The sequence below is a fragment of the Phyllostomus discolor genome, chromosome 5 (genome assembly GCF_004126475.2).
Source record: "Phyllostomus discolor isolate MPI-MPIP mPhyDis1 chromosome 5, mPhyDis1.pri.v3, whole genome shotgun sequence".
NCBI lineage: Eukaryota > Metazoa > Chordata > Mammalia > Chiroptera > Phyllostomidae > Phyllostomus > Phyllostomus discolor.
In genome coordinates, this window is record NC_040907.2 from 96,041,871 (window position 1) to 96,113,959 (window position 72,089).

A 72,089-nucleotide genomic window follows, 5' to 3' on the forward strand; every position below is an offset into this window, starting at 1 on the left:
ACATATCATAATTAAAATGGCAAAATGCCAAGAAAAAGAGAGAATCTTAAAAGCAGCAAGGGAGAAACAGAAAGTAACATACAAGGGAACCCTGATAAGGTTAGCAGCGGACTTCTCAATAGAAACACTCCAAGCCAGAAGAGAATAGCAAGAAATATTCCAAGTAAGGAGAACCAGAGGTCTACAACCTAGGCTATTTTACCCAGCAAGTCTCTCAATCAAGATAGAAGGCCAAATAAGGAGCTTCCTGGACAAAAGAAGTCTAAAACAATACACCTCCACCAAATCAACTCTGAAAGAGGTGCTAAAGGGCCTGCTTTAAAGAAAGGAAGGAAGAGAGTGAGTGAGCGGGGGCTGGGTGGCGGGGACACAGGTATGAAAATGGCAATAAGTAAGTACCTATCAATAATAACCTTAGATGTAAATGGATTAAATGCTCCAATCAAAAGACACAGAAGAGCTGAATGAATAAGAAAACATGACCCACACATATGCTACCTACAAGAGACCCACGTGAGGACAAAAGACCTATACAGACTGAAAGTGAAGGGCTAGACACAAATTATCCAAGCAAATGGACAGGAAAAAAAAGCCGGGGTAGCAATATTCATATCTGACAAAATAGACTTCCAAAAAAGGGCCATAAAGTGAGACCCAGAAGGTCATTTCATAATACTCAAGGGAAGAATCCACCAAGAAGACATAAACATTATAAATATGTATGTACCCAACATAGGAGCACTGAAATACATAAAGGAAATCTTAGAGGACTTCAAGAAAGATGCTGACAGCAACACAATTATAGTAGAGGATTTTAACACCCCAACATCCCATAGTTATGGAACAAGAGGGAAGTTAATAGCAATACAGGCCTACCAAAAAAAGATAGAAATATTTCAAACAAACAACCTAACCCTACACCTACAAGAACTTGAGGAACAACAACAAAGACAGCTGAGACCAAGTATAAAGAAGGAAATAACCAAGACCAGAGGAGAATTAATTGACAAAGAGACTAAAGCACAATTCTAAGGATCAGTGACTCCAGGACCAGTTTCTTTGAAAAGATAAACAAAATTGGGGACTTCCAGCAAGAGGGAGGCATAGGTGGACGCACTGTATCTCCATGCACAACCAAGATTAGAACAACAACAATTTAAAGTCAGAATAACATCCAGAACTGACAGAGAATTTATCTGAATGGAAGTCGGACAGCCAAGAAGTTGAAGTAGCCCCGTTCATCCAGACTGGTAGGAAGGGTGAAGATGAGTGCGGGTCGCAGCAGATGGAGTGCAGGGAGAGCTGGGTGCCTAAGGCAACTGGTCAGGGGCGAGCAAGATCCCAGAGGGTGGACCCTGAGTATGCAAGCAGCAACTGGCGGACCCAGTGAGGCTGCGATTGTGGACCAGGGTGGAGCGTGCAGCCCAGGATCCCAGGGAAGGGACTGAAATCCCAGGAGAGTGGGGCTGCCGCCACTGTTCCCTCCTGCCCCTGCTCCTGCCCCCACCCCCGCCCCTGCTCCCACATACAACATCACAATCGAGCAACTGGGGTGCCCAACCCCAGTGAACACCTAAGGCTCCTCCCCTCACCATAACAGGAGTGACCAGACCAAAAAAAAAAAAAAAAAGAGAGAGAGATGGCTCAAATAGAAGAGCAAATCAGTGCCCCAGGATTCATCCTTTTGAGCAACCAAGAGATAGCCAATCTATCAGATGCACAGTTCAAAACACTGGTGATCAGGAAGCTCACAGAATTGGTTGATTTGGGGTGCAAATTACATGGAAAAGTGCAGGTTACCATAAAAGAGATGAAGGAAGATGCACGGAGAACCAATAGTGATGGGAAGGAAACTGGGACTCAAAACAAGAGTGGACCAGAGGGAAGAAAAAAAAATGAGCAGGAAAGAATAAAGAAATAAGAATTCAGAAAAATGAGGAGAAGCTTAGGAACCTCCAGAACATCTTTAAACATTCCAACATCCAAATTATAGGGGTACCAGAAGGGGAAGAGGAAAAGCAACAGATTGAACACATATTTGAACAAATAATAAAGGAGAACTTCCCCATTCTGGCAAAGGAAATAGACTTCCAAGAAATCCAGGAAGCTCAGAGAGCTCCAAAGAAGTTGTATCCAAGAAGAAACACACCAAGGCACATCATAATTATATTAGCCAAGGTAAAAATGAAGGAGAGAATCCTAGAAACAGCAAGAGATAAGGGGACAGTTACCTACAAAGGAGTTCCCATCAGACTGTCAGCTGATTTCTCAAAAGAGACCTTACAGGCAAGAAGGGGCTGGAAAGAAATAGTCCGAGTCATGAAAGACAAGGACCTACATCCCAGATCCAGCAAAGCTCTCATTTAGAACGGAAGGGCAGATAAAGTGCTTCTCAGCTAAGGTCAAGTTAAAGGAGTTCATCATCACCAAGCCCTTATTTTATGAAATGCTAAAGGGACTTATCGAAGAAAAGAAGATAAAGAAAAAACATGTATAGTAAAAGGACAGCAAACTCACAATTATTAACAACCACACCTAAAGCAAAACCAAAAGAAACTAAGCAAACAACTAGAACAGGAACAGAACCACAGAAATGGAGATCACATGGAGGGTTAGCAACAGAGGAGTGGGAGGAGGAGAGAGGGGGAAAAGGTACAGAGAATAAGTAGCATAGATTGTAGGTTGAAAATAGATAGGGGGAGGGTAAGAATAGTATGGGAAATGTAGAAGCTAAAGAACTTATAGGTATGACACATGGACATGACTAAAGTTGGGGATATGGGTGGGAGAGGGGGTACAGGGTGGAGGGGAGTAAAGGGAAAATGGGACAACTGTAATAGTATAATCAATTATATATATATATATATATATATATATATATATATATATATAAAAGATAAAATTTACAAGCCTTTAAGCAGGCTCATCAAGAAAAAAACAGAGAGGACCCAAACACATTCAGAAATGAAAGAGGAGATATTACAACTGAATACCACAGAAATGTGAAGGGCTGTGAGACATTACTACAAAGAGCTGTATGCCAAGAAATTTGAAAACCTAGGTGAAATGGACAAATTTCTAGAAAAATATAATCTTTCAAATCTCAATGAAAAAGAAGCAGAAAGCCTGAACAGACCAGTAACAGCAGATGAAATGGAAGGTGTAGCCAAAAAACTGCTGGCACACAAAAGCCCTAGACCAGATGGTTTCACAGGGGAATGCTACAAACCATTTATGGAAGTTAACCCCCATCCTTCAAAGACTATTCTAAAAATCCACAATGATGGGAGACTCCCAAACTCTTTTTATGAAGCCAGCATCATCCTAATCCCAAAGCCAGATAAAGACACAACAAAGACAGATAAAGACACAACAAAGAAAGAAAACTTCAGGCCAATATTTTTGATGAACATAGACACTAGAATCCTCAACAAAGTATCAGCAAAGCACGTCCAACAATACATGAAAAAGATCATATACTATGACCAAGTAGGATTCCTCCCAGGGATTCAAGGACGGTATAATATTCACAAATCAATAAATGTAATACATCACGTAAACAAAAGGAAAGACAGAAATAATGTGATCATACCAAAAGACAAAAGCATTTGATAAGGTGCAACATGTATTTATCATAAAAACACTCAGCAAAGTGGGAATAGAGGAATCATTCCTCAACATAATAAAGGCCATATATGAGAGACCCACAGCCAACATCATACTCAATGAGCAAAAAGTAAAATTCTTTCGACTAAGTTTGGGAACAAGGCAAGACTGTCTACATTCACCACTTGTATTTAACATAGTATTGGAAGTTTTAGCCACAGAGATCAGACAAGAAAAGGAAATAAAAGACATCTGAATCAAAAGAAGGAAGAAAAACTGTCATTGTTTGCAGATGACATGATAGTGTGCGTAGAAAATCCTACAGACTCCACCAAAAAACTGCTCGGCCTAATAAATGAACTTGGCAAAACAGCGGGATACACCCAGAAACCAAAGGAATTTTTGTATAGAAACAATGAAACAGCAGAAGCAGAAATCAAAAACAAAATCCCATCTGATATAGCAACAAGAAAAATAAGATACCTAGGAATAAACCTAAGCAAGGAGGTAAAAGATCTGTATCCAGAAAACTACACAACACTGAAGAAAGAAACCAAGGAAGACACAAACAAATGGAAACATATACCACGTTCATGGATTGGAAGAATTAACATCATCAAAATGTCCATATTACCCAAAGCAATTTACAGATTCAATGAAATACCTATTGAAGTACCAATGGTATATTTAACAGACATAGAATAAACACTTCAAAAATTTATATGGAACCATAAATGAGCCTAAATAGCTGCTGCAATTTTGAGAAAGAAGAGCAAAGTAGGAGGGATCACAATACCTGATACCAAACTGTATTACAAGGCTGCTGTAATCAAAACAGGCTGGTACTGGCATAAAAACAGGTACATAAACCAATGGAACAGAACAGAGAGCCCAGAAATAAACCTAGGTCTCTACAGTCAATTAATATTCAACAATGCGTCTAGCAACATAAGATGGAGTAACAATAGCCTCTTCAACAAATGGTGTTGTGTGAACTGGACAGCTACATGTGAAAAAATGAAACTCAATCACCAACTTACACCATACACAAAAGTAAATTCAAGGTCAAGAAAAGATTTAAATATAAGCTGTGATACCATTAAAGTCCTAGAGAAAAACATAGTCAGAAAATTCTCAGATATTCATGCAGCAACATTTTCACTGATATTTCTCCTAGAGCAAAGGGCATAAAGGAAAGAATAAACAAATGGGATCTCATCAAAATAAAAAGCTTCTGCAAGGTTAAAGAAAATGATGTTAAATTAAAAAGAGAACCAGTTGTATGGGGAAACTATGTGCCAATGAACCTAGGAGAAGGGTTTAATCTCCAAAATATACAAAGAACTTACAAGATTCTAAGAAGACAACTCAATTAAAAAATGGGCAAAGGACTTGAACAGGCACTTCTCCAAGGAGGACATACAGAGGATCCAGAGACAGATGAAAAGATGCTCAGTATCTCTACCTATCAGAGAGATGCAAATTAAAACCACAATGAGATACTACTTCATACTGGTCAGAATGGCCATAATGAACAAAGCAACAAACAACAAGTGTTGGAGAGGATGTGGAGAAAAGGGATCTCTAGCGCACTGTTGGTGGGACTGCAGACTGGTACAATCACTATGGAAAGCAATATGGAACTTCCTCAGAAAACTAAAAATGGATCTGCCTTTTGACCCAGCAATCCCACTGGTAGGATTATATCCTAAGAACCCTGAAACACCAATCCAAAACAACCTATGCACCCCAATGTTCATAGTAGCACAATTTACAATAGATAGGTGCTGGAAGCAACCTAGATACCCATTAGTAAATGAATGAATGTATCAAAAAACTATGGGACATTTACACAATGGAATTCTATGCAGCAGAAAGAATGAAGGAGCTCCTACCCTTTGCGACAGCATAGATGGAACTGGAAAGCATTATGCTAAGTGAAATAAGCCAGGCAGTGAAAGACAAATACTATATGATCTCACCTTTATCAGGAACCTAAATAACAAAATAACCAGACAAGGAAAATATAACCAAAGACACTGAAATAGAGAACAGGCTGACAGTCACCAGAGGGGAGAGGGGAAGGAATTTCAGGGGAAAAGGGGAAGGGTTTACAGGAACAAGTATAAAGGACACATGGACAAAAATGAGTGGGGTGTGGAAACAGGAGGGAGTTGGGGAGGGCTGAGGTGGTTGGGTGGGATGGGAGTAAAAGGCAGAAAACTGTAATTGAGCAACAATTAAAATAAAAATAATAATTAAAAAAACCCAAAGAGCATCAAACTATATTACAAGGATACTGTAATCAAAACAGCCTGGTACTGGCAAGAGAAGACACACATAGACAAATGGAACATAAGAGAGAGCCCAGAAATAAACCCAAGTCTCTATGGTCCACTAATATTCAACAAAGAGGGCAGAAACATAAAATATAGTGAAAATAGCCTCTTCAACAAATGGTGCTGGGAAATCTGGACAGCTACATGCAAAAAAATGAAACTCGATCACCAAATTACACCATACACAAAAATAAATTCAAGGTGGGTAAAATATTAAATATAAGTTGTGACACCATAAAAGTTCTAGAGGAGTACATAGGCAGGAAAATCTCAGATATTCCATCCAGCAATATTTTCCCTGGTATGTCCCTTAGAGCAAGGGTCATAGAGGAAAGAATAAACAAATGGGATCTCATCAAATTAAAAAGCTTCTGCATGACTAAAGAAAACAGCATTAGAATGAAAAGGGAACCAATTGCATGTGAAAATATATTTGCCAATGATACCTCAGACATTGGTTTGATCTTTCAAATATATGAAAAACTCATATGACTCCACACGAGGAAGACAAACAGCACAATTAAAAAATGAGCCAAGGACCTGAACAGAAACTTCTCCAAGGAAGATATATAGAGAGCCCAGAGACATGTGAAATGATGCTCAGCATCACTAGCCATCAGACAGATGCAAATTGAAACCACAGTTAGATAGCACTTTACACTGGTCAGAATGAGCATCACAAACAAATCAAGAAACAAGTGGTGGACAGGTTGTGGAGAAAAAAGAACGCTAGTGCATTGTTGGTGGGAATACAGACTGGTGCAGCCACTGTGGAAAACAGTATGGAATTTCCTCAGAAAACAAAAAATAGAAGTGCCTTTTGATCTGGCAATACTACTGCTGGGATTATGCCCTAAGAATCCCGAAACAGCAATCCAAAAGAACCTATACATCCCAATGTTCATAGCAGCAGAATTTACAATAGACAAATGCTGGAAGCAGCCTAGGTGCTCGTCTGTAAATGAGAGTATCGAAAAACTGTGGTACATTTACACAATGGAACACTATGCAGCAGAAAGAAAGAAGGAGCTCCTATCCTTTGCAATAGCATGGATGGAACTGGAGAGCATTTTGCTAAGTGAAATAAGCCAGGTGGTGAAAGACAAATGTCAAACTCTCACCTATAAGTGGAACCTAATCCATAAAACAAATAAGCCAGAAAATATACCCAGAAACACTGAAATAAAAAAAAAAAAAACTGACAGTAACCAGAGGGGAAGGGGGGACGGATAATATGGTAAAATAGGGGAAGGTCTATCAAGAAACATGTGTAAAGGACACATGGATACAACAGAAAGGGGTAGGTTTGAGGGCAGGATGTGGGGATGGGTGGAGCAGGCTTCCATGGTACAGTAAAAATGGAGACAAGTGTACTTGAACAATAAAAATAAATAAATAAATAAATAAAATAAATAAATGTGCTATGAATAAAAATGAGAAGTGTCCAAAGTAATGAGAGTCAAGTACCTACAATGAAGATTACTCTACCCAGCAAAGCTATCATTTAGAATGGAAGAGCCAATAAAATGCTTCCCAGACAATGTAAAGCTAAAGGAATTAATCATCATCTAGGCATTATTATATGAAATGTTAAAGGGACTTATTTAAGAAAAAGAAGATCAATACTATGAACATTAAAATGACAATGAAGTCACAACTGTCAACAACTGAATCTAAAAAATAAAAACAAAAACAAAGACATACTATACAAACAATTAGAACAAGGACAGAATCATAAATATGGGGATCATTTGGGGGATTATCAGATGGGAGGGTGAAGAGGGAGAAAGGGAGAAATGGTGTAGGGATCATGAAGCATAATTGGTAGTAATAAAACAGACAGGGGTAGATTAAGTATAATATAGTAAAGAGAGAAGCCAAAGAACTTACATGCATGACCCATGCACATGAACTCAGGGTTGGGGGATTGCTGGAGGGAAATGGGTACCAGGTGGAGAGGGACAAAGGAAAAAAAATTGGGACAACCATAACAGCATAATCAATAAAATATACTGAAAAAACAATGCCACTCTTCTTGTTAATGTATTTTTTGAAAACCAAGTTTTTCTTGATGAATTTATTATTTTAAATAAGTGAGTTAATAAATATTTAAAAACTTTATCAGTATACATGAGTGTATAAAAGTTTCTTTAGGGGATAATGGACTCTAAGGGAGTTTCTAGTTCTCTTTCTTCCTCTAGTAGTTGAAAAGAAGAGTGGCTAGATTGTAAAATACTATTTTCACTATGTTATCCAGGTGGAGTTTTGATATTCCTCTGGCCCTTAGCATTACAGCTTTTATTTCCATATGTGGTCCAAATCCTCTCTACAAAATTTAGGTGACACTGGCTTAGCCAAGAACACAGTCATACACCTTGAGCTTTGTGACTAAGTTGATGTGGTGGACCATACCCCAATATGGCCCTTTGCAGTTATTTATCCAAGAGAAATCAGATCTACCAGTGGAACTGATAAAATGAAAATATTTATGCCCAAGTTTTACAGCTAGAGACTTATGGTTTGGAAAGTCTGGGACTTCTTAGTGTCTCTGTTTCTTCATCAGTAAAGTGGGGATAAATGAGTCATCTGTGTTAAGTGAGGCCACATTGGTAGCTTGAATAAAAGTATCTACACCACAGAAATTAGCAAATGCTATGAATTAGGAATTTCATGTTTTCATAGAACTGGTTATTAAACATTTACCATCACACCACTGCTTAACTCTTTTTACCTTACACAGAAATCAAAATAAAGCAACTCAAATACTGCCTGGTGGTAAGTGCTTAATAGCAACTAGCTGTTTTTATTACTATTACCCCTTTGCAGCACACACCAAAGTTTGAGAACCATTGGTTTGGTAGAAAAGGATCATTGATCTTTGCCAAAAACACATAATTCTTTAATCTATGAAATTCAAAATGGTAAGGCATCCTCATCAGCCTTTTTCAGGGTCCAGACTTTTGGGTTCAGAGAAGTCACATGAAGGAAACCCTGTTTTCTTGGAGAGGAGAGGCCCCCAGCTGCATGCAATTCACAACCTCCAGCCCCCTTGGTTCTATCAATCATGATCATGCTGCTGTTGCAAATTCTAACATGGCCCCTGCTTTCTTGTACTATCCCCATTGAATCAAAGTGATTCTGCATCTTTCTTTCACAGCTACAGGGGTGGGTCTGGCTAATGAAGGACTCCTTGTTGGGTGGGTGGGTGACAGAATTAGGAGAGATGCTTTCTAGAGGGAGGAGAGGACTTTGCAGGAAAGAGATTCACAGATACTCAACTGGAACAGCTTTATTTTGACCCTGGGTTGATATGCTCATGGTAAAACCCTGAAAAAGACTTAAGAATTCACCAGCTCCATTCTCAGTTACAGTTTGATGCCAATTTTTCCTAGGGCTCTATCCAATTTCAGCAGAACTGTCTCAAGGAGTCAAGTTCTCGCTACCTCCTTCTGAAGGCAATTCTAATATCCTTAGAATTGCAACATTACAAAGCTTGGCTTAAAAGCTACCCAGATATTTTCTTTCCATTTTGTTTCTTGAGTAGAAGAATTGTTCTTCTGAAACAATGCTTAAATTACTGCATTTTGTGTATGGAATAACAAGGCTTAACAGGGCTTAATAGCAAGGATTAACAGGGCTTCATTTTGTTCTTCAAAGGCAGGGTGAACATTTTCTAGAGTCTACCGTTTGACATGGTTGCTTGAAGGGTCTGACCACGTTCTTTTTTGGCTTATGAGTCATAGCCATGGACCTCCAGGCACTTTTAGCTTTTATGTAGGTCAGAACTTTGCCTTGAAGCATGAAAACATTCTGAGACAAATGGTTATCTCACCTGTCAGGTTTTCTGAGGAACCAGTGCATAAATTTATCTAAATTGCCCAGGTTTATCAGTTTACTGATGACAGATTTTAGGTAGATTTGATTTAATGCCTTTTGTTTCAGTTAAATCAATTTTCATTTAGGAAGAAGAAAGAGGAAGAGTAGGGAGAGAAGGAGGAGGGGTGGGTGAAACAGAATGAAGGCACACCATTCATTTGAAATAGTACTTATTTAATTACTTTTTTCAGATTAATTTGGCAGTTAAATGAAGGCACATGATGTTTAATTTGGTTTATGTATGTATGGTTACTAATTGAGGTGGATACTTATCAAGTCATTGCAAGGTGAAATGTCCCTTATTAAATATATCAATTATGAATTTGGAGAGGATATTTTATACACTGTACTTATTAGGAGGACAGCTACTCTCACAATGAAATGCACATTTAAACTGTTTTTGCTTAACTAAAATCACAGCCTTACATGTTATGTATATTTTCCCCAAGTTTATTTTTATAAAAATAGCATATAAATTTTTAATCTGCTTCATATTTGTAATTGTTATTTTTAAATAAAATATATTTTAAGATAAATATTTATTTAAATACATAAATATTTATTAAAAATAAATAAATATTTATTTTAAAATATTTTAGAGTAAAATTCAAATGAGCTTTCCCCCAGGTCATAGAAATGTATAATAATGAAGTATGTAGTTAACTCAGTCTTCTCCTTTTCCTTCTACTTATTTCTTATCTTTGACAGAAAAGAGAGACAAGTTTATCTATTTTTCAAAGCATTGAATGATTTTCTTCAATATTAACTAAATTAATTTAAAAGAATAAAGTTGTAGCTGTTTCTGATATTAAAATCACCATCACTTCAAAACTGCTGTTTTCTATAGGTGTTTAAATGTCTTTCGGTAGTACATCTGAGACTTTTTAAATAACTCAACCCCCCTCTGTATTTTAAATCATTTTTGCTTGTTCATAGACTCTTTTAAACTTGGACCCCCATCAGCATCAACTTTCCAGTATAACCACTTTTCCTTCATAGCAGTTAAGGACATTGACACTAAAACAAAATTTTTAGAAGACATCAAAAAATAACTATTTGGAAATAAGACACAACAGACATGCTATTTGTAAATTTGCTTTGAATATCTACATGATGTATCATGTTCTATTAAAAATGAAACTTCCTGTCATGGTGATAAATTTCAGCTCTAATATAGCCTAAGCAAATATTATCTTTGGACATGTTTGATCAAATGAGTGTTTTGGATTTTTATTTATTTTTCTGTGTGCTTTGATACATTGTAAAGTTCAGTACCCACTTTTTTTGTATTACCATTTATGGGAGAGTTCCTTCTAGCCTTATCTCATTGCAAAGTTTCCTAGAGGGGCTCTTCCAGTCAATGTTCTTCTTGCCTAGTGGATCCTGCATATTATCTTCAACAGATTTTATATTTTCTGCTCAAAAACCTTTGATGAGTCTTTTTCTTCTTATACTGCATTTGACAGTTCTAGGCTTTTATGGGTTCCTCTAATCTTTGTCTTGTGATCTCACCTTCCTCCACCCTCTGAAAAGCAGCCCCACTGAGGTCAGTGGATTGGTCTCCTCAGGGTTTCTGACACACAGGTGACTTTTATTCATTGTCACTGACAACTTTTTCACCTTTGTTTATTTAACCTATCATCTTATCTTCTGTGCTAAAATCTTACTCATTCTTCATTTGAATGTATGTGCATGTGTGTCTCTGTGTATAGGGGTGAACATGGTACTTATGGAAGAGAGCTACTAGCTCTTCTCTCTGAACATTGCTTGAACAAACACAAATATATATTCATTCAGAAGTTCTCATGCTTATGCTGAATGTCCATAAGTTCCAAATTATGAACTCCTCTTCAAGAATTTTCATGTGGAAAAGGTTGATGAAAGAAGCTAGTTTCAAGCCAGCCCTTGCAAGAAGGTAGAATGCTGTACACATTATTTATTCTATCTTGTCCTTAGTGCTTTTAGAATATTCAATGTTTTCTGAAAGGTTTACCTTAATTTTCTCTCTTAAATTAGATTATAATTTCCTCAAAGGAATGAAGAACCTCAAATGACAACACAAATAACTTTGATTAAACAGGATATAATATATGTAGCTGAACACCCATCAGCCAGTTAATATTAAGACGTTAAATCAGGACATGTATTCTTGCCTAAAATGACAAGTTCTAGGTACCAGAGAACATCTGTTTCTGAATGAAGATAGATAAAACTGGAGGCATCCAAACCCTGTGATTTTAGTGAAGGGAAAGCAGTTTCCACCTCCATTACACTTGCGACTGGAGGGACACCCCAATGAACTCCCTACTCTGTTAGAATGAGGGAGCACCAGTGGGCAATGAGAGGTTTGGCAATAAAATAGGAGACAGAAAAACAAAAAGGAAAGTTAGAGCCCTGGCTGTTGTAGCTCAGTGGGTTGAGTGTGAGCCTGGGAACCAAAGCATCACTGGTTCAATTCCCAGTCAGAGCACATGCCTGGGTTGCAAGCCAGGTCCCAAGTGGAAAGTGTACAAGAGGCAACCATACATTGATATTTCTTTCCCTCTCTTTCTTCTTCCCTTCCCCTCTCTCTAACAATAAATAAATAAAATCTTTAAAAAAAAGAAAGTTAGAGAAATAAAGGAAAGGAGAAGGAGAAGACGGAGTGAATAGAAAAAATAGAGGAAGACAGAGTGCAGATGTGTGGAGACAGAGAAGATGAGAGAAATACAGCTAAGAAAAAGGGCCATCCTGATGCCATGGTTTCCAAATTCAAGTTTCTTAAACATTTTAAAAATAATTACTCATTCTTAACTTTTGAGAACTTACCACTTTTTACTTCTTTTATCATTGACAGTTATGAGAAGTACTGAGGTAGGCAGGAACATATTGACAAGTTCAGAATGAATGTTAGCTACTATAGAAACTTATCTGTTAAGTTTGCTCAGCCTCAGAAATGGTTGAATTTGCTTCTTGGTTTCCATTTATCCTTATAGTCTATTATTTTCTCAAATTCTAAATAATGCTTGTGTGCATTTTATTTCACCATTCATTTAACATTTCATTTAACAGCCTAAAACTAGCTTCATTAATCATCTATTCATTATCCTTTTTTTGATGGGGTTCACAATGACCTTAACTTGTCTAGCTTCTTCAAAGGAATCCCACACTTATAGAAAGTCTGATAAGTTTTTAAAAATTCAGGGGATAAAACTGTTGTGGGATTTAATGAATTTTTCATATACATTTCATTTATTTAGGGAAAGATAAAAAGTAGCTATTACCAAAGCAAATATACTAATGAGTGGTAAAGCTGAATATTTACATGACTAGATATTTTAGGGGAGTTAGCATCAATATGCCAAGCAAATATTTGTGTAAGATGTAACTATTGATGAGTACCTACTTGAATTGTCTTAATTGACTTCATTTTTAATTAGTAGACCCATATCTCTTTTCCTTCTGCAAATGTTATATTTATAAACATATATAAACAATGGGCCCTTTATTAACTGTTGAGGGAGTGATATGACCAACAGTTATATTATAGGTCCTGATTTCTCAAAGTCTAGTCCTCAAAATTATAATCTAAGGCAGAGGCTGGCAAACTTCTTCTCTAAAAGGCCAAATACCAAACATTTCAGGCTTTGCAAATCACAGGGTCTCTGTTTCAATTACCCAACTTTGCTATTGCTCAGGAAAGAGGTTATAGATGATACATAAACAAATGTACATGGCGGTGTGCCAATAAAAATTTATTTACAAAAATAGGCAGAATAAGTATATGCAGTTTATAAGAATATTTTCTATAAGTATATCAGTAGGGATTATGGACTTGAGTACTTATTCTATGTATAAATCAGGAAAGTTTTGGTTCTCCAACCTGTTAGGACCTCTTTTGGCTCCTTAGAGCCTCCCCCCCTCTCAAATTACTTCACTTTTGGTTCAATAGCTAAGGTTGCTGATGGAGCGATGTTTCTGTAGATTTGGGTCAGAGTGCTATGGCAGCAGGCAACATCTGGTCCTCTGCCTGTTTTTATCAATGAATTTTTTATGGCTGCTTTTGGGTTCCATAGGTAGAGTTTAATAATGCTACAGTGACCTTATGGCTCACAAAACCTGAATTACTTACTATCCGCCCCTTTACAGAAAGCATGTTTAGAACCCTTCTGTATATAGTTAACTATAGTCTTGACATGAAGGTAAAATACAACGAGGTGGTCAAATGTATATCATAGACAATAAATATTTATCTTATGAATTTATTGTTCACAGATAAACTTGATAAACATGTGAACATAAGTCATTAATATTATACCACTGAAAATAATTCTCATTATATGACCTGAAGTGAGAGAAGCCACCTCTCCAGCCTTATGATCCTGAGCCACTCGAACCCAGAAGTGCTGCTCCAGATCAAGCCTGTCTCATAACCAGAAAGGAAAAGCACCAGGAGGAAGTAAAGAAAGGAAGAAGCAAAATGAGAGGGGTGAAGGCCATTTAGTGACAGATTCCATAAGCAAATTGTGTGATAACAACTAGGCTTTTAAAAATGTACATAAGCTTTTTATTTAGAGTTTGAAAGTAAGGATATTTACTTTGTGGATGACTGTCATTTCTTTGCCTGTCTTAATTAGGAAAGCTTTGGAAGTGTCTTAAAGCAATTGTCAGCAGACACTTCAGGGCCAGGTGGGCTCCCTCCATTGTTTATATCTTTTGTCATTCCTCCCTTCCCCCAGTTTGTCAGGCTTTGCTGGATGCTAATTCACTATCCCACCAAGTATCCCCCAATGCGGTTGGGCTTCAGAGACAAAATCATGGGGTAACCATTTAGAGATCCCTCCAATCCTCAGTTCTCTCAAATGAAGAGACAAATGAGACAGTAAATTTGCAATGCTCATAACCTTCACTTGGGGTCATTTTTATACTTCTTTGCCATTTTTAGCACTATTAATTACCTTCCAAATAGGAATTTTTAAAATAAAACATGCTGACATCTGAGCCCAAGGAGAGAGCCTTGCTACTTTGCAGCTGCTCTGTGACTTTCAGGCACAGGAGGTGAGTATGTGGAGATTGTCTGCTTTCACAAATTTTTAATGAGGATACACCTCAGGCAAAGCTCCATGGGCCTGCAAAGGCTGCTTTGCTCATTAACTCCAAAAACATTCACTGTGCCCTTACAGTTGTAAGACTTGGTAAGCATTGGGTGCATGGTGATGAAGAGCACTTGGCCCTGCCCTGGAAGAGGTTACAACATGGCTATGCCATGTTGTATATGGCTGTAGAAATTGGCAGCTGTAGCCTGTTTGTGTATTGGGGAAACTTTCTTCATAGTAATCCCACTCATAGGTCTCACCTAGCTATTCAACCAACATTGATCAACTCTCTTTTTGTTATTGATCTACAATAAAAATGTGGTTAAGAATAAGGATAGCTCAAGGATTTCAATGTTTTTCCTGCGAGTCAGGCCAGAGGCTGTCAGGGCCTGGATAGGTCCTGGGAACCATGCTTGGGGGGTGTTCTAGGGGGTGGGAGCTAAGCCTGTGGTTGATCTGCTGTGACATTTGGGCTCTAAGATGAAGAACAAGATGGTAATGTGACCATGTATAATCTCATTACTCCCATAATACCATCATATGTGCTCCCTGGTGATCCAGAAACTGTGATCTCAGAGAGGAAAGTGGGCACACATTGCAAGGCTGCCAAGCCCTGGCAAACAGAAGAAGGGCTCTGTGAGTGGCTTTGGTGGCACTTCAGGGCCATCTGAGCAATGGCAGTGGCTAGAGATGCATGGGCCCCTGGGAAATCAGATGACAGTATCCCAACCCAGGGCCCCCAGTTCTGCTTCCTGCTCCTGAGTACAACCTTACCTCGCCTACAAAACAGTACAACCTCACCTATAAAAATGATACCATACTTTATTTTTAAGTGGAAACAGTTGGGTGTTTAATTAATGAAAAGGAACTTGACTAGCTATGAGATGAGAGGAGAGGAGAATCACTTTGGAAAGGAAAAGGTATGTTAATGGGGAAGATGATGGCTGAGAAGAACCTCACATCTCTTCCTCTCTTCTCTGTCTCTGTTTCTCTTCAGGTGTGTGTGTGTGTGTGTGTGTGTGTGTGTGCGTGTGAGTGAAGCACATGTGTGCATCCAGGACATGATAGTGGGATGAACAGTGGCTTATGTCCTATCCCTGCCCCATTTGCTGATTGTGGAGGAGTTATATTAATGCATTGACACACATACTTTCTTCTGTCTTCAGGGAAAGATGATCAGCTCCTTTGTTGTCTGTGGATCTTATTGTATTAGGCTAATCCCTCAGGTGAGTTCATTTTTTGAAGGGTGAACTGGAGGGGAACAATTTGCATATATTTCCCAGAATTTAAGCCTTCTTTGATGTGGAGAGAAGCTTTCTTGGCAGAAAAGATGAGGCTTTGCTTTCCACAGCAGCTTGCAATAGATCTGTGAACGTGCTCCATTAAGTCTGGGGTTTGCTAGTTCAAATACAATTGAACTGCTCATCAATAGCTTTGTTCAAGATCTCAGCAATGGCCCAAGTCTGTGGAGTGCCCCCTGGAATGCAGGGTGCTCACAGAGAACCACAGAAAGCATTAGTTATCTTTATAATGCTTTTGATGATGAGGTGAGCATGTCAGGGCTTTTAATGATGAGGTGAGCATGTCAGGGCTGCAATACAATATAAAAGAATAATTATACTTTGAATTTATGTACACCGCCTCTATGCCAACACTCAGATGAACTCTCCCAACTGTAGTGAGCAGGAGGAAACTGTTTGGATGGCTCCAACAGGGGCTGTACATCTAGGGCATCCCAGCGAGGTGGATGGAAGGGCAGAGTCCTGAAAAACACATTTATGAGTTGTCATGGAGGCTATTTGCTATAGCTGAAGAGGTCAGCAACCTGGATTTTAGGAGAAAAGTACTCCCTTCCCCAGGTTGTCCTTGAGGGTGAACTGACTCCTAGAGGACCTCATTTCAAGACTAAATCCCAGTGTCAGAAAACAAGTTTTTTTTTGTTTGTTTTGGTGACTTCTTGAATTTCCTGTGGGAATTTGGAACAAAGCCATCCCAAAGTCAGTGGCCACCTGCCTTCTGGGATCCTGACTAGAAATGCAGCACAGTCTGGGCACCCCAGATCCAAAATGCAGTGCAGGGTCCTGCTGTCTGGAGACACAGGCTGGACACATGGCGTTTCCTTCTTTTTATAAAGCGGTACTTTAATATGTCACTGGGTGACCCCTGGTAGCCCTCCTTTAGAACTACCTGCAGCACAGAAACTTCTGCCATGGAAAGCTATTTACTGGAAGATGCATTAAAGCTTGTATCTAATTCTATTGTCCCTCTGGGTGTCTTTCTTAGGATAATTTTTATATGAAAAGAAATGGTCTATATAGTGGACTTCACTCACTTTATTATGTTTAGCTGTTAAAAAATTCTCTTTTATCTTTTTCACAGTTGTCTGTCCCACCTTCTCTTCTTACTTTCCTTTGCATGGTAGTGTGATGGCTGAAGCTGGTCATGTTGAAAAACAAAACAAAAGAAAAATTAAGTTTAATATGTTCCTCTAGCCAGAAACATTTGTACTAGTACTGTACAGTTTGCTGCATGCCTGGTAGCAGGAATTCATAATATTCTACATGGTGGGAAATTTAATGAGGAAATGGGTTCTTTGAGAATAAAAAAGAAGGTGCTTAGGGAACAGCTAGTTTAATGGTTTTCAAAATTGATTTAATTACTGGACCTATAATACATAGGGCATGCAAAATTGAAGCTGATGCTGTCAAGGCGGGTTGGGACCTCAGCAGCCCCTGTCAATGTTGTTACTCTCCTACTTTGGCAATGATGGATCATGAGGCCCAGTTTTGGTCCTGGGCTCCAACATGATCAGTGGACATTCAGGAAGGAAATGTGAGAACTCCTGTTTGTTTTCATCTTAGTTAAAGAAGTTACTTATACAACTATTTACAATTCATATAATATGTTGATATAGTTGAACATATATATGTATATTTGTAGTTTAAAAATAAATAAATATACATCTACTAGATATAGATGTTCCAAGAGTTTCCTGGAGGAGGGGTATGCAATTCAAAAGTTTTGAGGCCAATATGTTAATAATGGACACAGCTTGGAAAGCACTGGTTTAACACATCCCCTTCTTTATGCAGTTAGGAAGGTGGGGAGTGAAGGGCTTTTCTCCCATGCAGACAAACAGCTGCTGTGTGGGAGCAGATGGGAGCCAGGCTCTCAGCTCACACAACTTGTACAGCATACCAGGCTGCCTTCTAGGTTCCCAGGCTTTGCAAAGTTGATTATTAAATTATCAGGGCCCTTCAGAAGAATTTGGTTGGCACAATCACCAATGGATTAAAGTCCATTGACCTAATCCTTCCTTATCTGTCCAATTTTGGCTATTTCTTCCCTTAAAGAAATTAATCATTTTTCTGAAACAAACACATTTTCTTTTTTTCTTCCCACAAATGGATCTATCAACATCATTTTTTAAAAAAGGACTAATCAGTGAGATTAAAGAAGGAAGAATGACCAAAGACAAGATTTAGGTGTGTCATATGTCCATGATTAGGTTTCTTCGATTTTGATTTTGACAAAAATTGGATAAAACTTCTTTGTGGAGAAAGACTTGACCAGAAGGATGTATAAATGATTGCTGGGATTCTGACTGGGATTGCTTTGAATCTGTGTATCAAAGCAATCCCAGGAGATTTGACATCTTAACAGTCTTGAATCTTTCACTCAAGGGCCAGGTATATTTCTCCTTTAACATAAGGCTGATTTTTCTTAGTAGCAATGTTTCATAGACCTTCCACGTGTTGCCTCAGATTTAGTCATAGATTTGATGACATTGTAATGGTATTGTGTTTTTAATTAAATCTCCAATTGTCCATTCATTGCAGATATATAAAAATGCATTTGATTTTTTTAATATTGATCTGTACCTTGCTTCCTTGATGCTCTCTACTTATTAATTCTAACATCATTTTCACTTAGAGTCCATTAGATTTTCTACATAGGTGATTGGTTTTATTTCTTCCTTGTGAATCCAGAAACATTTGACTTCTTTTTCTTGCCTGATTAACTTGTATAGGACCTTTAGTAAAATGTTGAATAGAAGTTCTGAAAGCCATCAACCTTGTCTTGTTCCCGATCTTAAAGGGAAAGCCTTCACCTTTAGGTGCTCCTTTTCAATTGAGGAAATTTTCCTCCTATTCCTAGCTTGCTGTGAAGGTGGATTTTGTAAAATGTATCTCCTGTGTTCATTGAGATCATCTTATGGTTCTTCTCTTTTGCTTTATTAGTATTGTAAGTTATGTTATTGATTTTTGAATGTTAAACCAACTTCTCGTTCTTGGGTTAAGTGCCACTTTGTTATGATGTAGGTCTATACGTGTGTGTGTGTGTGTGTGTGTGTGTATCCTATTTTTAGAGTATTTGCAGCTTTGTTCATAAGCATATGAACACAAATGCAAATATTCTAAAATTTTTGCAAATTAAATATAATACATATATTTGGATCTATCTTCAAAAGAGATATTCATCAGTTTTTTTTCTTTTCTTGCTATATTTTTACCTAGTTTTGGTATCAGGATAGTGCTGGCCTCCAAGAATAAGTAGAGAATTTTTACATTTTTTGGGAAGATTTTCCATAGAATTGGTAATATTTCTTCTTTAAATGTTTGTTATACTTGCCCATTGAAGTCATCTGGACCTGGACATTTCTTTCTAGACAGGTTTTTATAACAACATATTTAATTTCTTTAATAGATATAGTGCTTTTCAGGTTATCTAATTCTTCTTAAGTGAGTTTGGTGAATTGCCTCTTTCAAGGAATTAGTCCATTCTTCAAAGTTGTCAAGTTTATGGGCATAAAGTTGTTCATAACATTCCCTTATAATTCTTTTCATGTCTGTAAACTTTGGTATTGTTATGATAACAGCTAGGAATGAGTGGCCAGAAGGGAAATAAAGGCATGACTCTGACCATTGCAGTCTAACAAAGAACTTAATAAAGGAAGCTAAAAGCAAAGGAACATGTGTCACCCATTGACCCAGCAGTCCTGAGCCTTGTTTCGTAAGACTGCCAGGTACTCCAAACAAGAAGCAAAACTATGACAGTGTAGGGTAAGGTGGGGTTAGCCCTTGAAAGTCTGTGTACATCATCTCCACTAGCTGGGAAAAGGAAAATCTTGAGACTGTGCATTCATTCTAAGGCCTGGAAGGGGGTAGGGAATGGGCCTACAGTGCCCAAAGAAAAAGCCAATAAAACAACTTTGGTTAACTGTCTACCTCCTGTCACATATGCAACATGAACAAATAGAGTCTGGAGCAAGACAAGAATTTGGGCCAACAGACCCCAACACATACCTGTGCTTGGGTGGTCATGTCTCCCCAGGGGGAAGATGGCACCACCTTTACCTGTCAGTCAAAATGTAACTCCCTCAGCCCTCATCCCTTGAACTGCATAAGTCCTTAAAACAAAAGACTTGTTCTCTTGTTCCTCTTTCCACACAGGATGCTCTTGGCCACCCAGCCTCTGACTGAGGAACCTCTGGCCAACTGGGTATTGGTCACTGGTCTCTGGCCACCCTGCTCTAGCCACCCTTGCTTTTTGTCTCTCATTAGAACTTAGCACTGATACACTTTGCTTGCAGTCTGGTAGGTTTGCTGATCTGTAATGCTTTACAGTGTCAGCAAGGGAAACTGAGTTTCTAGGAGTTTCTTCCATAACAGTATGATGTCATTATGTACTGCCCTGATATTGGTATTTGCTGTTTTTTTTTTCTGACCATTTGGCTAGAGGTTTATTATTTTGTTAATTTCTTCAGACAACATTTTTTCATTGATTTCCTGTTTCTATTTCATTGAATTTTCACTTTGATTTTTGTTATTTCCTTCTTTGTGCTTGACTTGTCTTCAATTGGCTCTTCATTTTCTATTTTCTTAAGGCAAAATCTGAATAATTGATTTGAGGCATTCCTTTTTTTTCTAATGTAGGTGTTTAATGCTGGATAATTTCCTTTAAGTTCTGTTTGAACAGAATTTCTCAAATTCTGATATGTTGTGTTTTCTTTTTAATTTTTTCAACACACTTCCCCCCCAGTTACTGAAATCTAGAAAGTGTCCATTGTAATATCTGACGCAAATTATACACTTAACAAATACTCATTCCCTTGTATCTCATGGTCATTTGTTTCCAGCAGCCATTTTAATCTTTATCAAATGAGTATAGCTTACAGATAATGATAATGGAATACTTACTATATGCTAGGCACTATGATCCATTCTTATTATATTATCTCATGTAATCCTTACTACAATTTTATTAGGCAGGTACTATTATTGTTTCCATTTTACAGATACAAACCTAATGCTGAGAGAGGTTAAATAGCTACTTGAACTTAGGCAGTCTGATTAAAGAGTTTGTAGTCATTGTGATATAATACCTCCATACCACTATCATAAGAGGCTATCTCTCTAATTGTTCTCCTAGTAGTTAAGAGGTCAAAAGTTTCAGTGAGTATTTTGTAGTCAGAAAAATAGATAGGAAATAAAAGACAGTTCTTTTTCTACAAGGGAAGAATACAAGTGTGAAAAAAACATTTAAAAGCAATATAAATGTATTTTTATAACCAGAGACATGGAAATAAAGAACAAACTAACAGTGACCAGAAGGGTGAGGGTAGAGGGAAGGAGGAAAGAAGGGGAAGGGTCATCAAGGAACATGTATAAAACACACACGGACAAAGACAACAGTGAGGGTAGGATTGAATGTGGGAGGTGGTGGGTAGGGCAGGGGAGAGTAATGTGGGGAAAATGGGGACAACTGTAATTGAACAGTAATTAAAAGCAATATAAGTAGTAGTCAAAGCTCATAATGTGGGATACATCGGCAAAGCAGGGGCAATCAAGAAAGATAAATTTCCCAGAAGGGAATCTTAGCAGACTCTCAATAATATGAAGGATGTAAATAGTCAAAAAATGCCACATTCCCTGAGGCCTGACTAAGATACTCCTGAGTATCATGTAGTAAGGGAGAATGGCAAATAATTGAGCTGGAAGAAAGCAAGGCCACAATGTATCAGCCCCAGAGACCTCAATAAAGAACATAGATTTTATCCTAAGTGCATATGGAAGCTATTGATGGGTTTTAATAGTAAAGTAACTTGATCTTGTTAAATGGAGAATGGATTGTAGGGCAAGGCTAGAGGCAGAAAGAATAGTTAGGTGATAAGCCTTCTCCAGACACATAGTAGGGTTGCTGTATGGAATAGGTGGTCAATCAGGTTTTAGTTCACAGATTTAAAGTGAAATCACTTAAAACTTTTAGAATTTTCCTTAAACAATGTTCATATGTTTGCTGCAAGCTGAAATCAAGCACTAGGTTTTATAGAGAATTGGGTTTTTAAGAAAGGGAAAAAAGATTGTAGAGAGCAATATTTGAAAAAGATTTATTATTATAATGACCACAACATCTGGTTAGACAAGAATGGAAGCAAGGCCTGAAGAGGATTAATGGATAGTCAAAAAGTGGTGGCATCATTAGATTGGTGACTCTAAGAAAGAATTAAGGCCAAGGGCACACTTGAACAAGCGAATTTAAGAGGAGAGATGATGGTGGGAAGAGTGTGAGATGTTTTAAATTTCAGATTTTAATAAAAGTAGTAAAACTTTATATGTGTCATATAAACAAAAACTTTTCATTTTTTCATATAAACAAAATATCTTTTAGAAGACCGTATTTCCCTCCAGCTATGGACTTAAATTCCTTCCTTCTATAGCCAAGCTTAAAACTGCTCTTACTAATAATACCAATGGCATATCCAGAGTTATTTTAAAAGTTCAAATCAAATCATTTCATACTATCAAAAGTATAATGAACATCCACTGATTAAATTTTTATCATTTTTTAATTATTGTTCTATTATAATTGTCCCAATTTTCCCCCCTTTGCCCAGCCTACTCCCTGTTCTCACAGTCAATTCTCACGCTGTTGTCCATGTCCATGGGTCATTCATACATGTACTTTAATCACTACCCCTTCTTGCCACCATATTCCCTACTCCCTCCCCTCTGGTCATTGTTAGTCTGTTCCATGTTTCCATGCCTGTGGTTCTATATTGTTCATTAGTTTATTTTATTCATTAGAATTACTCTTATAGGTGAGATCATAGTGTATTTGTCTTTCACCAACTGGCTTATTTCACTTAGCACAATATTTTCCAGTTCCATACATGCTGTTACGAGGGATAGGAATTCCTTCTTTATTTATGCTGCATAACATTCTATTGTGTAAATGTACCACAGTTTTTTGATCCACTCATTTACTGATGCATACTTAGGTAGCTTTCAGCACTTGTTCATTGTAAATAGTGCTGCTATGAAGATAGGGGTGTATAACTTTTTTGAATTGGTGATTTGGGATTCTTAGGGTATATTCCCAGCAGTGGAATCACTGGGTCAAAAGCAGTTCCATTTTTAGTTTTCTGAGGAAATTCCATACTGTTTTCTACAGTGGCTGCCCCAGTCTACATTTCCACCAACAGTGTACTAGGGTTCCCTTTCCTCCACATCCTCCACAACATTTGTTGTTTGTTGATTTGTTGATAGTTATTCTGACCAGTGTGAGGTGATATCTCATTGTGGTTTTAATTTGTATCTCTCTAATGGCTAGTGATGCTGAGCATCCTTTCCTATGTCTATGGGCCATCTGTTCATCTCCTTGCAGAAGTGTCTATTGAGGTCCTTTGCCCATTTTTAAATTGGATTGATTATCTTCCTGGTGTTGAGTTGTATGACTTCTATATTTTCAAAACCAAATCCTTGTCTGAGGCATTATTGGCAAATATGTTCTCTCATATGATCCTTTCTATTTTCATTTTGATTATAGTTTCTTTAGCTATGTTTAATTTGATGTAGTCCCACTGTTTATTTTTTCCTTTATTTCTGTTGCCCAAGGAGATATATCAATAAAAATATTGCTGCATGGGATGTCTGAAATTTTCCTTCCTTATGCTTTCCTCTAGGACTTTTGTGGTGTCATGACTTACATTTACATCTTTTATTCATTTTGAATTTATTCTGGTGTATGGCATAAGTTGGTGGCCCAGTTTCATTTTTTTGCATGTATCAGTCCAGTTCTCCCAACACCATTTATTGAATAGGCTATTTTTACTCCATTGTATGCTCATGCCCCTTTTGTTAAGTATTAATTGACCATAAAGATTTGAGTTTATTTCTGGGCTCACTCTTCTGTTCCATTGATCTATGTGTCTGTTTTTATGCCTGTACCAGACTGTTTTGGTTACAGTGACCTTATAATGTAGTTTTATATCAAGTATTGTGATCCTTCCTACTTTGTTCTTTCTCAAGATTGCTGAGATTATTCAGTGATTATTTTTTTCAAACCTTTTTAGGATGGCAACAATTTAAAAGTGTGATGTTTATTTTCTAAATACTTGGGAATTTCCCAGGTATCTTTCTGTTAGTGAGTTCTAATTTAATTCCATTGTGATTAGTCAGCATAATTTTTATAGCATGAATGCTTTTAAGTTTATTAATATTTGTACCATGGTCCAGAATATGGGCTATCTTGGTTAAAGGCTCTGTGTGTACATGAAAAGAATGTGTATTCTGCTGTTCTTAGGTGGAATGTTCTATTAATGTCAGTTAGGTCATTGTGGTTGATAGTGTGTTGAAGTCTTTTATATTTTTGTTGTTTTACCATTTATGGAGAAGAGGTTTTGAGAATCTCCAACCATAGTTGTGAACTTAACTATTTTTCATTGCAGTTCTATCATTTTCTTGCTCCATGTACTTAAAAAATTTGTTATTACAGGAACCTTTAGGGTTGCTATGTCCTCCTGATTGACTGGCTCCTTTATTATTAAAATGACCTTAATTTACCTGGGAATATTCTTTGTTTTGAAATTTACTTTTGTAAAAATAGTCACTCCAACTTCTTTGACTAGTGTTAGCATGGTACATATTTTCCTATACTTTTACTTTTAACCCAGTCATGTCTTTTATTTAAAGTGTGTTTCTTGTAGGCAACATACAGTTTGGTCCTGTTCTTTTATCTAATATGACAATTTCTGTTGGGATGTTTAGATGATTTACATTTAATGTGAACTTTTTCATTAGGTTTAAGTATATTATGTTGTTATTGTTTTTCCACTGAATCTTGTTCAATTCTCTTTATTTTTCTGTCATTTTCTGATTATTAATTTTTATTTTATTTTATTTTATTTGTTGGCTCATGAGCTCTCTTTGCTTTGTGATTTTAGTGATTGCTTTAGAATTTATAATGTACATCTTATCACAATTTACCTTCAAGGGCTATTATGTTGCTTCACGTATTTTGTAAGAGCCTAACACTTGTTTATTCTTGTTCTTTCCCTCATGACTTCATTATATTATTATTATATATTTCATTTATAAATATATTATAAGTACAAAATGTGTTGGTACTAATTATATTTAAGTAACCAATTATCTTTTTAATAGACTTTAGTGTTCATAGCAGGTTTAGATTCATAGAAAAGCCAAGCAGAAGGTCCAGAAATTTTTTTGTATACTTCCTGCCCCTGCACATGCACAGCCTCCCTTGTATCCTACCAGTAGTACATTTTTTATACCTGATGAACCTACACTGACACATTATTATCACCTAAAGTTCATAGATTACATTAGGTTTCCCTCTTAGTCTTGCACATTCTATGATTTTTGACAAATATTTGGCATGTATTTACTCTTATAATATCATTCAGAGTATTTTCACTACCTCAAAAATCCTCATTGCTCTGCCTATTTATTACTCCTTTCCCTCATCCCCTGGCAAGTGAATATCTTTTATAAAAATTTAAATTAAAAGCCATATATTTGCCCATATAGTTACCATTTAGAGTGCTTTTTAGTCTTTTGTGTAGATATATATCTTGATCTGGTATCATTTTCTTTCTGTATGAGGAACTTTTAGCATTTCTTGAAGTGCAAAAATTCTGACGATAAGTTCTTTCAGCTTTTATATGTCTAAAAACATCTTTATTTTGCCTTCACTTTTTAAATTGTCATTCTGATAGGTGTGAGATGATATCTCATTGTGGTTTTATTATTTTTTAATTTTAATTTATTTTTATTGTGTTTTCCATTATCATTTAGTCCCCTTATATCCTCCTCCCATCAGCAATCACCACACTTGTCCATGTTCATAAGGTCTTTTTTCTTTTTGCCCATTTCCTCCACCCTCTAACCTCCTCTCCTCCCTAACTGTCATCCTGTTCTCTATCTATGAGTCTGTTCCTATTTTTCCTATTATTTCCATTTGTTCATTAGATTCCAGATATGACTGAAATCATTATGTTTTTTTTTTCTCTTACTGGCTTATTTCACTTAGCATAATGTTCATTGGGTTCATCCATACTGTCACAAAGGGTAAAATTTTCTTCTTTCTTATAGCTGAATAGTATTCCACTGTGTAGCCTTTTGAAAGCTTTGTCTTGTTTTGTTTTGTTTTTCTGGGTAGAGAAATCAAGGTTACCAGTTGTTTTCTTTCAGTATTTTAAAGATATACCTCCACTGTCTTCTCACTTGTGTTGTTTCCACTGAGAATTCTGACATCATCCTTATTATCTTTGTTCCTCTGTGTGTGATGTGTCCTTTTCTCTAACAGCTCTTCAAATTTCATCTTTAATGCTGGTTTGAGAAATTTGATTAAGATAAGCTGTAGAAACCTATGCCTTTTTATAGGTTTCTTGTGCTTGCAGTTCACTGAGTGTCTTAGATAAGTGGATTTATACATTTCATTAAATTTAGAAACATTCCAATCACTATTTCTCAAATATTTTTGTTTCTAAAGGTGTGTATATATATATATATATATATTTTTTTTTTAAGTGGTCCCAAAGCTCAAAGATGCTCTTATTCTTTTCAATTTTTTTTTGCTATTCTTTTTCTGTTTGTGTATCATTTGGACAGTTTACATTGCTGTTGTCACATATACTGGTCTTTCATCTCACCATGTCTAATATGCTATTAATCCCATCCAGTTAATTTTTTAATCTCACATTTTAGTTTTCATGTCTACAAGTTTGAAATACAATGGAGTACAGTGTAATAAATGTTTTAATATTTTTGCCTGCTAATTGTATGTCAATTATGAGTTGCTTTCAGTTAATTGATTATTCTCTTTATTATGGGTCATGTTTTCATACATTTTTATGTACTTGGTAATCTTTGTGGGAAATTTTATTTTGTTGGGTCCTGGCTCTTTCTGTGTTCCTATGAGTATTTTTTTATCTTCACTCAAGCACATACTTACTGATTTTAAAGAGAGGGGGAAAGGAGGGAGAAAGAGAGGGAGAGAAACATTGATGTGAGAAACAGTCATTGATTGGTTACCCCTTGCATGTGCCCCAACTGGGGACCAAACCTGCAGCCTAAGTATTTGCCCTACTGGGAATCACACTTATGATCTTTTGGTCTACAGGACAATGCTCCAACCAACCGAGCCACACAGGCCAGAGCATTTGTCCTTGTGAGTATTCTTGATCTTTTTTCTAGGATGCGATTAAATTTCTTGGAAACAGTTTGATTCTTTCAGTTTTTGCTTTTGTGATTTATTAGATGAGTCAAGAGCAGTGGCCCATTTGGGATGAAAACTTCTCATTGCTGCAACACATCCTTTTTTTTTTATATTCTAACAAATATCCATAAAATAATTTTTTTCCCAACCTGTTTAGTAGGAACAGGCAATATTATTAGCCTTGTGTGAGCACTTTGATCCAACTTTAATCCTTTCAGAAACTTATTCTTCAGGCTCATGTAGTTTCTTTACACACATGTGCTGAGCAGTAATTTGCTAAATACTTAAGAGGAACCCTCTAAACATCTCCAGAGTTCTGTCTCTGTGGCTGTCTTCTTTCAATATTCTGTTCTAAAAACTCTAGTTGCTTTGTTTTCCTTGAATGTTAAGATCTGTCTCTTCAATGCAGGGAATCTTCCTTGCTCTGTCTGGATTACCTCAAGGCACTAAGTTGAGGAAATCATACAGCTTATCTCATTTGCTTCATATGTCTCAGGAAACTTGGTCCTTTGCTGTTTGCTGTCCAGGATCCTGAAACCATAGTTGTCTGTTTTTCTTTCTTTTTTCTCTCCGTCTCTGTTTCTTTTCCTTTCTCCCTCATTCCCTTCCTTCCTTCTTTATTGGTAGCCTTTTTACCATAAAGGTACATTTTTTTTCCAGTCCAGCCTGGTTCTCACCAATATAGCCATTCCCCATTGTGAGAATCCCTTGACTGACAACAGCCTCCAATTTCCTGAGCCAATCCTCTTCTGAATCTAGAGGGAGATTTCCACTTATACATGCTGATGGTTCCTATTATCACCTCACCTTTTGGAACACTTGACTGCTTTTCCTCAAATCTGCATAACTGACTATCTGTGCCATATATTTATAGTATCTATATCATTGAATATCAGGTTGTGCTTAGAAGATTCAACTGTCATGAGTGGTCGGAACTTTGGTTGGTAAATTTGCTTCCTGGTTTACATCTTTTCCTTACACTCTGTGCTCCATCCAGCTGAGGCAAGTCCAACCCAAAGTAGTGCATAATGTACACATATAAAATGAAGAAGAGAATTGTAGCCTACAGGAGTTTGTAAAGTAGTGGTTCTTAACTTTTTGGGTTTCTTAATCTCTTGAAGAATCAAACAAAGGTTAGGGACTTTCTCCCCTAAAAGAAGTTCATATGTACATCACTTGGCATGTAATATTTTCAGGAATGGTGCTAGTTATACACCTTTGAAAATATATTTATGGGTCCTTGTAGTTAGGAGATCTGACTTTGAAATTGTGGTAAAATGTTCTTTTTATGATTAATGGAGTGCTTGCAGTGAAGATATTTCCTGGATATGAATTTCTACGAATACCTTTTCAGGGGTTAACCTCTTTATAACTATATGTTATATAGAGTTCAAATGATTTGGGAAAAGGTTTAAGGAAAAGATGTGATCAGAAGGAACAGTAACACCATGGCTACCAACACAGCAGTGGAGGGCGGCACCCACCCAACACCACTGCCCCTGGACTGGGCTCTTACTGCAGCAGTGGAGGCCAAGTGCTCACACCTGTAGGCCCCAGGATGGTGTACTCCAAAACCTTCAGCCAAGAGGCACTGTGTGCTCACCCACTGCCCCAGCCACAGTGGTAGAGGATGCATGTGCCCTGTCCAATGCCCCAACCATGGTGGTGCCCCCACCCTGTGGGCAACTGCCTTGCTAAGAGGAAGGTGGGGACACTCCAACCCCTCCCTGCACCTGCACAGAGTAGAGCAGCAGGGCACAGGGAGTCAGCAATACCCAGAAAAACTTAACCCAATAGGGGAGCCAAACTACCCTAAAGAGATTCTGAGAGTCACTAGCATCTAGGACAGCAAAGAGCAAGAAGGTGGTATGTCTGTTTCCCCTAATTGGTGCACTTCAAGAACACAACTGCTGAACTGAGGGCAAAGGATGGGTGCAGAAAGGCACTGGGGCCTTGGCAGTGAACTGAGTAACTGGGCTGGAGGCTGGGAAACTGTGAAGAGTGCGGCTCAGATCTGGCCCCCATCTCCACAAAAGCACAGGAAGGGAGAAAAGGGAAACCAATCACCCCTCAGCCTACTGCAGCCAGGAAGACCAGCAGAACTGGCTTGGCCAATTTAAAGCCAACAGGAGGCTTTTTTTCTTCTAATTTTCTTTTTTAAAAAAATTCCCACAAGTGAGACAATAAAACCTGGAGCTGTGAAAGCACCAGAGTTAGATCCAAAGAGGGGTCATCCCAACAACTGAGACAGTGAGACAAATTTCACTTTGCTATTCCAGAGAACTTGCAAGTTATTGTGTATTTGTATTATTATTATTTTTTCATTGTTTTTACATCCTTTATTTATTAGTATTTTTTGTTTATATTCTTTCTGTTTAGCCTTCTTCACTTTTTTTGTTAAATTGCATTGTTTGACTGGTTTTCCTTGTTCTCTCCTTCATACTGTATTTTAAATTTTCCTCCTTTCACTTCACTTGTGTCCCAGTAGCATACTACTCTGGGTCATGCACTTCCTATTCTTGTTATTCAGATCACTTAGATTCTGCCATATGATTGTTGCTCCATTGGTATTGTAAATAATTGCTGCTCCATACAATTGTAAATACAACACTGCAACCCTCCCAAATCTTAGCACACTTCATTGTTTCTGAAACTTTATTACCATTGTGGTTAACTCTATTCTCTCACATACTATACCTATTTTCTATCCTTTACTCTCACTTTATCTCAAAATCTGACCTCCCACAAACTCACTGCTTTATAGATCAAACTCACAATACTTCCTTCCCCAACAAGAGTCTTATCTTCTTTCCATCCTTTCTAAAAAGTGGCTAGTTGTGTGAAATATCACAGATAACACTATACATATCCAAAGGATCTCCTATCTCTTCTCTACAGGTTGGTATTTTAAATAATATAAAATATGTTACCACTGTCTTAATCTATTTTGCCTTCCCCCTCCAACTGATCACATAAAAGAGTAGGTGGGAGCTCTGAACACCAGTATACCTGCTGGAAGAGGAAACCCACCAACAAAGAAACCACCAACAGGTAATAATGGAAGAAGGTGAAGAAATGTGTGGAAGCCACACTAATCTCCACCCAGGATTGATCTGGAAATACAACTAGATGGTGGAGAAATTACCCAGAATAAACAACTGAAAAATGGTGAGAGAGAAGCCTCAAAACCTCATACAGAAAGAAGAGCCAGCTTAAACACAACCTGTCCATGCCTGCATAACAAAACAAAAGACCCAGTGGACAGAGTAACCCTCAGTTAACCATCTGGAGGGAAGAACACACCAAAAAAAGACCCAACAACAATAAAAAACCAAAGACATGTAGAGAGCCAACATAAATGACAGCCCCAGAGTAGCGAACTCAGGAGATCAAGGAGACCACACTACTGAATCTCAGAGGTCTTCTACCATAGAAGTTCATGCCACAAATTCATTGAGTCAGAACAGATCAATATAAGAAGCAGAGAATAACAAGGAGAGTCTCAAAAATAATGGGAAGACAAAGAAACAATCCCCAAATGAAAGGAAAGGAGGAAGCCTCAGAAAGAAAGCTAAATGAAAGACATGCAAGTCAACTATCAGATACTGAATTCAAAGCAATGGTTATAAGGAAGCTCAATGAGCTCATAGAAAATTACTAAAAACTACAGGGAAACTACAGTGAACTCACTACAAACTATATCAACATGGAAAAGGAAATAGAAACTATCAACAAGGGTCAAGAGGAAATGAAGAATACAATTTCTGGACTGAAGAATACAGTACAAGGAATCAAAAGTCAGCTCAATGAGCAGAGGATCAGATCAGTAAACTGGAGGACTGGGTAGAAAAAAACACCCAGAAAGAGCAAGAAAAGGAAAAGAGGCCCAGAAAGAGTGAAGAGGGATTAAGAAAAATGCAGGACAATATGAAATGTAATAATATCAGTATAACAGGGATACCAGAAGAAGAAGAAGAGCAAAGGGTAGAAAACTTGTTTGAAAAAGTAATGATGAAAAACTTCTCTAATGTGATGAAAGAAAAAGTCACACAAATGCAGGAAAAACAGAGAGTCCCTATCGAGAGGAACCCAAAGAGGTCCACCTCAAGACACATCATAATTAAAATGGCAACATTTCAAGACAAAGAGAGAATCTTAAAGGCAGCAAGGGAGAAACAGGAAGTAACATACAAGGGAGCCCCAATAAGGCTAACAGCTGACTTCTCAATAGAAACACTCCAAGCCAGAAGAGAATGAAAAGATATATTCCATGTAATGAGAACCAGAGGTCTGCAACAAAGGCTACTTTATCCAGCAAGACTCTCAATCAAAATAGAAGTTTAAATGAATACACCTGTAGCAAACCAGCTCTGCAAAACATGCTAAAGGGACTGCTTTAAGGAAAGGAAGGAAAAGAGAGAGAGAGCGCAACACAGGTATGAAAATGGCAATATATAACTACCTATCAATAATAACCTTCAATGTAAATGGATTAAATGCTCCAATCAAGAGACATAGGATAGTTGAATGGATAAGAAAGAATGAACCACACATATGCTGCCTACAAGAGACCAATTCAGGACAAAAGACCTACACAGACTGAAAGTGAAGGGCTGGAAACAAATTTTCCAAGCAATGGGCAGGAAAAAAGAAGCCGGGGTAGCAATACTCATATCAGACAAAATAGACTTCCAAAAAATGGCCATAAAGAGAGACCCATAAGGTCACTTCATAATACTCAGGGAAAGAATCCACCAAGAAGACATAAACATTGTAAATATATATATATATATATATATATACCCAACATAGGAGCACTGAAATACATAAAGAAAATCTTAGAGGACTTCTGGAAAGATACTGACAATGACACAATAATAGTAGGGCATTTTAACACCCCACTATCAAAAATGGATCTATCTTCAAAATAAATCAACAAAGGTATTGTGACATTGAACAATGCCCTAGATGAAATGCACTTAACTGATATATAGAAAGTCTTTCATCCCAAAGAAGCAAAATACACATTCTTTTCAAATGCACATGGAATATTTTTAAAGAGAGTCCACACAATAGGACACAAAACAAGCCTCAACAAATTCAAGAAATTGAAATCATATCAAGCATTTTCTCTGACCTCAAGGGACTGATACTGTAAACCAACCTCAAGGAAAAAAAAACTGCAAAATACTCAAACTCATGGAGACTGAATAGCATGCTATTACATAATGAATGGGTCAAGAACAAGATTAAGGAAGATATAAAAAAGTTTCTGGAAACAAATAAAACTGAACTCACAACAACCCAAAACCTATGGGACACCACTGTGTCCTGGCAGTCCTGAGAGGGAAGTTCATAGCAATACAGGCATACCTAAAAAAGAAATATTTCAAACAAACAAACAAACTAACCCTACACTTACAAGAACTCGAGGAACAACAACAAAGACTTCCCAGAGCAAGTAGAAGGAAGGAAATAGCCAAGATCAGAGCAGAATTAAATAACATGGAGATTAAAAGCACAATTCTAAAGCTCATTGAATCCAGGAGTTGGTTCTTTGAAAACATAAACAAAATTGACAAGCCTTTAAGCAGACTCATCAAGAAAAAAAGAGAGAGGACCCAAATAAACACAATCAGGAATGAAAGAGGAAAGATTACAACTTATACCAAAGAAATACAAAGGGTTCTAAGACATTACTACAAAGAGCTGTATGCCAAGAAATTCAAAAACCTAGGTGAAATGGACAAAATTCTAGAAAAATATAATCTTCCAAAACTCATTGAAGAAGAAGCAGAAAGCCTAAACAAACCAGTAACAGCAGATGAAATTGAAGCAATAATAAAAAAACTTCCAACACACCTAAGCCCTGGACAAGATGGTTTCACAGGAGAATTCTACAAAGCATTTAAGGAAGAGCTAACCCCTATCCTTCACAGACTATTCCAAAAAACCTAAAATGGTGGAAAACTCCCAAACTCCTTTTATGAAGACAGCATCATCCTAATCCCAAAACCATATAAAGGCACAACAAAGAAAGAAAACTTCAGGCCAATATTGTTGATGAATATAGATGCTAAAATCCTCAACATAATATTGGCAAACTGCATCCAGCAATACATTAAAAAGATCATACACCATGACCAAGTGGGATTCATGTTAGGGGTGTAAGGATGGTACAATATTCACAAATCAATAAACATAATACATCACATAAAAAAATGAAAGACAAAACTCACATGATCATATCAATAGATGCGGGAAAAGCATTTGATAAGGTACAGCACCCATTTGTGATAAAAACATTTAGCAAAGGGAATTGAGGGAACATTCCTCAACATAATAAAGGCCATATATGAAGAACCTACAGTGAATATCATACTCAAGGGGCAAAAACTATAAACTTTCCCACTAAAATGAGGAACAAGACAAGGATGTCCACTTTCACCATTTCTATTCAATACAGTGTTGGAAGTCCTAGTCACAGAAATCATAGAAGAAGAAATAAAAGGTATACAAATTGCAAAGGAGGAAACAAAACTGTCATTGTTTGCAGATGACATAATAGTGTACATAGAAAATCCTATAGACTCCATGAAAAAGCTACCCGACCTAGTAAGTGAATTTGGCAAAACATGGGATACAAAGTATAGCAGACTCTAAATGACCAAAAGTAGCTTGTTTGGACTATTTTAAAAATAATTGAATTGAATTGAATTTTGAATTTTATTCCAGCAGGCTTTTGAGCTAATGGGTCGCAGCCTTTAGTGAAATATTAATGTATGGGCCAGTACACAGAGGCCACCTTTGATTCATTTTGAAAATATATGAATAGTCATATAGTTCTAAAGATTTATCAAGGGGGAAGATAAATAATTGTAAATTAGCAGAGACTCTAATCTTAGCACAATTCACATTATAGATTACATAGTTTTATTTCTAATTTTAGTACCTAGGTTGACTATACATTAAAAGTCAATCTGATCCCTACTGACTAATAAGACTATAAATATTTTGTTCCTTTTAGAAGCCATATAATTTAAAGTAGTCTAGAGTTAGTGCAGGAAAGTACACTAAAGAAGAAAATGGAAAGTGTTCCACTACCAATCTTTATTTCTCACAAGTCTAAATTGAAGCATCAATTTTAAGTGTTTTTTAATATAAGTTAGGCTGAAGAAAACAATTGGGCTAAGGAGAAAACATGCTGTTAGCATTCCATCTTAAAGAGATGTCATTCATTCTTTCAACAAATATGTATAGTACAAGGTGGGATATAATGGGGAAAAAATATAGTCCCTGCCCTTATGAAAATCTAGCAATGGAAAACTCAGATTCAACATATAATAATGGGTGGGTACTGTGTATAAGGATGGAAAGATGGAGGCATTCAGGATATGACGAGACCGCATGCAGAGGAAATAGCCCATTTCTAATGGGAACTTTCCAATTCATTCAAATAACAAGAATAATAATTTTAAGTTTGGAAATGTATGGAGTCCATGATCAGAGACTTTAAAGAGTCACTTCACCCTTTACTTTCTCTTTTTTCTGGGTATTGCTAATATCTAATGGGCCTGAGCTAAAATGCCATGCTTGACTAAGACAGCCAAAGTTTATATTGTCCTGCAGTGTAAAACTTATTAAACTTCCAGTTTCAGGTCATTTAAAATGAATTAGTCTCCCATGTTGTAAATTTCATAGTGTCAAATTTATGGCTATACCGTAATCAGTGATACTAGAATTTAAAATAGACCATTTGGGTGTCATTAGAATTCTTCATTGTAGAAAATCACACTGAGGGATTTTTTCAATTCACTAGATTTTATTAAAGCAGCAGGCTATTTTTAAAAATTCCGATCACTTATAAAGCAAGTCGTATAATTTAAGATAATCACAAATATCACCTTGCATTGGAGAACTTAGTGCCTAGCTCAATCAGGTTCTGAGATGCTTTGTGTTTATCAAACAGAGGTACACTATGGTCCCCTGCTCAAATATCTACTAGTAAATGTCTGCATCAACCCAATTCATGCCCTATATCTAGGCATATTTGGACCCTATTAAAGTGGCAGGTATTGTCTTTTCCAGGTGTATGCATATGGATTAAAATATATTAGTATGTTTTTCAAATATTTGTGTGGTAATTAAAATAAACTTGACTTTAAAGCAGGTGGTTGCTCTGCCAACCCAGAAGCAGGATTCTGGCATTTCTTACTGAACACTTTGTGCCATTAAAACAAAAGAATTTCAAACAAGATGGGGGAGTCCAATTATGCCTAGCTGTGGAGAGTTTTTAAAAAATATATTTTATTGATTATGTTATTACAGTTGTCCCATTTCCCCACCTTTATTCCCCTCCACCCTGCACACCCCCTCCCACCTACATTCCCCCCTTTAGTTCATGTCCATGGGTCATACATATAAGTGCTTTGGCTTCTGCATTTCCTGTACTATTCTTAACTGCCCCCTGTCTATCCTGTCTATTTTCTACCTACCATTTATGCTACTTATTCTCTGTACCTTTTCCCCTGCTCTCTCCCTCCCACTCCCCTGTTGATAAACCTCCATGTGATCTCCATTTCTGTCGTTCTGTTCCTGTTCTAATTGTTTGTCTAGTTTGCTTTTGTTTTTGTTTTAGGTGTGGTTGTCAATAACTGTGTGTTTGCTGTTATTTTATTGTTCATATTTGTTATCTTTTTCTTAGATAAATCCCTTTAACCTTTCATACAATAAGGGCTTGGTGATGATGAACTCCTTTAACTTGACCTTATCTGAGAAGCACTTTATTTGCCCTTCCATTCTAAATGAAAGCTTTGCTAGATAGAGTAATCTTGGATGTATGTCCTTGCCTTTCATGACTTGCAACACTTCTTTCCAGTCCCTTCTTGCCTGTAGTCTTTTTTGAGAAATCGGCTGAGTCTTATGGGAACTCCTTTGCAGGTAACTGTATTCTTTTCTCTTGCTACTTCTAAGATTCTCTCCTTATTTTTAATCTTGAGTAATATAATTATGATGTGCCTTTGTGAGTTCCTCCTTGGGTCCAACATCTTTGGGACTCTCTGAGTTTCCTGGACTTCCTGAAAGTCTACTTCCTTTGCCAGATTGGGGAAGTTCTTCTTTGTTATATGTTCAAATAAGTTTTCAATTTGTTGTTCTTCCTCTTCTCCTTCTGGCACTCCTATAAGTTGGATGTTGGAACATTTAAAATGTCCTGGGGTTCCTAAGCCTCTCCTCATTTTTTTGAATTCTTGTTTCTTCATTCTGTTCTGGTTGAATGTCTATTTCTTCCTTCTGGTCCATACCATTGATTCGTGTCCTGGTGGTTTCCTTCCCATCACTACTGGTTTCCTGTACATTTTCTTTTATTTCACTTAGCATTGCCTTCATTTTTTCATCTAATTTGTGACCAAATTCAACCAATTCTGTGGGCATCCTGATTACCAGGGTTTTGAACTGTGCATCTGATAGGTTGGCTATCTCTTCATCACTTAGTTGTGTTTTTTCTGGATCTTTGATCTGTTCTTTCATTTGGGCCATGTTTTTTTGTCTTGGCTCACCTGTTACATAATAAGGGGAAGAGCCTTAGGTGCTCTCCAAGGAGGGGCAACGCACATCGATGCTTTGTGACACTGTTTGCAGGGAAGGGGTCGAGAGGGAACAATTCTGCTTGCTCAGCTCTCTACCAGATTTTAGTCACTTTCCCTGCTACCCACAAGCAAATTGGGCTCTTCTAGTGCTGATTCCCAGGTGGGTGAGCTTGTGTACATTCCAGAACCCTGTGGGTCTGTCCTGTGAACTCTCCTGTGAGGCTGGGAGTTTCTCCTGCTGCCTCAATCCTCACAGGTTTCAATCAGTGGTTTGAGGCTTTATTTCCCCACATTGGGATCCTGGGTTGAGAGGTCTGTCTTGCTCCCCAGATGTTCCTGCCCATTTACCTGCAAGTGAATGTGGGGCCACCCACTCCGCCACCTTGCTGGCCAGCCAGCTTCTGTCTTGCAGGCCAGCCAGCTGCTGCTCCACCTTGCCTGCACTGGTCCTCCACTATTGTTTCACTGAGAGTCCTCTCTGCCTCACTGCATGTCTCCACCCCTCCTACTGGCCTGGATAGATATTTCTTCTTTAACTCCTTGGTTGTTGGACTTCCATACAGTACAATTTCCTGTCAGTTCAGTTTTTGTTTTAAATGGTTGCTGTCCTTCTTTTGGTTGTGTGAGGAGGCACTGTGTGTCTATCTATCCCTACATCTTGGCTGGAAGTCAAGAGTTTTTTTTAATGTCCCATTTTTATAACAATTTAAGTTTTTGTAACAAGCTATAAATATTTCTAATTATAGCTCAGATCCTTAATCTCAAAGATCATGTGCATTTTTGTCTATCTGATCCTGAACTCTCCAGTTTGTAAAAGCTCAGGGAAAAGTGACAGCCCCACTTGTTATCTGATTTTGTTCGTGCCTGGTCACTGACAGCACTTCTGACCTCTCATAGTTAATTCCAGGCGGCACAGCCAGATGCCTGTCAGCTATAATGGATTCATCACAATAACTTAAGTGCCTAATTTACTATGAATTGGCACTAGCAGTGATGCTGAGAAAAATCACATGTCTCAGCTGGCACACTGATTCTTCCTTGCTGAAATGAATCTTCACACCAAAGTGAATGAGGAAAAATGACAGTGCCAAATGACTAACCCTCTATCTCGTGCAGAGAATTTGGCAGCTTGCATCTTTTTGCAAAACACAGCATGATTTTTAAATTCCTCCACATATTGATGATAATAATAAAGGAGATAGCAAGAAGGGAAAAACTGGTTTTCATATTCTCTGTATGGAGCCTACAAAGGTGTGATCAATGTTGGCAACAAGGACTTAGAATCACATGTCATTGTGGGTTGATTTCCAAGGCTTTGAGCCACACCTTACTTACCTGTGCTGTTGGCCAAACAAACATGTTTCACTGGCCTAAGTTGAAAGGCTAATTTCTGGTCTGTTGGGAAGGATCAACCAACAGAGGATGAAGCCATTCAACAGGCATCTTAGCCTTTGTTCTGGAGATATGTCTGAAGAGCTATATACTGCCCCCAATATCTAGATATGCCTCTTCCAAGAAACAATGTCCAAAAACTTATGTGATTTTACAATGTTACAATCTCTAGATGACCTGGGCATGCCCTGGGCATCAAATACTCATTCTGAGGGTGTGTACTCCCAGCAAAGCCACAAGGGTAATGCTCAGACAATACAGATCATTCTTTCCTGTTACGCCAGGGGCATGGAGAAATAGGTCACAAAAAAATTAAATTATCCAGCTTAAGCTGTTGCTAAATTAAAATCTCCCTTATGAAAATAAGAAGTCATTGAGGTTTCAGGACTCCTATTTATTATCTTGTGGGATAAACTGAACTCTAGTGCAAGCAAAAGATAATGAGCTTTTTTTGATGCCATAAAGTCTGTGCTTTCTTTGCTTATAAATGTGTGCCATATTTTTAAGTTCAAAGGGTTCTAAATTCAAATTTTTGTTTTAGAGTTAAAAATTCTTATATCTTAAATTAAAATAATTTAGGATCAGCTAAACCCTAAAAGAAGGGAGTGTTGTCTGATCATATTCTATGAAGACAAAAGAAGAATGAGAATGTAAGAAAAGATGGTTCCCATGATAACTTCCAGTATAAATAGAAGCAATTAAACACTTGAACAGTCATAGAATTATGTTTTCTAATGATACACAAAATAAGAAAGAAGTATTGATAAATACTTGAATATAGATGTTCTATACATTATCACTCTAAAGTCTTTGGAGTCTTTTAAACTTCTTGAATAGGTAAATTTATGTCTTTCACCAAATTTGGGAAATTTTTGGCCATCATTTTTTAAAACATCCTGTGCCTTTTCCCTTCTATCTTTTCCTTCCTAGGACACTACTTACACTAATTGTATGTATTTTATATGATCTTATTTTGACACTGAGACTTTCTTCATTTTTCTTCCATCTTTTACTCTTAATTCTTCAACTGGTTAATTTCTATGATCAATGTTGATGTTCACTGAATCTTTTGTTGCTTCCCCTGTCCTGTTATGTAGCCTAGTAAAATTATGTTTTAGGTTCTATTTTTGGATTTAGAATTTCCAATTGATCCTTAATACCTATGCACTTCTATGATGAGTTTCTCTAGTTGTTCATTCGTTACAGGCATGATTTTCTTTTTAAAAATTTTTCTTTATTTATTTTCATTTTTTATTGTTGTTCAATTACAGATGTCCCAGTTTTCCTCTGCATCTCTTTCCTATCCTGCCCACCCCATGGTTCCCACAGTCAATTCCCACCCTGTTGTCCATGTCTATGGGTCCTTTATACATGTTACTTGCCTTGACCCTAGCCACCTTTCTTGTACTATCCCCTTCTCCCCTCTGGTTACTGCCAGTTTGTTCTTTATATCCATGTCTCTGGTTCTACTTTGCTCGGTTGCTTTATATCCATGTCTCTGGTTCTACTTTGCTTGGTTGCTTAGGTTCCACTTAATAGGTGAGATCATATGGCATTGATCTTTTACCATCTGGCTTATTTCACTTAGCATAATACTTTCTAGTTCTATTCATGCTGTCATGAGGGGTAGGAGTTCTTTCTTTCTTTCTGCTGCATAGTAATCCATTGTGTAAATATACCATAGATTTTGATCCACTTGTTTACTAATGGGCACTTACGCTGTTTCCAGCACTTGACTATTGCAAATAGTGAAGCAATGAACATTGGGGTGTATAGGTTCTTTTGAATGGGTATATCAAGATTCTTAGGGTATAATCCCAGCAGTGGTATTGTTGGGTCAAAAGGCAGTTCCATATTTAGGTTTTTAAAGAAATTCCATACTGTTTTCCACAGTGGTTCTACCAGTTTGCATTCTGACCAAGAGTACACAAGAGTTCCCTTTTCACCACAACCTCAACAGCACTCGTTTGTTAATTTGTTTATGATCATCATTCTGACCAGTGTGAAGTGGTGTCTCATTCTGGTTTAATTTACATCTCTGATAGCTAGCGATGCTGAGCAATTTTTTATATATCTCTGGGCCCTCTGTATGTTCTCCTTGGAAAAGTGTCTGTTCAAGTCCTTTGCCCACTTTTTAACTGTTTTTTTTTTTTTTTTGTCTTCCTGGAGTGTAGTCACATGAGTACTTCATATAATTTGGAGATCAAACCCTTGTCCTAGGTATCATTGGAAAATATATTTTCCCATATGGTTGGTTCCCTTTTCATTTTGTTGATGTTTTCTCTAGCCATGCAGAAGCTTTACTTAATGAGCAAAAACTAAAAACTTTAGCCTTAAGGTCAGGAACAAGATAAGGATGTCTGCTTTCACCACTTCTATTCAATATAGATGCTAGGTGCTAGCCACAGTGATCAGACAAGAAAAAGAAATAAAAGGCATTCAATTGGAAAGAAAGAAGTAAAATTATCATTTGCAGATGTGTACATCATAGTTTACATAGAAAACTCTATAGACTCCACTCAAAAAAGTACTGAACATAATAAATGAGTTTGGCAAAAGATTGGGATACAAAGTCAATATTCAGAAATCAAAGGCATTTTTGTACACTAACAATGAAACTGTCAGAAACAGAAATTAAGAAAAAGATTCCACCTATTATAGCAATAAAAAAAATAAAGTACTTAGGAATATACTTAGCCAAGAAGGTAAAAGACCTGTACTCAGAAAACTATAGAACACAGAAGAAAGAAATTAAGTAAGACACAAATAAATGGAAACACATACTGTGTTCATGAATTGGAAGAATTAACATCATTAAAATGTCCATACTACAGAAAACAAACATAGATTCATACAGTCCCTATTAAAATACAAAGGATATATTTCACAGATTTAGAACAAATATTCCATAAATTTATATGGAACCATAAATGACTGTGAATAGCAGCAGTTATTTTGAGAAAGAAGAACAGAGTAGGAGGGATCACAACACCTGATATCAAACTACATTACAAGGCCACTGTAATCAAAACAGTCTAGTGCTGATGTAAGAATGGACACATAGTCTATTAACAGAATAGAGAGCCCAGAAATAAACCCAAGTCTCTATGGTTAATTAATATTTAACAAAAGGGACCAGAATATAAAATGAAGTAAAAATAGCCTTTTCAATAAATGGTGTTGGGAGTACATTCTAAAAAATGAAACTAGACCACTGACTTACACCATACACCAAAATAAAATCAAAATGGATAAGACCTAAATATAAGTTGTGACAACACAACTTAAAGTCCTAGAGGAGAACATAGGCAGGACAATTTCAGATATCCCACACAGCAATATTTTCACCAGTATGTCCCCTAGGGCAAGGGAGATAAAGGAAAGAATAAACAAATGGGACAACATCAAATTTAAATAGTTTCTGCTAGGCTAAAACAGTATGTTTTTCTTTATGTCCTAGAACAGAGATTAAAACGCCTATCTACTAATTATAACATCTAAGTGATTTTTAATTCTTGTTGAAGCACAGTTTACTGCCTTTTATCCCCATCCCAGCCCACCCCCCAGCCCTCCCCACCTTCCTCCTATTTCTACCCTCTCCCCACCCCCCGCGCGTTATTGTCCATGTGTCCTTTATACTTGTTCCTACAAACCGTTCAACCTTTTTCCCTGAAATTCCCTCCCCTTGCCCCTCTGGTCACAGTCAGCTTATTCTCGATTTCAGTGTCTTTGGTTATATTTTGCTTGTTTGTGTGTTTTGTTGATTAGGTTCCTGTTCAAGGTGAGTTCATCTGGTATTGGTCCTTCACCACCTGGCTTATTTTGCGTAGCATAATGCTTTCCAGTTCCATCCATGCTGTTGTAAAGAGTAGGAGCTCCTTCTTTCTTTCTACTGCATAGAATTCCATTGTGTAAATGTACCATAATTTTTTGATCCATTCATTTACTGAAAGGCACTTGGGTTGCTTCCAGCACTTGGCTATTGTAAGTTGTGCTGCTATGAACATTGGGGTGCATAGGTTCTTTTGGATTGTTGTTTCAGGGTTCTTAGGATATAATCCCAGCTGTGGAATTGCTGGAACAAAATGCAATTCTATTTTTAGTTTTCTGAGAAAATTCTGTACTGTTTTACACAGTGGCAGCACCAGTTTGCATTCCTACCTACAGTACATTAGTGTTCCCTCTTCTCCACATCCTCTCCAACACTCATTGCTTATTGATTTGTGTGTGATGGCCATTATGATCAGTGTGAAGTGGTATCTCATTGTGGTTTTACTTTGCATCTTTCTGATGGCCAGTGATGCTGAGCATCCTTTTCGATGTTACTGGGTCCTCTGTGTGTCTTCCTTGGAGAAGTGTCTGTTCAAGTCCTTTGCCTATATTTTAACTGGAGTGTTGTCTTCCTGGTGTGGAGTAGTGTGAGGTGTATTTTTTCTCTCTTTTTAAATTTAATTGTTGTTCAAGTACAGTTTTCTGTCTTTTACTCACATCCCAGTCAACCCTCCCAGCCCTCCCCACCTCCCCATTTCCACCAACCCCTAGTTTTTGTCCATATGTCCTTTATACTTTTTCCTGTAAATCCTTTCCTCTTTCCCCTGAAATTCCCTCCCCTCTCCCCTCTATTAAGCCTGTTCTCTATTTCAGTGTCTTTGGTTATATTTTGCTTGTTTGTTTGTTTTTTTGTTGTTGTTGTTTAGCATAGCAGCGCGATTTACAATAGCCAAGTATTGGAAGCAACCTAGGTGCCCATCAGTAAACGAATGGATCAAAAAATTATGGTACATTTACACGATGGAATTCTATACAGCAGAAAGAAAGAAGGAGCTCCTACCCTTTGTGACAGCATGGATTGAACTGGAAAGCACTATGCTACACAAAATAAGCCAGGTGGTGAAAGACAAATACCATATGATGTCACTTTTAACGGTGTGAGGTTTTTATATGTTTTGGAGGTCAAATATTTCTGAGAGATATCATTGGCAAATATATTTTCCTGTAGAATTGATTCCATTTTCATTTTCCTGATGTTTTCTTTAGCTGTGGAGAAGCTTTTTATTTTGATGAAATCCCATTTGTTTATACTTTCCTTTATATCCCATGCACTAGGAGATATATCAGTGAAAATATTGCTACATGGAATATCTGACATTTTCCTGCCTATGTTCTCCTGAAGGACTTTTATGGTATCATGACTTATTTTTAAGTCTTTTATCCATGTTGAGTTTATTTTTGCATATGGTGTAAGTTTGGTGATTCAGTTTCATTTTTTTTGCACTCAGCTGTCCAGATCTACACCATTTGTTGAAGAGGCTTTTATTACTCATTTTATGCTTCTGCCCAGTTTGTTGAACATTAATTGACCATAGAGACTTGGGTTATTTCTGGGCTCTCTAATCTGTACCATTGATCTATGTATCTGTTCTTATGCCAGTACCAGGATGTTTTGATTACCGTGGACTTGTAAAATAGTTTGAGGTCAGGAATGGTGATCCCACCACTTTGTTCTTCTTTTGCAAAATTGTTTGGCTATTCGAGGTAATTTATGGTTCCATATACATTTTGAAGTGTTTCTTTTTCTATATCTGTGAAATATGTCATTGGTATTTTAATAGGGATTACATTGTATCTATAAATTGCTTTGGGTAATATGGACATTTTGATGATGTTAATTCTTCCATTGAATGAATGTGGTATATGCTCCCATTTATTTGTCTTCTTTAATTTCTTTCTTTAGTGTTATGTAGTTTTCTGAATACAGGTTTTTACCTCCTTAGTTAGGTTTATTTCTAGGTTTTATTTTTCTTGTTGCTATGTCAAATGGGATTTACTCCCTAATTTCTGTTTCTGATATTTCATTGTTGATGTACAAAAATGCCTTGGACTTCTAAATATTGACTTTGTATCCCACTGTTTTGCCAAATTCACTTATTAGGTTGAGCAGTTTTTTGGTGGAGTCTGTAGGATTTTCTGTGTACATTGTCATGTCATCTGCACAATTACAGTTTTACATCCTTCTTTCTAATTTGTATGCCTTTTATTTCTTCTTCTTGTCTGATTGCTGTGACTATGACTTCCAATACTATGTTGAATAGAGGGGGTGAGAGTGAACATCCTTGTCTTGTTCCTGATTTTAGTGGGAAAGCTTCCAGTTTTTGCCCATTAAGTATGGTGTTAGCTTTAGGTCGACCTATATGGCCTTTATTATATTGAATGCTTCCTCTGTTCCCATTTTGCTGAATGTTTTTATCATAAATGGATATTTTACCTTATCAAATGCTTTTCCCACATCTATTGATGTTATCATGTGATTTCTGTCTTTGTTTTTGTTTATGTGACATATTACATTTATTGATTTGCAAATATTGTATCATCCTTTCAACCCTAGGATGAATCCCACTTGATTGTGGTGTATGATCTTTTTAATATATTGTTGGATGCGGTTTGCCAATATTTTATTGAGGATGTTAGTGTTTATGTTCTTCAGTGATAGTTGCCTGTAATTTTCTTCCTTTGTTGTATCTTTGTCTGGTATAGGCATTAGGGTGTTGCTGGCCTCATAAAAAGAATTTGGAAGTCTTCCCTCTTTATTTTTCGAATAGTCTGTGAAGTATAGGGGTTAATTCTTAAGTGTTTTATAAAATTCTCCTGTGAAACCATCTGGTCCAGGGCTTTTGTGTGACAGGATTTTGGATTACTGCTCCACTTTCACCAGCTATTATTAGTCTGTTTAGGCTTACTGCCTCTTCTTCACTGAATTTTAAAGACTGTATTTTTCTAGAAATTGACCCATTTTCTCTAGGTTTTCAAATTTCTTGGCATATAGTTCTTTGTTAATTTCTTACAATCCTCTGTGTTTGGTATCAGTTGCAATCTCTCTTCTTTCATTTCTGATTTTATTTATTTGCTTTGTCTCTCATTTGTTCTTAATGAATCTGGCTAAAGGCATATCAATTTATTTTTTATCTTTTCAAAGAATCAGCTCTTGGATTTGTTGATCCTTTAAATTGTTCTTTTAGTTTCTATGTCATGTAATTCTGCTCTGATCTTCATTACTTACTTCCTTTTATCTGCTCTGGGCTTTCTTTGTTATTCCTCCAATTCTTGTAGATGTATGCTTAGGTTGTATATTTATAATGTTTCTGTCTCTCTTAGGTAGGCCTATATTGCTATGAATTTCCCTCTCAAGACTACTTTCCTGCCTTCCATAGATTTTGGATTGTTGCGAGTTCATTTTCATTTGTTTCCAGAAGCTTTTTGATTTCTTCCTTGATATCATTCTTGACCCATTTATTGTTTAATAGTATGCTATTCAGTCTCCATGAGTTTGAGTGGTTTTGAGTTTTTTCCTTGGGGTTAGTTTCTAATTTCACACCCTTGTGGTCTGAGAAAATGCTTGATATGATTTCAATTTTCTTGAATTGTTGAGGCTTGTTTTGTGTCCTATCATGTGGTCTATGTTTGAAATTTTTTCTTACGCATTTAAAAAAATTGTGAATTTTGCTTCTTTGGGAAGAAAGGCTCTCCATATATTAGTTAAGTCCATTTGATCTAGGACATTGTTCAGTGCCAAAATATCTTTGTTGATATTTTGTTTGGAAGATCTATCCATTGTTGACAGTGGGGTGTTAAACTCCCCTACTATAATAGTGTTGTTGTCTATATGTTTGTTGAAAACCTGCAAGATTTTCCTTATGTATTTGGGTGCTCCTATGTTGAGTGCATATATGTTTATAATGTTTATGTCTTCTTGATAAATTCTTCCCTTGAGTATTATGAAATTTCTTTCTGTGTGTGTCTGGGTTTCTTATATTTGTCAGATATAAGTTTTGCTACCCCAGCTTTTTTTCCCTGTCTGTTAGCTTGGAATATTTTTTTCCAGCCCTTCACTTTTAGTCTGTGTGGATCTTTTATTGTAAGGTGGGTTTCTTGTAGGCTGCATATGTGTTGGTCTTGTTTTCTGATCCATTCAGCTACCCTATGTCTTTTGATTGGATCATTTAATCCACTTAACACTTAAGGTTATTATTGATAGGTATTTAGTCATTGTCATTTTACTCCCTTTGTACTTTTGTTCCTTTCTCTCTCACCATTTTTCTTCAACTTCTTAAAGTAGTCCCTTTAGCATACTTGCATTGCTGGTTTGTGGAAGGTGTATTCTTTGAGCCTTCTTTTGTCTGGGAAGCTCCTTATTTGGTTTTCCATTTTAATTGAGACCCTTGCTGTATATACTAGTCTCAGTTGCAGGCCATTATTTTTAATTACTTGGAATGTTTCTTTCCTTTTCCTTCTGGCTTGTAATGTTTCCTTTGAGAAGTCAGCTACTAGCTTTAGTGGGGCTCCCTTGTATGTTATTTCCTGTTTTTCCCTTGCTGCTTTAAAGATTCTCTCTTTGTCTTTAAATTGTGCCATTTTAATTATGATGTGCTTTGCAACAAACCTCTTTGGGCTCCTCTTGATTGGGACCCTCTCTGCTTCCTGCACTTGTGTGGCTTCTTCTCTCATAAAATCAAGGAAGTTTTTCATCATTACTTTTTCAAACAGGTTTTCTATCCTTTCTTCCTCTTCTTCTCCTCCTGGTATCCCTATTATATGGATATTACTCTGTTTCATGTTGTCCTGCATTTCCCTTTACCCTTTTCATTTTTTTTTCAGTCTTTTTTTCCCTTTTCTTGCTCTTTTTGGGAGTTTTGTTCTACTTTGTCTTCCAACTCACTAATTCAGTCCCCTGCTTCATTGAGCCTGATTTTGATTCCTGCTACTGTGTTCTTTAATTCAGAAATTTATTCTTCAGTTCTTCTTGGACCTTGGTAATTATTTCTATATCCTTTTTTGTGCTGATATAAGCTCCTTGTAATTTCCATGTAGTTTTTGGTAATTTGCATTGAGCTCATTGATCTTCCTTATAACCATTGTATTGAACTCAATATCTGTAGTTGACTTGCCTCTATTTCATTTTGTATTCATCTGAGTACTCCTTTCCTTTTGATTGGGGTTTGTTTCTTTGTCCTCCCAGTGTTTGTGAGACTCTCCTTCTTTGCTTCTGCTTCTTAAATTGATCTGTTTTGACTTTCTGACTTTGTGGTGTGAATATATATGGTGGGTGGTCTGAGAGATTCATTGGGGCAATCTCCTTGATCACCTGAACTTGATGTTCTTAAGATGTCTGTTATGCCTTTTATGCTGGTTTTCTGGATGTAATTGGCTTTTGATTGTTGTTGGGTCATTCTTTCATGGGTCCTTCTGTGCCACTGGTTGACTGTGGATTACTCCACCCTCCACATTTGTGTGCTGTTGTACAGGTGCTGCCTGATAAAACCACAGAGCCCAAGAAACAAACACACACCCACAAATATAACTCCTCTCCACAATCCCACTATCAATAGCAAATGAACCAGTTAATAAGGGTATAATGAGATTAAGACTATTATAAATAAGGACAGTGGATATAAAGTGACCTCCTGACAGAGAAATGATACTGAGAGGTTAGAGGGAGACACTAATAAGAATTGGGAGTTGGAGCAATAGAAAGAGAGAAGGTAAAGTTTACCTCACAAATAAAAAAGGAAATGAGGAGTATGGAATAGAGTGTGAGAAAGGAAGTGTATAATATTAGGTTTAAAGAGAAATTAAAATAATATAAAATAAAGTGAGAGAGTGAAAGAAAATGAAGGAAATGTAGTAAATAATTAATGAAATTATAGAAGCCTAATTTGAGAGAAAGATCCACCACAGTACAATCAACAACAAACAACCTAAAATTAATATAGTCATTATGGGAATAAGAGAGAAAAATAAATCAAGAAATGTATAAGAGATATTTAGAGGAATGGGAAGTGATTTTGAAATGATAGAGGGAAAGGGATTACTAAGAGTGTGGAACAAAAACCAGGAGAAGAGAGGGAAAATTAAAATTTGGGTTGTAAGGGAAAAGAAAAGAAAAGTAGAAAAAAATAAAAGAGCGGGATGTAAAAGAAAAAGAAAAACAAAAAAGAAAAAGAAAAAATCTAAGATGGCAAAAATTAAAATTTCAGATGAAAAAAAGAGGAGAGGGAACCAGTAAAATTTGATACTTGAAATGCAGAATTAGTGAAAAAACAATGCAACAGCAACTACCCTACCCACAACCAACTAGCAAAGTTTGTTAAAGGTGTAGAGAAAATGTGAGTATTTTAAGAGCTGGGAAAAATGATGTGAAATGACCCTTGATGAGAAAACTGGTTTCAAGTGTCTGGACAGGTGAGATATAGTAAGAGTGTGCAATGGAAACAAGTTGTAGCTGGAGAGAAAACCAAATTTTAAATGAAAATATTACAAAGAAAGAAGAAAGTAAAATGGGTTTAGAGAAAGGAGGGGCAAAATATGTGAATTGAAATACACTACAGTATAAAATCTAGTGACTTATTATCTACAAACTCACTGGACAAGAAGGGAAGGTTAATAAAGCTATGCAGGAAGGAACATATCGCATATCACGAAGACCACAGTAGCTTTTGTATCAGTAGCCTCTTGTGTTTACCCCCTTTTTTTTTTTCTTTCTGGGTCTGCTTCTGGTGATATCAGTGTTGACCCTGTCTGACATTAGGAAGACTGTGAAGATACTTGCAGTGATCTGCTGTCACTGGCTGTCACCTTCAATTGTTAATCTGGTCATTCTTCACTGGCAGCCAGGGTTATGTACTGTAGGGCAGGCCCAAATCCCTCCTGGGGTGGGGAATATTGTTTCCCCTCAGGCTACTGCTGCTCAGAGAGGAGTGGTCTGCCTGAGCAGGATGTTTGCTGTATATGAGGATTGGGTCAACCCTGGCTTCCAGTGGCTGCTCTCTCACATCTCTCCCCAAAGCCTCTGTCTCTAGTCTCTCCTTAAGTTTCTAGTCCTCTCTGTACCCCCTTTGCCAGTGATCTACTGTCTCTGGCTATCTCTTTTGGCTGTTCATCTTGTCACTAGGACTCAGTAGTCACACTTAAACACCAAAAGTCAGGGTAGAGACCTCCCTGGGGGCAGTGCTATAGTTTCCCCTCTGGCTACTCTGCTTGAAGAGGAGTGGTCTGCCTGAGCACAGAGGCTGCTGCTGTCTGGGGGATGACTGAGCAATGGGATCCTGGCAGCTACTCTCTCAGTTTTCTCACCAAGTCTTCTGTCCCCCGTCTCTCCTTAAGCATCACCAGCCCACTCTGCCCTCACCTTTGCCAGAGCCCAAGGTAAATGGCTGAAAATGAAAATGTGTGTGTTGGCCTTTTACACAGCCCTTGTATCTACAGCCTTCTGTCTTTGGCAGAGAGCAACTCTACCCCTTTTTACCACTGGTTATTATTTGTGTACTACATGTGGGGCTTTGGTGTTTTAGGCTGGGAACCCTAGCTTAGGGTTTAGACCCCAATCTTCTTCAGGGATCCAACCGGCCACTTAATTATCCTGCTGGTGCTGCTACCTGTGGCCTCCCAGCCAGCCTTCTTGTGTCTCTACCACACTCCTTACCAGACAGATTGTGCCAAGCTGGTTCTTCTGTTTGTCCAAAGTTATATGCTTTTCTCTGGCTACGTTCAGTTGTTTGTTCTGGGTGGTTTCTCCACAATTGAGTTGTAATTCCGGATTGGTCCTGGGAGGAGGTCAGTGTGACTTTCATTCACTCCTCTGCCATCTTCCCTAACCCAGCTGGTTCATGTTTATTAGATTTGATGTCCACCAAATATATGGCAAGAATCATATTTTCCTTAAATGCCAATTAACATTACTTGTTAAATGCATATTTAATAAATCTAAGCATCATTGTTATCATACCTAAGTTAAACCTGAATTTCTAAAATCTGAAAAGTCACTTTTTAGAAGATAACCTTTCTATATATATATATATATATATATATATATATATATATATATATATTAATTATGTTATTACAGTTGTTCCACTTTTTCTCCTTTATTCCCCTCTGCCCTACATAACCTCCCCGCCTGCATTCCTCCTGCCCCAGTTCATGTCCATGAGTCACACATATAAATTTTTTGGCTTCTCCATTCTTCATGTTATTGTTAAGCTTCCCCCCTGTCTATTTTGTACCTACCATTTATGCTTCTTATTTTCTGTACCTTTTCCCCCATCATCCCCCCTCCCTCTCCTTCCTGCTAACCTTCCATGTGATCTCCATTTCTGTGGATATGTTCCTATGCTATTTGTTTGCTTAGTTCATTTTTTTAGATTCAGTTTTTGTTAGTTGTGAGTTTGTTTTCATTTTACTGTTCACATTTTTTATCTTCTTCTTTTCTTAGATATGTCCTTTTAACATATCATGTAATAAGGGCTTGGTGATGATAAACTCCTTTAAATTGACCTTATCTGGGAAGCACTTTATCTGCCTTTCCATTCTAAATGATAGCTTTGCTGGATAGAGTAATCTTGGATATAGGTCCTTGCCTTTCATGACTTGGAATACTTCTTTCTAGCCCCTTCTTACCTGTAAAGTTTCATTTGAAAAATCAGCTGATAGTCTTATGGGAATTTATTTGTAGATAACTCTCTCCTTTCCTCTTGCTGCTTTGAAAATCTCTCCTTATCTTTAATGTTGGGTAATATAATTATGATGTGCCTTGATGTGTGCTTCCTTGGGCCCAACCTCTTTGGGACTCTCTGGGCTTTCTAGACTTCCTGGAAGTCTATTTCCTTTGCCAGATTGGGGAAGTTCTTCTTCATTACTTGTTCAAATAAGTTTTCAATTTCTTGCTCTTCCTTTTCTCCTCTGGCTAACCCTATGATTCAGATTTTGGGATGTTTAAAGTTTTCCCAGAAATTCTTAAGCCTCTCCCAATATTTTTGAATTTTTATTTCTTCATTCTGTTCTTGTTGAATGTTTCTTTCTTTCTTCTGCTTCAAATCATTGATTTGAGTGCCAATTTTTCCCTTCACTGTTGGTTCCCTGTATATTTCTTTATTTCACTTTTCATAGGCATCACTTTTCTCTTCTATTTTGCAACCACACTCAACCATTTCTGTGAACAACCTGATTACCAGTGCTTTAAAGTTGCACCTGATAGATTGGTTATCTCTTTATCACTTAGTTGTATTTTTTCTGGAGCTTTGATATGTTCCTTCATTTAGGCCATATTCTTTGTTTCAGAGCAGTCATTACATTATAAAGAGCCTTAGGTATTCACCAAGGTAGGGCATTCATGTTGCTATATGTGGCAGAGGGGTCATAGGTAAAAATGCCACTTGCTTGTCTCTCAACTGGCTTTCAGGCACTTTCCCTGCTACCCAGGAGCAAACTGGGTCTCTCTGGTACTGATTCCTGGATGAGTGGGTTTGTGTATGTTCTAGGACCCTGTGGATCTCTCCAGTGACTCTTCTGTGAGGCTGGGAGTTTCTCCCACTAATGCATCTCCTACAGGATTTTACAGAAGAGGTTTTGAGGCTTTGTTTTCTTGTGCTAGAACCCTGGGTGAGTGGTCTGATTCACCAGTTGTTCCTCTCAGTTTATCTGCACACAAATGTGGGACCACCTGGTCCTCCATCCACTGCCTTGATGCATGTCCTCTATGCCCTGGCTGTCCATCTCTGCCCCTCCTACCAGTATGAATGAATGTTTCTTTTTTAACACCTTGGTTGTTGGACTTCCATACAGTTTGATTTTTTGGCAGTTCTGGTTATTTTTTATTTTTAAATTTGTTGTCCTTCTTTTGGTTGTTCAAGGAAGTAAAGTGTATCTACCTATGCCTCCATCTTGGCTGGAAGTTCTCTTTTATAAAAAATAATGTCTTTGTCTGGTTTTGCTATCACATTAATGCTGGCTTCATAGAATAAGTTTGGATATGTTCCTTCCTCTGTTATTTTTTGAAAATAATGTAAGAAGGATTCGTATTAATTCTTCTTTGAATATTTGGTATAATTTACCTGTGAAGCCACTTGGTCCTGGACTTTTATTTGCTGGGAGTTTTTTTATTTCTATTTTGATTTAATTGCTAGTAATCAATCTGTTTAGATTTTGTGGTTGTTCCTGGTTCAGTGTTGCGAGATCATATACTTCTAGAACTGTATGCATTTCTCTTAGATTGTCAAATTTATTTACATATAATTATTCATAGCATTCTTCAATAATTCTTGGTATATCTGTGTTGTCAGTTGCAATTTCTGTTTTACTAATAATTTTATTAATTGGCCTGCTTTTGTTTTTGAGGGCTAAAAGTTTGTCAATTTTGTTTATCTTTTTAAAGAACCAGCTCTTAATTTCATTTATTTTTTTCTATTTTTTTTAAATTTCTATTTCATTTATTTTTGGTCTGATATTAACTCTTTCCTTCTTTCTGTTTATTTTGGGTTGTTTGTTCTTGTTCTGATTCCTTTAGGCATAGAGTTAGATCATTTATTTGGGACTTTTCTTGTTCTTTAAGGCAGGCCTGTATAGCTATGCTCTTAGAACTGCTCATGCTGCATCCCATAAGTTATGAAAAGTTATGTTTGGATTTTCATTTGTTTCAGAATTGTTTTTATTTCTTATGTCAGTTCGTCTTTAATACGTTGGTTGTTTTTATAGCATGTTGTTTACTCTTCACATATTTGAGTTTTTTTTTCCATTTTTTTTTTCCTGTAGTTGACTTCTAGTTTCATGATGTGGTCAGAAAAAATACTGGTTATGATATCAATCTTCTTGAATTTATTAAGGCCTGTTTTGTGACCTAATATGTGAAATATGCTGGAGAATGTACTACATGCACTTGAGAAAAATGTATTCTGTAAGTTTTAGATGAGATGTTTCAGAAGTGTCTATTAACTCAATTGGTCTCATCTGGCAATAAAGTTATTATTTCCTTATTAATTTTTATCCATTGACATGAATAGGGTATTAAAATCCCATATAGTTACTGTGTCTGTGGATTTCTCCCTTTGTATTCTTTGATAATTCCATTATACATTTAGGTGCTCCTGTGTTGGGTGTGTAGATATTTATGTGACTTTTATACCTTCTTCTTTGATTGACCACTTTATCATTATAGAGTATCCTCCTTTGTATTTTTTAACTTTTTTGTTTTAAAGTCCATTTTGTCTGGTATGAGTATTGCTGCCACAGCTTTCTTTACATTTTTATTATCATCAATAATAAAATAATATCTTTTTCCACCTCTTTACTTTCAGTCTATATGTGTCTTTGGATATGAAATGAGTCTCCTATAAACAGAATGTAGACAGGTCAAGTTTTTTAATACATTCAGACACCCTATGGCTTTTTATTTGAGCATTTAATCTATTTACATTTAAAGTAATTATTATAAGTATGTACTTATTACCAGGTTTTTGTTACTTTTATAGTTCTCTCTTTGTTCTCTCCTGACATTTCCCTTGTGGTTTGCTGTTATTCTTTAGTGTCTTACTTGGGTTCCTTTCTCTTTGTTCCTTTCATACCTTCTGTAGATTTTTGTTCTGTGGTCACCATGAGGTTTCTGTATATCACTCCATAACTACAGCAGTATATTTGAAGTCAATAGGCAATTAAGTTTGAACATTTTCTGTAAGGACTGTATTTTTACTCTCCCCTCCACACTTTATGTTAGTGATGTCATGTTTTTTTTTTTAATTTTTTTTAAAGATTTTATTTATTTATTTTTAGAGAGGGAAGGGAGGGAGAAAGAGAGAGAGAGAGAAAAATCAATGTGCAGTTGCTGGGAGCCATGGCCTGCAACCCAGGCATGTGCCCTGACTGGGAATCGAACCTGTGACACTTTGGCTTGCAGCCCACGCTCAATCCACTGAGCTACGCCAGCCAGGGGATGATGTCATGTTTTAGATGTTTTTATGTTGTATCTCTCCCAACTACTTATTGTAGTGTATGTTGAGTTAGATACCTTTTATTTGACCTGATAGTAGCTTTGTAAATGTCTGATTCACGGGTTTTGTTAAATATTGGACTTTACCTGTGAGATTTTTCCTTTTCTCATAGTTTCTTATTTTTGGTTATAGCTTTTACTTTTTTGGATTAAAGAAGGCTTTTTCTTAAAAAAATTTTGTTGTCCCCCTAGTTTTTGACCATGTGTCCTTTAAGTTTGTTCCCGTGAACCCTTCCAAAAAACTGGGGAGAGGGTGGTAATGGGAGGGAAGTGGGGAGGGGTAGGAGGGAGCATGGATTGGGACTAAAAAGGAGAAAACTGTATTTGAACAATGATTAAAATAAAATTTAAAAAAAGAAAAATATATTTTGTTGTTATTCAAGTACAGTTGTCTGCATTTACCCCCCACCATTCTCCCCAACCCTAGCCATCCCCACCTCCCTCACCTGCTTCCACCCCCACCCTTGATTTTGTCCATATGTCCTTTATAGTTGTTCCTGAAAACCCTTCCCCTCTTTCCCCCATTCTCCCCTCCTACCTCCCTTCTGGTTACTGTCAGATTGTTCTTAATTTTAATGTCTCTGGTTATATTTTGCTTGCTTGTTTGTTTTGTTGATTAGGTTCCACTTAAAAGTGAGATCATATGGTATTTGTCTTTCACCTCCTGGCTTATTTTACTTAGTATAATGCTTCCCAGTTCTATCCATGTTCTTACAAAGGGAAGGGGCTCCTTTTTCTTTCTGCTGCTTAGTATTCCATTGTGTAAATGTACCACAGTTTTTTGATCCATTCATTTACTGATGGGCACATAGGTTACTTGCAGCTCTTGGCTATTGTAAATTGTGCTGCTATGAACATTGGGATGCAAAGGTTCTTACGGATGGATGAACATTTCTTATAAAGCTGGTGTAATGGCAATGAATTCCTTTAGATTTTGCTTGTCCAGGAAACATTTTATCTTTCCTTTAAATGTGAATGATAACCTCACTGAATAATTTATTCTAAGTTATAGCTTAATTACTTCCAGAATTTTAAAGATGACCTGTGACTCCCTTCTGGCCTGTTTGTTGCAGAGAAATCAGTGGGGAGACTTATGAGGTTTCCTTGGTGGTATTTGAGCACTTATAGATACTGATATTGGAGTCTGCCTTTTGTGCTTTTCTTGTGCTATGTACATGGATCTAGGTAAAAAAAAAATCGAGGTCAGATCTGGTTTTGGAACTCCATGTACTTACATTAGTATTATATGTCTCCCTGACCTGGACCAGAAGTACCAGTGGACAGTTTCAGAAATTAAGTCCATCTTTAGCTATTGAGGCTAGTTGAGTTGGAGATCCTCTTTAGGCAGAATCCAAGAAAAACATAACATCCCCAACTTCCTCACTCTTTGTTGACATTTTCCCTAAATTCCTCTAATCTACTCATTCATGGAACATCCTTATGACCCTTTCTTTGATTTTTTTATCAGGAAAATTACTTATCTCCATTGCTTAGGGGTTAATTTTTTCCAGGAGAATTTTTCTTCATTTGAGAGATATACCTCTGTCTTTTCATTTTGTTTAACTTTCTATGCTTGCTTATGTGAATAAGCCTTTTAAAATCTCTATCTTTCCAGTCTACATAAGGTAGTCTTGTATAAAAGTAGCCTCTGTGTTAGCTCTGTATGCTGGATTGTTTTATCAGCCTGGAGGAGCTGAGCCACATCTAAAGCAAACATCTAGGTCATTGACTTAGCAAGTCATTGCACCTACAGGTAGGGAAGCAAGGTACTTGCCATAATGCTCTATTGATCCTACTTGCTCCATTTCTTCAAGGACAAAATGGGCTCAGGCAACACAGCTGCAAACATGCTACAGCAACCTTGCAGGCAGGCATAGCACCTGGATGGGACTCCAACCCACTCTATGTAGTCTAAGGTATCATAATGGCAGCATGGCCACCTCCAACTCTGGAGAATTCCCACATTCTGGGAGAGATCCCATGGCTCCTCAATCTTCGCTATAGTATCTCTTTTTTGTTGTAGAGAAAGTGTTCCCATGTAGAAACAACCTCTGTATAGGTTTTTATCACAGGTAGTTTTGGGATTTTGTTTGAAGCCGAGCAGGAGCATGTTGCCCCTGAGTCACTGGCCTGGAAGCCTGGAGCTCTTCCCAGCTGGAGACTAGGCATATGTGGTTATACCCTGTTGTTCCTGCTCTTGTTCTTTGACTGGAAGCAAAAAGGCTACAGGCAATGTAACTAGGAAAGCCCTGAAGTAATCTTGCAGGTAGGTGGAAGCACCAGAACGAACTCCTTCCTACCCTATTAAAGCAGAAGTGAACATAAGCAATTGCATTATCAGCTCCTCCAGCCTAGAGAGTTCTCACAACTCCTGAAGGGCTTCCTTAGCTTCCCAGCCTTCTCTATTCAGTCTTTCTCTTGTTTCCCCTTCAGAAGTGTTGTTCAGGCCACAGTTGATTTTTTAGAAGTAATTTCTCTCTACATAACATGTATATTTGGGTTTGCTCATTGGAGGGGACAAGTTTAGCATTCTTCTATGCTGTTGCTATCTTGGACCTCTTGGAATTCTTCCTAAGAGTAGTGCTATATAATTGTTTTTACAAAATAGTCCACTTTTTAGAAATATAAAAAATCCCACACACTCTCTTAATGTAAACTGAAAAACAGACCATATATTTTAGCTAAAAAAAATAACAAAGCACTGAGAAAAAGCCTTTCTTAATTACAAGAGACCTCTCCCTACTCCTTTGAAAATCACTGTCCTATAGGAGAATGAAGCAGCAATAGGGCATAGACCAAGCCCAGCACAACAGGAGTAATTAATGTTACATAGCATTGATGGTTTATTTTATTCTTGGTGTGTAATCAGGTTTTATCATTTAAAAACTTACAAATATAGCATTGTATGCACTTTATATTTGAATATGCTGTGGTCACACATGGACCTGAGTCTGTCTTCTGATTAACTTCTAACCTTGTGTTCATTCTACTATTTTTTTCTCTTTGTATATAGACATATATTGCTGTATTTTACACAGTTTACACTCAAAGTGAACTAAATTCACATGTAGCCAAAAATTCATCCCATCTTTGGAGAGAGAGCTGTCAAGAGAACTAAGTTTGAGTGGAGCAATTGTCAACTTATTCCAAAAGAGAATTGTACCTAATTTTATCACATTCTACAAAGAAAATAAACCTTTTTCTTCCCTAAGAAATATTGATTGTAGAGAACTTTGACAACTAATTACATCATTACAATTATCAATGATTAGGACTATAAATAAGAATAGGAAATAATCATCCTCTCTTACCTTGAAACTTGGTTCATATCTGCTGGTAACTTTTATACTGCCACCTCTCCTCAATCTAATGACATGGCACTACCTAGAATGGAAGGATACGCCTGAGTTTGGAGAGAAGGCAAGAGAAAGTTAAGGTGGGAAAAGGGAGAGGAGCAATCACCTCTGAAGGAGGCTCTGAGCCTAAGCCAGGAGGCAGAGAAATTGGTCAAGGCTATTGACCCAAGAATCATTTTCAGCTCAGATTAATTATTCTAGGTTTCTGCTATTGCCTCCTATCATTTTGCTCTTCTGAATACCAGAGTCCCTGAATTTTTAAATGAAGTCATGAAACAACAGAAGAGTAAGAAATAGAAAGCACAATCAGCTATAGAGCCAGTTTCCTAATCAATAGAAAGTTCTGTCTGCTTGCCCAACAGTGTGACTTCTTTATATTTCTTTCAGAAGATGAACAAAGGAAAGAGAATAAAATAAACCCCCATCTACAGCTATGATACACCTAAATAAGAAACTATAATGAAGGGTTTTTGCTTGATTTTGAGGATCAGAGACACCGCTTTTACCTTGATAATACCACATCTAAAAAACTGCCTTCTCTTCCCAGTCCCACAGCTACTAAAATTCCTTCATCTAGAATGGTGTTGATGACCATTTGTGAAAAATAGTGTTTCACAGACCACATGGGAAGTCTTACATGAAATCTACTGTTAGTGAGCATATCTTTGTGCCAAATTAGTAGGATATTCTCTAGATACACACTAAGCTGCTCTAACAATGATCCCCCAAATAAGATAAAATAAAAAAAGTAAGAGTTTTTTTTTCTCCTAGGATGAATGAGTCAGGATGAGAAGCTACCCACAGCACCTGGCCTATGAGTTTGCTCCAATCATTACTATTTGATAACTAACAGGGAAAAAAAAATAAGCAGAAAAGGGTCATCTAATATGGCATCACTTTTACTCACATTTCATTGGATCAAACTTAACTGTTAGACCACCAGCTACAAAGTAGGCAAGAAAATGTAGTGTTTAGACAGGTGACCATGTGCCCAACAGCAGCCTGAGTGGTTCCAAAAAGAAAAATGTGAGAATAGATATTGAGGGACAGCCATCTCTATGAAATGAGGCATCTATGGCAGTTTGGCTCATCTCTCAATCTTCATCCCATAACACCACACTCATGGACCTTTTTGTAGTATCAGCCAATTGTGCCAGTTAATTTTATTCTATCCTTTGCTGACAGGTTGCCTTGTTGTCCTGTGCCTATTTCCTCCACATAAGTCAAACTAATTTGACAGTTCTGGCTTCCCTGAAAGTTTCTTTATAAATTAATTTATACTTCAAGTGCTTAAACTTGTGTGCTGCCTATACACAGAGTTTTCAGAAACCTTCTGTTGTTTGACCAGCATTTCAGCCTCTTCTGTTTTATTTGATATTACAAAAAAAATAGTGCATTGGTACATCAAATCCAAGATGGAGGTCCTTTGGACACCATGCTATGCTCTTGTGACTGTACTTTTGGACAACCTCCACATCTGGTTTCACCACAGGACCAGGTCTTACACCAGGTCTTGATGCCTGGCTCTCCCCTACTTTCCCTAGGTTTCCTTGAGTGGGACTTTTTATCATGTTCCCATGACCTAAAATTTCTACTCCAGATCCCCTGATCACATGGGTAAGGATGAGTGGATGATCTGCATTTTTCATCTCTGTCAGGTGCTCTCATGTGTACTTTCCACAACTGCTACCATCAGATGCATAATTGAGATAGAACTTGGAAGGATCAAAGATCTTTGGAGATATGTTCAATTGATCTGCATTACTTTAATTATCATATGAATTAAAAATTGACAAAAATTTTTATTGACAAAAGCACTGAGACAATTTTTTTCCTAGAATTTCACTGTTATGGAACTTGAATCAGTCACAAAATCAATCAACTTTTAACTTTAGAGTTCTACTCCTAGGAATCCATTCTAAAGAAATAATCATACACATAAACAAACAAAAAACCTCCCACAAAACTGTGTACCAAGGTATTAATCCTAACATTGTGTATTGTAGTTAAACATCGGAAACTATTCAACTGTCCAAAAACAACAACAAAAAGTCACTAACAATATTGCTTCCCAGACTTCAATCATTCATGATTTTTCTACATTCATAATCAACTTGTATTTTTACTCATTTTATGCTTTTATTAAATCTATTTTAAACCAGTTGCTCTTCTTTTAACTCAGCCTCATTCTAGGTGATGATATCCATGCCATTACAGATATATGTAGCAGTTATATATTTTTTCTGATATGTATTAACATAAAACATAGCTGTTATAAATATTTATCTGTATGCTAGCTAAAATAATCTTATTTACTATTAGTGATTCATTAGATTTGATAACTTAAAAAATCATGTTACACCATACCACAAAATACTTTTAAGCCATTAACATTAGTTATTTTCTGTTTCTGTTTATGTTATGATATTTAGTGGAGCAAAAAAATACAGCATGAACTAACTTTTATAAAAATATGTATGTAAAAGATAAATGGAATATGCAATATTTATGCAACAGGATTAATCATCTCCAGGTGTTGATATTAATAACTCGCTATTTTCTTTTTTATACTTGGCTATATTTTATGACAATGATTATGCATCACTTTTAAACAAGGGTGAAAAGAGTTTTACTTAAGCCTTTTTTAAACATCTATCTGATGAGTCTATGACTAGGAATTGTCGACAGGTGCCTGGGACACAAAGGAACATACAGCACAGTAAACATGAGGCAATGAGTGAGTATAGTACCAATATTGCTACAAAAATGAAGTCTCTTTCCCCTTGTTTAGTGTTTTTGTCCCATGTAAGGATCCAATGCTTTCCTAGTGGCAGGTTCGGAGAATCAGAATAAGCTAGCTCCCCTGAGGATAACAGAAGTCTAATAACACTGGGTGGATTTGATTGGATTGTCAGTAGCCGAGACCTCTCAGAGATACCTTAAAAGCCAGCCCTTGAGGTATTTTCTTTTCTTTTTTTTTCTTAAAGATTTTATTTATTTATTTTTAGGGAGGGAAGGGAGGGAGGGAGGGAAGGGGAGAGAGAGAGAGAGAGAGAGACAGAGAGAGAGAGACATCAATATGCGGTTGCTGGGGGTTATGGCCTGCAACCCAGGAATGTACCCTGGCTGGGAATCGAACCTGGGACACTTTGGTTCCCAGCCCGTGCTCAATCTACTGAGCTACGCCAGCCAGGGTGAGGTATTTTCACAGGGTTATCCATTTTTGCAGATGGGACCCTGCTTGGCCTTCTAAGACACACAAGAATCAGAAACAGATGAGCTTTTCTACCCTGTTCTCATTCACACATGAGAATCACTGATGAACTGAAATCTTACAAGTCTCTGGATAAAGAGAAAGTTAACCTGTTCTTATAAAAATCACCCCAATGATGATGAGATGATGGTATATGTGATTGTTTACAAAAACATAAATAATATTAATAAGTTGACATGTCCAGTGCTAATGACAAAAAAAGATTGCTAACAAATCTTAGCAAAAGGAGGCAAAATCTTTGCTTGTATATAAACACTGACCACCAGGGCTAGACCAGCCCCTAGGGTGAGTCTTAGAAATTAAAGTATAAATGACATAGCATCTCAGACTTCAGGGAACTCAGGCTTGAGCCAGAGCAGCAGAAAGTCAAACATGTGGCCTACTGAGATTCTTTGTTAACACAGGATCTGAATATTTAGGCTACAATGGGCAATTCTTTTTTATAATCAAATTTTTCTATATAATGAATTTTTCTCATTCTATTGGTGGGATTATTTCTCCCTTTTTTCAAAACTGTAATTATAGCATTTATATCCTAACACTAAATAGCCACAGAGCCAATATGAATAAATAATCTTTATAAGGGAAAATGTAAGAAATTTAATAAGGATGGTTTGATTTAATTAATTTTATCAAGTTAATAATAATTATAGTCTTTAATAACCTTTACAGAGATTTTAATGGGAAATGATGGTATTTTAAAATTGTGATTATCATTTTGGAATAAGAATCAGAAAGTTGAAATGTCCTTAAAATCACCTAGATCTGAGTCAGAGTCTCTGTCAAAGCCTGTCTTGGTTTCAGAAGATTCAAGTTCCCTGAGGAGTTATTCAAAAAAAGGGCGGTGTACAGAGATCATATCCCTGATGAAATCATCAGGGATTATACTCATCTCCAAATACACACATATACACACCTACATATGAAAAATGTGAACACACCCACATCATCTTAAATCACCATCAATCATGACAGTAAGGGATCTTAGCTGCCAGAAGCTCTGAAGGTTCAAGTACATGGCCAAGGACTGTTCTTATAGGTCAACAGGTGCAGGAGACCATGCTGGTGGTGTGGGCCCAGCTCCTACTGGGAGATGCACAGGACTCACATCCATGGATAGGTTCTCCCGTGGAGAATCAGGCCTGCAATGTGCCTAGGCTGCTTTGAGTCTTGTTCTTGCTAAAAAAACTCCCTCACCCTGAATTGAGGATATTTACTGCAAATTAACTTCCTAAAATCCATGCTAAACCTTCCAAGGATGAACGTAACCAGTTTGACCACTTTTGCCTTTTCATTTGTAAATATCCCTCTTCTGTGATGTGATTAGTGTCATTGGCTCTTTTGTTTTCTGTAAAAGATAACTACCTAAAGCCAACCTGTGTATCGTAAATGAGGACCATCATGTAATGTGCCAAGAAACCCAATAAAGGCCAGTCACAGCAAGGGCCAAGGCTTTTGCTCCCCTTGAGAGAAAAGCCATGCTGTCCCTTTTCCTCCACCAGACTTGGTAGTCTGTGTGAATGTCTCATTCCATCCATAATGATTCAGACATTGTGGGCTGGTGTCTGTATCAAACAGGGTTTAGCCCTTAGAAAATAAAAATATGAGTGCATTCTAGGTATAAAATATTCTTTGGAGAAAGTAGAGATATTGTGCTTGTTTTGAGGCTAATGATATTGTATTATATTGAGGCTAATGAAAATCTCTAACTCAACTAGCCTCAATAACTAAAGATGGAGTTAATTCCTGAAACTTCCCACTAGTACCTCTGGTCCAGGTCAAGAAATCACACAGCATTAATCCAAATTTATTGAATGCCACAGATAGATCTTGATCTCAATTTTTTACCTAGATCTAAGTACACAGCGTGAGAAAAGCACAAAAGGTAGGCTGTAATACCAGCTTCTGTAAGTGCTCCAATATCAAGGAAACACCATAAGACTCTCCCTTCTATAAACGTCAGCCAGACTCAGAAAACTTTTTTCTCTGATTGCCATTTCTTCTTGGAATTTCCTTCACTTTCTCCTTTTCCCTCTTCCTATGCTACAGATGTCATGTGGATCCTTGCCACCTTCCTCTTCCAGCCCCTGTCTAGGACTCAGCATCCTGATTGTTCTCAGCACCAGCCCAAGACAAGACTTTGATCTGGGCTGAGAAGTCCAGACAGAGTCTACTTGTGTCCAAACCAGCATCTCACAGTGAAAAGGAGCAGCAGCCTCCATGCTTTTCCTCAAAAAAAAGAGTCACAGGATAAAAATCATCTGATCCAGTGTTGCTCCTTCCTGATCCCAGCAGGCTCTGGGTGAAGAGGGAAAAACTTTACTTGTGCCTCTGTGCAATACTGGATACCCAGATAATCTATGAGCAGAGTAGCTGCTTTCATAATTGAGGGATTAGTTTTTTCTCATGGATTTATGCCATAATGATTCAAAAACATTATATTTGACAGTAAAATCAGACTTATTTTTAAAGTTGAATTTCCTACATGTTTACAAATGTTAACATCTTTTAATATCGTTTTAGTGTTACTTCAATTTAGTTTCAGCAAAGCCATAACATAGAATAGGGGGTGTCAGAAAGAACCTTGATTTGAAGGTCCTCCTCTCCTCTTCCTCAGGCTCCCCATGTTCTTCATTAGTATGTGAGGATGGGTTCAACCTAGAGTTTCAACTTCCTACATGGCTGACACCTGTGACTTGTCAACACTGCACATCTCAGATTTGGAGCATGATGGGGCATAATAGGTAGTATAAGACCTAAGTAAGGAGATGGCTGTCTATGGGAAGATATGTCCTTCCTAATTCCCATCTCTTTAGGATGGGGAATGATATTTCAGATGGGGATATAAAGAAGGAGTTTCCTGGCAAGATGGGGAAGACCTGAGAAAAGGAATGCTAGGTTAGGAGTCCAGGGACATGCCCAAAGGGGATTCCTTCTTTGTGAAAGGCAGATAACTTGTAATACCTAAGGGCAACCCAAGTTCAGTAGGAATATAGCAGTCTTTCAACTACAGTATAATTCTCTTTAGAAATTATCCTATTCTAAAAGTAGAGAGACTGCATATACCATACCAGTACAAGGGAGACCCTCAAAGTAGGGAGCTTTATTTTACTAATTTTCTCCAGCAGATGAGGAGATACTTAAAATTTGAGAAACTACACTCTATTCTACAACAGGTTCTATTCTACAGCAGGTGGGTTACTGGAGACTTATTCTAGTGAAGGCGACAGGGAAATGGCAGTTGATGCTGTGGTACTTTCCAGAGAGGCAGACTTAAGACAGAGCAGAACCATCCCTTTTCAAAGCTATAAGTCATGGTTGCTGCACCCAGGGAGAAGCAATTAAATCCCTTCCTGAGCACAACAATGCCTTTATTCTTAAACTGTTGTAGTCGAGATGGCCCACAGGATGTCTGGCTGCAGGAATATTGAAGTTCTGATTCAGTACTAGGAGAAGCTCCAGGAACAGAAGGAGGAAGGGTGTGGGAGGAAATGGTTCAGAAGCTGGGGTCAGGGAAAGGAAAAAAGGGAAAGAAGGTGTGAGGAATTTTGTTCCCAGGAGGAAATGTCCTCAGCTTAAACAGCTCCCTTCCCATTACTGTGAGGCCTGTGTGATGAAAATCTTGGTTACTTTGGTAACCTTACTTTGGCACACTTGGTTGTAGTGTGAAGCTGCTTCAATATACTCTGAGTCAGAAAGGCCTTTCTGAAAAGTAGACCCAGGATGTCCAAAGACAGAGAGGGATGATCTTATAATGTCACTGTATAGGGAACATAAATGGTTGATGGTTGATGGTTGTTGGAGGAAAACCAACAGTTTGTTCATTAAGTAATAGAGTGAAAGTAGTTTTTTTAAGTAATAAAAATAGAGATGTTTTCAGGAGGCTGGCAGGAAAACACAGTTTGGTTGTCCTTTGGTTATATAGGAAAGGAAAGAATTGAAGGTTTTGGGAAAGAATACCACCAAAACCTCAACTTTACCCAGCACTTCCTGGTTCTCTCTCAGAAAGGGAAAGTGATGACAGAGAAAGGCAAAACAAGGCAAATGAGACTTAAAATGCAAAACCAAGCTAAGCAATACAGCCCATGAATGTGAAGAAAACCTTAAAAAAAATTAGCTTTTTTGAATGAGTATTCTCTTCCGCTTGTTGCCTGAGTTCAACCTGGCTCTCCTAGTCAAGAGGATTCCCATTATTTCTCTTCATCCTGGATCCATTACAATCAATGTCTGCCCCAGCATCTCACTGGGCCTATTTTGACAAGGCTGGAGTAACACCAAATCTTTAGAATCCAACTCTTAATCTTAATTCACTTCTCCAACACTATTCAATGTTCTGTTTCTGGAATCTCTCTCTCTTTTCCCCTCCCCTCTGTGGTCAGTTCTTTTCCTTTGACTTTATGACCTTACCTTTCCTTCTGATCCTTAAATATTAAAGTATTTCAGGGATTTGCCTTAAGCCTTCCTTCCTTACTTGCTACCCTCCCTTTTGACAATCATAAGTACTTTCAGCACTTCAGTTCTCATCTGATGTGGACTCTGGCCAGTGATGTCCATGGTGTTGTGGATGCGACAAACAAATTCACACAGACTGCAGAAGTTCTATGGAGAAAAGACACAGCATGGCCACTCTCTGAGAGAGAGAACACCTTGACCCTTGCCTGGACAGGCTTTTATTGCTTTCTAATAGTATACGTCATAGAAGGTTCTCATTCATTATGCTCAGGTTTGCTTTGGGTGATTACTTTTTACAGATAACAAAGGAAAGGATTTTGCCGATAACTTCTTACAGGTTAACAAAGAAAAAATCTTGCAAATGCAAGGGAATGATTGGTCTGGTTATACTCTGTCCTTGGGAGAATTAGCACAGAATTTAGGAAGTTACTTTCAAGGTATGTAGTAAACATTTTCAGCTTCAATTTAGGGTGAGGGAGTTTTAGCAAGAGTAAGCCTAGGTATAATGCAAGCCTGGTTTCCAACCAGAAAGCCGATCTGTGGGTTTGGCTCCTGTGTACAACTTTCACCTACTGATTTTCTGATAGGGCTGGGCTACATTTGTCATTGCCAGGGAGACCAGTTCCCTCTACCCATCAATTCTCCAATAAGTGAAAAATTTATATCTCTATATTTTAAACTCCAAACCCACTTGGAGATGTCATTGACATGTCTGAAACAGAAGTTACGATATTTCCCTCAAACTTCCTACAATATTGTCCTTCTCAGTAGATGGCACCACTAGCCTCCCAGCTTTTCATATTAGAAACTTCAAGTCATTTTCTAACACTTCTTCCAATAAATTCCCAAGTTATACCATTTTGCCTTCAAATACTATGTTACATTGCCCAATTGCTTCTCTTGCAGCCATTATTATGAAAGAAGTGGACATGATCTCACATTGGAATGTTCACACATATCAACTGTTATCATGCAAAACCACTTGTCATTGGCATAAAGCTTACCATCATTCCTATGCCTCAGAATCTTTCTTTGATCTGATGCATGTCTCATCACTGCCACTCTCTTCCTCCATGATCCATGGATCCTCTGTTCCTGGCTTCCTTTAATTCTCTGAAAATAATCTCATATGTAAAGATAAACCAAGTTAGGCCTCAAGATAAGAATTAAGTTAGCTATCTTGAGAAATGTGGGGGACATTGAAAACTACCAAGCTTAGGAGTTGGTTGCCAGAAAGACCTTTTAAATTTTTTATCCTAGATGTTTTATTTAAAGTACCTCAAAAGACAAGCTTGACTTCCAGAATAGAAGGATATGGGTAGATCAGATAGATAACTTCTCAAGAGGACTTTTAGGACTATAATGATTCTTACTGTATACCTGGAATTTAAAAAAAGATACTGTTCTTAATTCACTAGTTCATATTACTTCCAAAATAACTCTTAAGATGTAATCATCACCATCATTTTCTTAGCACATTTGTGAGAATTACAAAAGCATGCCTCTTAATAATCTGTGTTGTAAAGTCCTACTAGAAATATAAAAATCACAAAAGTATGTCCTAAGAAATATATATAAATAAACTTGCTAATTATTATTGGAAGAGAGCATGACTAATACAGGATCATATGTTTTAAAAAATAAAGGTCATGATCATTTTTAGACTATTAAAGCATTTATTTATGGGGTAAATTTGCATCTCTTTCTTTTTTTTTTTCTCTGCCTGGATCCCTGTCTCTTCTCATGCAAAGAGAGGCTGTTGTCATAAACATTAACTACCCAAGTACTGTACAACAGATCAGGTAGAAGTCATCAGGATGAAGTCATCAGGATGGTATAAATGACCCAAGGACCTGGAAGACAAGGTGGGGATGGAATGTGAGAGCTGGGGGAGGATGGCAATTTGGGCAGGGCAGAGCAATGAGGGAAAATTGGAACAACTGTAATAGAGTAATAATAAAAAACAAATTTTAAAGAAGAAATGATCAGGATGGGTTAAGGCTTCCTGAGTATCATTGTTATAGTTTCACATCCAATGTAAATGGAAACCCCTAGATATTACAAGTCATTACAAACCATTAAAATTAAATTAGTTATGTCTATAACAATATAAAAATAAGTACTTTTTTCCTAGAATGGGCCAACAGAATTCAATTATTAACTTTAAGTTGTTGTTAGGTTAGCTAATAACAATCCCAGGGTCTTTTTAAAAGCAAATAGAAAAGTCACATACTTTAAATATTGTAGTCAATTTGAAAAAAAGTTTGGCAGTTTCTTAAAATGTTAAAGATAGATTTACTATATGACCTAGCAATTCTACTCTTAGGTATTTATCTAAAATAATTGAGACTACCCAAAACATATGTCCACATAAAGACTTGTATGTAAATGTTTATAGCAGCATTATATATAATTGCCAAAAGAATGAAAACTGGTGAGTTGATAGACAAACTGTTATATCCAATTATTAGGAAATTATTCAGTCATTCATAAAAAGGAATGAAATACTGATACATACTACACACTGTATGAACTACAAATATATCATGCTAAGTGAAAGAAGCCAGTCACAAATGATCACTAAGTATATGATTCCATTTTATGAAATTTCCAGAAAAGGCAAATATACAGAGACAAAAAGTATATTGGTGGTTGCTGGCACTGGGGTCTTTTTTGGTGGGGAGGGAAATACTATTGTAAAATTACATTGGAGTGATGGTTGAACAACTCTATAAATTTACTGAAAACCATTCAATTTATATATATATATATATATATATATATATATATATATATATATATATGTAAATTCTATACAGGTACATATTAAATTGTAGTAATTTTTTTCATGTCACATACTTCCTATGTTCCCAACTAGGTTACCAAACTCGCCTTTTCTTTTTTCTTCTAGCCTTAGTTCTACAGAGCCTGATTTGTAAAGAACTCCTCCTGGACTGGATTTCTGCAGATTTATTGCAATACTTTTGACTCTGAAAGAGTTCTATTAAGTCAAATTTGCCCAGATAATAGCACAAATATCACATGAGCAGTTGGAGTTATTTTAAGATGCACTTCAGAAGCATTAAAACCAGAAATGCTCCTAAGAGGAACCTCTTGCCAAAGTGGGCTAATTGATTTTAATTGATTATTTGGTTGCTGTCCTCACACTCAGTGCCTGCCACATCTACAGACACATGGGTGTTTCATCAGAAGGCAAATTCATAAAGGCTAATCGAGAGGGACTTGCTACCAGAAACTGCAGGACTGGAGGAGAGGACTATTTTTTCCCATGGGCCTGAGTGGCACTGCCACTCCAGGAGGGAACTGCCTCCGCATACCTAGGGTATCAACCTGGACGGGACACTAACCCCTCACTGCTGACTACTGGAGGCCCCACCCTATAGGCCTATATCCCTCTCAGTGGAGAGGTCTTTGGTGAACTCCAGCCTGGGTCCATGGTGCAGAGCTTATTGAAGGGGTCTCGAGGAAGTTCAGGCAGGCTTGAACATTGCCAAAATAACATGGGAAGAGATTGAGTTGTGGTGCTGGAGGGGAGGGCCATTTTCTACTCCATGTTCCTAAGTGGCACCTCTATTTCTGTGCAGAGCCCTCTCCCAACATGGGCAGATGTGGGTATGCTTTAGACTGGTGATCTCTGCTGGATTTATCCTGAAAAATCCCTGAGGCTCTGTCCCACTACAAAGGTCTGAGGGACCCAGGTGTCCACTGAGACTATTGCTGAGTGTCCTCAGACCTAGCACTGGCAACAACTGCGAATCTGTATCAATCTGGTAAACACCACTAACCCCCACCTGATGATTCATTACTAACCTGTCTCACACAACTCATACACCACCAGAGGTTTTTCTAGGACTGAGGCTCACAGGTAGCTAGCAGGCAGAGGTGGATTGTGGGGTGCCTTTTTCCTTTGGCTAACCAGTCCTTGGGTTCAGAGCAGGTGAAAGCCAACTTGGTATGCAGCTTACCCTTTCCTATACACATCCAGGCCCAGCAAAGGTAGACACAAACAGGACTGGTTGGTAGCTCTAGATAGGTAGCTCAATGCTGGTTACATCACAGGCAGTATCTGCTATAGATTTGAACCTGAGTGCCTCTTAAGAGGCCTCAGGACCAAAAGACCCAGTGGCAGACATCAGGCCACAACAGAGCACAACCTAATTAGCATTGTAAGCACACTCAAAGGGAGATCCCTATAAGCACCAGACACTGCTAGGTGAATTACAAATCATGGGGTCATCCCCTGCACAACAGCTCATACAATGAGTTTGAGGTTAATCCTCACAGTTACTAAGATTAAACGTCAAACCCACCCATAGAGGAGCCCAATGCAATCAAAACCCACCTAAAACAGGAGGGTTCGTATAAACAACACAAGAAATATTCTTGGAGCACCTAGTTCAGGTGATCAGAAAGACTGAGACACTGAGTTCCACAGGACACCCACTACATAAGGCCATCATACAAAGACTGGGAGACATAGCAAATCTACTGAATACACAGAAACAAATGCAGGAAGGCAGACAAACAGGTGAGACAAAGAAACATGCCCCAAATGAAAGAAGAGGAGAAATCCCCAGAAAAAGAAATAAGTGAAATGGAGTCAAGCCAGCTGCCAGACAAAGAATTTAAAATAATGGTTATAAAAATGGTTAAGGAACTTAGGAGAAGAATGGTTGAACTCAGTGAGAACATAAACGAAGAGTAAGCATTTTTAAAAGTAAGCATAAAAAGACATATAACCATAAAAAAATCTGTCAGGAATGAGGACTACAATATTTGAAATAAGAATGCACTAGAAGGAATCAACATCAGGTTAGATGAAGTAGATGTACAAATTAATGTTTTGAAGAACAATTTAACAATAAAACCAAGCAGAGCAGAAAAAAAGAATTAAAAAATAAGGATAGTCTAAGGGACCTCTGCACAACATCAAGCATAATGGGTGTGATCCACATCATAGGGGTACAGGAAGGAGAAGAGAGAGAGCAAGGGACTGAGAACCTACTTGAAGAAATAATTTCTAACTGAAAACTTTTCTAACTTGGTGAAGGAAAAAGACACAGATGCAGGAAAGAGAGTCCCAAACAAAATAAACCCAAACAGGCCCAAACCAAATACATCATAATTAAAAGCACAATGAGAGGATCTTAAAAACAGCAAAGAAAGTTAGTTACCTTCAAGGGTGTTCCCATAAGACTGTCAGCTGATTTCTCAGGAGGGATTGGCATGAAATGTTCAAAGTGATGAAAAACAAGGACCTAAAACAAGACTACTTTACCTAGCAAGGCTACCATTTAAAGTTGAAAGAGAAATAAAGAACCTCCTAGACAAGAAAAAGCTAAAGGAGGCATTATCACCAATCCAGTATTGTTGGAAACCACCCTGCCTGGTTTCAGAAGCTGTGACCCCCCTGCATGGCTAAGGCTGAGTAAGAGACCTTGGGACCATAAGCCACTAAGGAGACAAAGCTTACCTTTCCAGCAGGGCCACCATCTCTGACCCCTTTACTTTATCCTGCTGGGCCCGGGCAAATGACTGGTTAGCCAATGACAGATAAGATTACTCAAGGGAGGCACAACCTAAGACAGGCATGGTCATGATGAGAAGGACTTCTGGGACTTTAGAAAAAGGGGGTGATGGACCCTCACCCCTTGGCTTTGACATAGCCTGAGTCCTCATTCTGTCTGCAAGAAGTCTCCTAATCTCTTGACTGCCTTACTTCCCCCACCTGACTTAAGCCGGAAACAAGGCCAGGAGTGGGTGTGGCCTTGTGCTAGAAAGGGCGGGTTTCTGGGGCAATCAGGCCTAAGAAAAGAAAGCATAAAATCCTGTGAAACAAGCTTTGCTAAGCATACCCTCGATTTAAATGATAAGCATCCAAGCATAAAATGAGTTTGTTTCCCAAAGGTTTATGGCCCTTTGGCTATCTGACCCTGACTCATGATAAGCCCTCATAATTCTTTGAATGTTATCTATTGTTTGATCATTACTGCCTGACAATGATTGATGAGCTTTACTTGTATTCCTGTGCAAATTGAACTCAATAAAAGCCCATGAGGACCAGGCTCAAGGCTCTTCTCCTTTGAAGATTGGCCACCTTTCCTTCCCAAGCAGATCAGGTCCTGGTAGACTTATTCTCATCTGTGGCAGCTCAAGGCACTCTGCAGGCAGAGCCCAACCCCACAGTATTATGAGAAATGTTAACCCTGTAGTGGTTGAGGTAAAACAAAAAGGAATCCAAGATGGTGGAGGAATGAGTGGAAGTTACACTAACCTCCTCCCAGGACTAATCTAATATTACAACTGAATTGTCGAGAAATAATCTGGAATGAAAACAAAATAATAGTGGGAGAGAAGCCTTATAACCATAGACAGACAGAAGAAACAGCTTTAACACAATGTAACTGGTAGGGACTGTGGAGGAGGTGTAAGAGGGCTGGCTGGGTCCCCAGGGGTGGCAGCTGAAGTGCCAGAGGGATATCTCAGCTCCCAGGGGGATCCCTGTGAGAAGTGTGGGGTCTAAGCCCCAAAGCTGGGCTCTCCAGCCTACAGCACCAGTGCCCCAAAAGTACACAAATAACATCCAGCTGTGAAAAGTGGCAGGGTTTCCCTCTGCCAAAGATGGACACCTGGAGAAGCAGAGAGGTGGTTAAGGGCAAATGCATAAATTTTTAATATGCACCCACATACCCTGGGCTCTGGCAAAGGGGGGTGCAGAGTGGACTAAAGACACTGGAGGAGACACTGTGGACAGTGGTTTTTAGGAGAGAACTGAGAG

At 37.5% G+C, this 72,089-nt stretch overlaps 1 long non-coding RNA gene across 1 annotated transcript; it reads right to left on the reverse strand.

Moving 5' to 3' along the window:
• Window positions 1–17,475: 17,475 nt before the first annotated feature.
• Window positions 17,476–33,880, reverse strand: LOC118500453. Its single transcript, XR_004903011.1, has 3 exons — window positions 33,748–33,880; window positions 26,505–26,508; window positions 17,476–17,487 (listed from the first exon to the last, which is right to left on the reverse strand). It is a non-coding gene; the product is annotated as an uncharacterized LOC118500453 (long non-coding RNA).
• Between the last annotated feature and the right edge of the window lie 38,209 nt (window positions 33,881–72,089).